This window comes from Grampus griseus (genome assembly GCF_964374135.1).
Source record: "Grampus griseus genome assembly, chromosome: 19".
In the NCBI taxonomy this organism is placed as follows: Eukaryota; Metazoa; Chordata; class Mammalia; order Artiodactyla; family Delphinidae; genus Grampus; species Grampus griseus.
Window position 1 is genome coordinate 7,775,238 of NC_139013.1, and position 68,236 is coordinate 7,843,473.

General features: G+C 54.7%; 4 protein-coding genes across 6 annotated transcripts; 1 reads left to right on the forward strand and 3 right to left on the reverse strand.

Moving 5' to 3' along the window:
* Nucleotides 1-18,687: 18,687 nt before the first annotated feature.
* On the forward strand, nt 18,688-36,500 carry LMTK3 (lemur tyrosine kinase 3; the record flags this gene model as incomplete). Its single annotated transcript, XM_082676778.1, has 15 exons — nt 18,688-18,763; nt 19,648-19,781; nt 20,044-20,194; nt 20,703-20,779; nt 21,258-21,376; nt 23,428-23,515; nt 23,864-24,012; nt 24,403-24,487; nt 24,572-24,693; nt 24,845-24,994; nt 25,516-28,037; nt 30,789-31,204; nt 32,575-32,710; nt 32,875-33,012; nt 36,307-36,500. 15 exons carry the CDS (start codon nt 18,688-18,690, stop codon nt 36,498-36,500), a joined length of 4,557 nt encoding a protein of 1,518 aa, XP_082532904.1.
* Nucleotides 36,501-38,006: 1,506 nt separating this feature from the next.
* On the reverse strand, nt 38,007-49,197 carry CYTH2 (cytohesin 2). 3 transcript variants are annotated; one of them, XM_082677738.1, is made up of 14 exons: nt 49,054-49,197; nt 48,094-48,241; nt 47,929-47,995; nt 46,776-46,894; nt 45,750-45,830; nt 45,155-45,267; nt 44,896-45,044; nt 44,243-44,355; nt 41,434-41,512; nt 41,250-41,321; nt 40,997-41,151; nt 39,226-40,907; nt 38,899-38,936; nt 38,007-38,323 (listed from the first exon to the last, which is right to left on the reverse strand). In XM_082677738.1, exons 1-12 carry the CDS (start codon nt 49,070-49,072, stop codon nt 40,820-40,822), a joined length of 1,203 nt encoding a protein of 400 aa, XP_082533864.1. In that variant the 5' UTR covers nt 49,073-49,197; the 3' UTR covers nt 38,007-38,323; nt 38,899-38,936; nt 39,226-40,819. The 3 variants fall into 3 exon arrangements, with proteins under 3 accessions (XP_082533864.1, XP_082533863.1, XP_082533865.1); XM_082677737.1 differs by having other exon boundaries at nt 38,875-38,936; XM_082677739.1 differs by having other exon boundaries at nt 38,007-38,936; nt 41,434-41,510; nt 44,244-44,355.
* Nucleotides 49,198-52,814: 3,617 nt separating this feature from the next.
* Nucleotides 52,815-55,918, reverse strand: KCNJ14 (potassium inwardly rectifying channel subfamily J member 14; the record flags this gene model as incomplete). The annotated part of the gene is made up of 2 exons (XM_082677934.1): nt 52,815-53,402; nt 55,211-55,918. The coding sequence occupies 2 exons, from the start codon at nt 55,916-55,918 to the stop codon at nt 52,815-52,817; spliced, it is 1,296 nt and encodes a 431-aa protein (XP_082534060.1).
* Nucleotides 55,919-61,730: 5,812 nt separating this feature from the next.
* Nucleotides 61,731-67,857, reverse strand: GRWD1 (glutamate rich WD repeat containing 1). Its single transcript, XM_082676610.1, has 7 exons — nt 67,662-67,857; nt 67,339-67,456; nt 67,026-67,185; nt 64,507-64,720; nt 64,234-64,376; nt 63,882-64,079; nt 61,731-62,744 (listed from the first exon to the last, which is right to left on the reverse strand). Exons 1-7 carry the CDS (start codon nt 67,846-67,848, stop codon nt 62,427-62,429), a joined length of 1,338 nt encoding a protein of 445 aa, XP_082532736.1. The 5' UTR covers nt 67,849-67,857; the 3' UTR covers nt 61,731-62,426.
* Nucleotides 67,858-68,236: the final 379 nt, after the last annotated feature.

Here is a 68,236-nt window from a genome sequence, read left to right on the forward strand (position 1 = left end):
TTTAGCTAAACCTGTTTATGTACATATAAGAAAATCAGGGACTTCCCTGGTGGTGCAGTGTTAAGACTCCACACTCCCAGTGCAGGGGGCCCAGGTTCGATCCCTGGTCAGGGAACTAGATCCCACATCCATGCCGCGACTAAGAGTTCACATGCCACAACTAAGGAGACCGCATACCGCAACTATGGAGCCCATGTGCTGCAACTAAGGAGCCCACCTGCCGCATTGAAGACCCGGCACAACCAAATAAATAAATAATTAATTAAAAAAAAAGAAAATCCGATGAGGTTTTCCTTTTGTCTCGTTCTACGTCCTGAGTACTTAGCTTTGTGACCAGTGAGAATATTCTCTCTGGTGTCCACCACCCGGAAAGTGCATGTATGGCAAGCATCTTGGTGGCTAGTCAAATATACTGGGGTTCTGAGACACAAAGTCACAAGCAGCACGCTCTTTGTTTGGTTATGCCGGCTCTTGGGGGATTTATCATAAGGGGTCCCAGTGCATAAGGGGTTTTTGTCATCTCAACCTTCATTGCTCTGTTAGTGGGGCAGAAGACTCATTGCATTACTGTCATCAACCTTCTGGTTCCAACCAGTCTGGGGTCTCAATACTTACCATCCTCTACCTGGGTGGGGACCTTACTTCCTGCAGGACCCAAAGATACGTATCAGATTGTTATGTATATCCCTTGAGGAGGAACTAGGGCTCTGTTTTATCACTGAACTATTGTTTCTTGACTGTTTTTCCTTTGTTTCTGCATTCCGTCACTTCCCTAATCAGTAACTGCTGGTCTGCTCATTGGAACAAAGGGAAGGCCTAGGAGTCTAAAGCCCGCTTTTTTTTTTTTTTTTCTTTTTACAAACAAGGACTGGGGGACACAGAGGGACTTTTGTACCCAGGAGGGCCCCTCAGAGCTCTGCTCGGTTTCATTTCTACTAATCCTCTGTCTGAATTGTCTGTCCACTCTAAAGAGACTACAAGACGCTAAACAAAAGTCTGTCAAGCTCGTTGCCTTACAGATGCTCCCGTATCTACCCTCAAAAGACGGTCCCCGTATGGGCGCCTCCCAGAGTTGATGGGACTCTGAGGTATTTTCTGGTGAACTACTCTGCTATTCCCTTAAACAGCCAAGGGGAGACTAAAATTAAAATTAATGGAAAACTGTTGCAGGAAGGGGGACCCCCTTCCAGGGCCTGAGAGTGGGCTCTTGTCTAACACTCAGAAATGAATTGTCCAAGGACACACAAAGTCTCTTTGCTGACAAAGCAAGAGACTTTATTGGAAAGGGGTGCCTGGCCAGACAGCAGCATAGTAAGGGAACCCAGGAGAACGGCTCCGCCACGTGGATCACAGTCTCAGGTTTTAAGGTTATGAAACAGGAGGGAAGGGGGCAGGGCACAACATTTGAAAGAATGACATAGCCGGAGGACATGACATAAAGTGATTAGAACCAAATGGGTCCAACCTGGCAGACAAGTCGACTTCCACTAGACCTTGAGCCTCAGTATATGCTCACTGTAACACATCAGCAAGCTAAATGACACACCTCAGGTGCCATGACAGTTCCAAGTCCAACCAGAAGGATCAAAAAGTGGACGGTAGCCCAATTACTGGATATCCCCACCCCTTCCTGAAATAGCTGGAATACTCCGCCCACTAATTAGCCTATAAAAACGGACAACCCCCGTACCCTGGTGCCTTGCTCACCTTCTGAGATGGCCCAGGCTCTGTCTGTAGAGTGTGTTTCTCTCTAAATAAATCCACTTCTTGCCTATCACTTTGTCTCTCACTGAATTCTTTCTGCGATGAGAGGTTGAGAACCTGAGCTTCGTTAAGTCCTGAAACCAGGTGTGTGATCTCAGTTGGAAGACCGTGGGTTTGGGCCAGGTCCCGGCCACGTGGGTTCGAGTCCCAATCTGAGTTTTGGCCGGGTTCGAGTCCTGGCCTTGTGGTTCTGAGTCCCAGTCAGGGTTTTGGCCGGGTTCGAGTCCCAGCCACGTGGGTTCAAGTCTCAATCTGAGGTGCACAGTTTCAGCAATGGGGTTAGTTTCCCGGTTGTCTCTGGCCAATCATTCCGACTCAGGGTCCTTCCTGGTGGCGCGTGCATTGCGCTCAGCCAAGATGGATTCCGGCGAAAAGGATTCTGGGAGGCTGGTAGGACATAGGGACGGGCGTCTCCTCTCTCGTTCTGACCTTTCCTGAATTCTTCCACTTGGTGGTAGCTTGTTAGTTCCACGTTCCTTACCAGGACCTCCTGTTTTAAGATAACCCATGCAAGTGATTATTATCATGGCTGTCCAGGGCAGGCAGTTTCTGTCAGTGGTTCTCCTAACAAAACCTTGCCAACTTCTGGTAGCTTACTGGAGCCTGCAGATGGGATTCTGGGAAAACTAGCAGAAGACAACTAAGGTTTAGAATTCTTACCATAGTTAGCTCTCCTTACTTGCTTTTTATTATTATTATTATTATTATTATTAGCTGCACCACATGGTTTGTGGGATCTTAGTTTCCCGACCAGGGATAGAAACCTGGTCCATGGCAGTGAAAGCCTGAGTCTTTAACCACTGGACCACCAGGGAATTCCCATAACCACTGGACCACCAGGGAATTCCCAGAGTTAGTTCTCCTTGAGGCAGGAGATAGATGGGCCCCCGGCTGAGCAGCTGGAGTCTGTACCCTGTGGACAGATAATCCAAGATGAAGATAATAACAGGAGAGACGAGCTGAGCCCTGCCCAGATAAGAGATAAGGAGACCACATATTTCTCATTCTCAAGGTCAAGGAGACCTTCCCAACTACACATGCATAGAAAGGCTCCTCGGAGGTCAAAAAGGGAGAGGGCACCACCCCATAGTAAGTGATGTCCACCTACCCATAGGCCTCTTTGCTAGAATCCATCTTGGCTGAGATGTACACACACACATGGGAGGACCCTGAGATACACCAAATACAGACTCAGAGCCAGACAAAGCAAGATGATTGCCCAAAGGAAACCCAGAAGAAATGCCCCATATAAATGATTCAAACTACCACGAGGGCTCGACTTTCTCTCTGAGCCCGCTGGTGTGTGCCTATTCACACATACTGTACTCTTTTTCCTCCTAATAAACACTTTACTTGTTTCACTAATTTCCATCTCTTTGTGGAAATTCGTTTCTACAAAGCTGATGGGCCAGAGCCTTGTCACTGGCTGTTGGCCCTCGTGGTCTAGTAGCTAGGATTCAGCACTCTCACTGCCAGGGCCTGACTTCAGTCTCTGGCCAGGGAACTAAACTCCTGCTTCCAACCACTGCAGGCTGAGGCCACCCAAGATCATCCTGAATCTCTACTTGTAGTGCCCAGTCAAGAGAGGAAAATAAAATTTCATATTGCCACTTTCTTTCCAAATCCGGACCCATGGGTTACTGTTCTTTTCTCTCCCAGGGATATTTACTGCCTTCTTGTTTGTCTTGTTTTGTGTCCTAGGAAATTAGCTTGGCTTTCTGCCCGCCTGGAACATACACATTGTCAGTTCTTCCTCTTGGCTATCTTTGGGATTGACTCTAGAACTTGTGACGGTATCATCTTGTACATACTCTGAGGATGCCTCTTGAGTCCATGGGTTGTTTAATACTGAAACAGGAGGGAAGGGGGCAGGGCACAACCTTTAAATGAATGACGTAGCCATAGGACATGCCGTAAACTGGTTAGAACCAACTAGGTCCAAGATGGCGGAAGATTCAACTTCCAGTAGACCTTGAGCCTCATTCTATGCTCATTGTAATACATTAGCATATGCTAAATGACACACCCACCAGCACCAAGACAGTTCAGAGGTCAATCATAAAAGGCCAAAAAATGGGTGGCGACCCACCCCTTCCCTGAAATAGCTGAAATAATCCTGCCACTCATTAGCCTGTGAAATCACCCAGCACGTAAAAACTAACCACCCCATATTCCAGGGCCTCTCGCCTTTAGAGATGGACCACATTCTGTCTATGAAATGTGTTTCTCTTTAAATAAATCCACTTCTTACCTATCACTTTGTCTCTCACTGAATTCTTTCCACAAGGAGACATCAAGAACCTGAGCTTCCTTTTAAGTCTTGAGACCAGGTGTGTGACTTCAATTAAGAAAACCATGGGTTCAAGTCCCAATCTGGGTTTTGGCTGGATTCGAGTCGCGGACCGTGGGTTCAAGTCCCACCTGAGTTGCACAGTTTCAATACTGCCACAAAGGGGCTTTCTTGGCCCCTTTGCCACAGTGGTTAAGAATCCGCCTGCCAATGCAGGGGACATGGGTTTGAGCCCCGGTCCGGAAAGATCCCACGTGCCGCGGAGCACCTAGCCCCATGCCCCACAACTCCTGAGCCTGCGCCTAGAACCCAAACTCTGCAACAAGAGAAGCCACTGCAATGAGAAGCCACTGCAATGAGAAGCCCGCGCACCGCAGCGAAGAGCAGCCCCCACTCACCGCAACTACAGAAAGCCTGCGCACAGCAACAAAGACCCAGTGCAGACAAAAATAAATAAATTAAATAAATAAATTAAAAAAAAATACTGCCACAAATATTTACTGTTTGTCCCAGATGAAACCTGACGAGGATTTCATAACTCTATGATCAGAAATTTGGCCAAATTGGAAGCTGACATTCAGAAACTGATAGAATCTTTTTGGCCATTTCCCCTAAGCTAAATGTTTCCAGAGAGAAAGAAAAACATTCCAACATAGGTGAATGGGTTTATCAGTTCTTTGATGTCATTTTGGCAGCAACAGAATTCTTCAAGGGATTTTAAAAAACTGTCCATGTTTTACAAATCTAGTCTTTACGGTATCAGAGGTGAGGCTCCAAACACAACTCAAAGAGCACTTACCCATTTTATCACTCCCCAAGTCTCCCCATTTATCTCAATAGGCTTATAAATATTGTAAAAATTCTGGCCTTAAGGGAACAAGAGCCCTTCTAGGAAGTGCTTGCATTCTTCCTCTGTGCCTTTGAGATGTAAATGTTTTACCTAGACTTCTCCAGGAATTTTTATCTAGAATTCAAAACAAAAACAAGCAAACAAAAAAACAAACTAAACCCATGCCCCATAGAGTTAAATAATCCATCCTGAACATGTGTGCTAACACAGTTAGGTGTTAGCAGACATTCCTGAGACTTTCTTACAGCTTGCTAAAAACCCTTTTGCTTGTAGCCCACCTTCACTGAGCAAGCTTGCCTTAATTATTTTGTTATAAATTACATACCCTCTAAGCTTCACATAGCTTAAACAATAAGATGTTTGTTGGAGCTGTTTTCCAGGAACTTGGAGTCAGCTGTGTCTAGTTCAACCTGGAGCCGGCTGGTTGGGACCATTGACCCTAAAACTGGGCCTATGCAGGTGTCTGATGAATGACTTTTTGACATCAGCAAGCCAAAAACTCCACCCTCACATCATGCTAAGCACTTCCATTTTTTAACATACATCCCATGAAGAAGCATGTGACTCAGATATGCCTGCACGGAACACCAGTTATCTCACTTTTCTCTATCTCCAGTAAACTTCCCCACTCCCAAGACCACCCTGCTCCTTTATTCCATAAATATCTCAAGCCCCTCACCTTTGGGGAGGTGGGTCTGAGACTTGTTCGCCTGTCTCCTCGCTTGGCTGCCTCCTGAATAAATTCTTTCTCTGAGGGAAACCTCAGCATCTCAACATTTTGTCTTGCTCTGTGTCAGGCAAACAAACCTGGTTTGGTAACAAAACCTTAAATATCTTCTCCACAAATACCCATCTCATGATTGAAAGTTTAAAATAGAAGCTATGAGGTCTCTGCATCTGTCTGCATGGTCATGTGTGTCTATATATATGTGTTGCAGAAGTGTGGTATTTTCTACCTCTAGTTGGTATTGCCTTGAGTAAGGAAGGTCACTTCCTGGCCAGGGCAGGAACCTCAAGCTATTCTGGGGACCCTGAGAAGAGAGGAATTGACCCAAATCTATAAGTTTGGCAGGCAAAGTCTGATGGTAAGTCTTTGGCTTGACTTCCTAGCCTTGAGAGGCTTTTAAAAGTCCAATATGAAGGCTTCCCTGGTGGCGCAGTGGTTGAGAGTCCGCCTGCCGATGCAGGGGACACAGGTTCGTGCCCCAGTCTGGGAAGATCCCACATGCCGCAGAGCGGCTGGGCCCGTGAGCCATGGCCGCTGAGCCTGTGCGTCCGGGCGTCCGGAGCCTGTGCTCCGCAACGGGAGAGGTCCCAACAGTGAGAGGCCCGCGTACCGCAAAAAAAAATAAATTAATTAATTAAATAAAATAATAAAATTAAAAAAGTCCAATATGAGATTCCTTATAAAAAGTTCAAGCAAAGCAGATTAAAAGATTCTATATGGTCAATCGCTGTTCTTGCTGCACTTATGTAAATAATCCAAGTTTTTTTAAACTAGACTTAATTTGTCTCACTATGGTTATCTTTTTTTGTAAATATTTATTTATTTGTTTGTTTATTTATTTATTTATTTGGCTGCACTGGGTCTTAGTTGCGGCATACGGGATCTTTAGTTGCTGCGTGAGGGATCATTTAGTTGTGGCATGCAAACTCTTAGTTGCAGCAGGTCGGATCTAATTCCCTGACCAGGGATTGAACCTGGGTCCCCTGCATTGGGAGCATGGATTCTTAGCCATTGGACCACCAGGGAAGCCCTCACTATGGTTATCTTTGATAGAAATGAGAGTGATTGTAGAGAGAAAAATTATATTTCAGTAGACACTATAATACACAAGTGTGGATATTAGATTCTAGTTCTATTAATTGTCTTTGATATTTTGTTTTCTACCTGTACACTGAACTAGAGCCTGAACTCATCTAGTTTCCTCCAATATTTGACTACTCTCCACACTAACATTTCCAATTTTCTTCCTACCCTTCTGACTTGGAATCACTGAAGACTAAAACTGTCCTTTTCCCAAAGCCATGCCAACTAAAGTTGGACAACTTAATATAAAAACCACAACAGCTCACATATGGACACTCTTCAGGCCTGTAACAATGTGGCCACACAGAAAGATCACCAGAGACATTCAAGCTACAAACCAGAAAACCTGTCAGATTGCCACGGCCTGTCCCCACTCCATCTGAAGATGCTTTGAGCCCAACAAGTAGAAATCTTCTCAATTGTCTGACTTCAGAACTCAGAAACAGGGATTATAATCTTCTCCAATCATTAACCATGGTTTTTCTTTTGTTTCCATAGAAACGCCTTATTAAATACCCAATTTCTCATGCAGTAGAGGCCTAACTTTGGGAGCCCAGCTGTACCACCACCTCCTAAAAACGAGATACAACTGTTTAACCAAACTGACCTATTTTCAAGACTAAAAGATTCATTCAATGAAATAATGGAATGTTCTACCCGTTCAGCTTTTTGTATGTGAAATTTCCAAGGAAGTTTCAGGGCAGGCTGCCCCAGAATGTGCCACTTTGGTATGTAGATTATTTTAAGCTGAAGAAAATCGAGGCCCAACAGACCCAAGAAATGCTTTTTACCTCTTCCTTAACTGTCTAAAAGAATTCAGATAGGGAGCCTGGTCCAGGAAGAAAGCTATCACCAGAGATAACTACAAAGGGTAAGAGTAAGTGTGGAAGCTGGGGGGAGCCGGCCAGGGCCTGTTTGTTCAAATTCCTTTCTGTATCCCATTGTCTTTCCAAACATGTCAACCAAACATCTCCCATCTTCCCGTGAATTACCTTCCTTCCCTTTGAAGCCTCCGGCCCCTACCCGCTTCTCCTTAGCTCAGGATGGCACATAAGCCTTAATTGCCTGACTGCCTTTGAGCCCGTCACGTCTATGTAAGGCTCCCGTACACACAGAATTAAACTGGTTTTTCTCCTGTTGATTTGTGTTCATTGACTTTAACGATTGGACCAGCCAAAAGAACCTAGGATGGAGGAAATGTTTTTCCTCCCTACTCTTATTAAGTTACATTTACATTTATCATATGACCCAGCAATTACACTCTTAGGTCTTTACCCAAGAGAAATAAAAGCACACGTCCATAGGAAGACCCAGACGTGAATGGTCGTAGCAGCTTTATTTATTACAAGCGAATACGAGAAGCTATCCACATGTTCATCAACAGGCAAATGAACGAGCAAAGCGTAGCAGAGCCAGACGGTGGAACGCTGCTCAACAATAAAAAGGAATGAACCTGTGAGGCACACAAAAGCGTGGACAGACCTCAACATAATTCTGCTGAGTGAAAAAAGACAGACAAAACATAGAACATTCTGTATGATTCCATTTATATAGAAGTCTAGAAAACGCAGACTAATTTAGAGTGACAGGAAGCGGGTCAATGGGTGCCTGGGGATGGGGGAGTTGGGTAGGAAGGAGGAATTACAAAGGGGCACAGGAAACTTTTGGGGTGATGATGTGTTCACTATCTTGCCTGTGGTGATGGCTTCGCAGGGGTACACATATGTCAAAACTTACCAAATTGTGCACTTTCAAATATGGGCAGTTTATTGTATGTTAATTATACATCAATTAAGCTGTAAGTAAATAAATGGAAACAAACTCATTCAACTGTATACTTTAAATGTTTAACCATGTAATTTAAGAGGGTGTGTTTTATTGTATGGAATTGTATGATTTTTACGTAAATTATACCTCAATAAATCTGACTTGAAACAAATGATTGCAACTAGTAGATAAATAAGTCCTGGAGCTCTAACGTAGAGCAGAGTGATTACAGACAAGATACTGGATTATCAGCTTCCAAGCTGCTAAGGGACTGGATTTTAATTGTTCCCACCACAAAAAAGAAATGATAATCAAGTGACATGATAGAGATGTTAGTTAGCGATACAGTGGTAATCATATTGCAACACAGAAGTGTATCAAATCATCATATTGTACACCTTAACTTACACAATGTTATATGTCAATTATATCTCAGTTTAAAAAGTGGATGGAGGGGGCTTCCCTGGTGGCGCAGTGGTTGGGAGTCCGCCTGCCGATGCAGGGAACGCGGGTTCGTGCCCTGGTCCGGGAGGATCCCACATGCCGCGGAGTGGCTGGGCCCGTGAGCCATGGCCGCTGAGCCTGCGCGTCCGGAGCCTGTGCTCTGCAACGGGAGAGGCCACAACAGTGAGAGGCCCGCATACCGCAAAAAAAAAAAAAGAATCCGCCTGCCAATGCAGGGGACATGGGCTCGAGCCCTGGCCTGGGAAGATCCCACATGCCACGGAGCAACTAAGCCCGTGCACCACAGCTACTGAGCCTGAGCTCTAGAGCCCGCAAGCCACAACTAGTGAGCCTGCGTGCCACAACCTGAAGCCTGCATGCCTAGAGCCCGTGTTCCGCAACAAGAGAAGCCATGACAATGAGAAGCCGGTGTACCACAACCAAGAGTAGCCCCCGCTCGCCACAACTAGAGAAAGCCCGCGCACAGCAATGAACAACCCAACACAGCCAAAAATAAATAAATAAACAAACTAATTAATTTTTTAAAAAGTGGATGGAGGGACTTTCCTGGTGGTGTAGTGGTTAAGAATCCTCCTGCCAATGCAGTCGACACAGTTTCGAGCCCTGGTCTGGGAAGGTCCCACATGCTACAGAGCAACAAAGCCCATGCTCCACAACTACTGAGCCTGAGCTCTAGAGCCCAAGAGCTACAACTCCTGAGCCCGTGAGCCACAACTACTGAAGCCCACGTGCCTAGAGCCCATGCTCCACAACAAGAGAAGCCACCACAATGAGAAGCCCATGCACTGCAGCAAAGAGTAGCCCCCGCTCTCTGCAACTAGAGAAAGCCCGCGCACAGCAACGAAGAACCCAATGCAGCCAAAAATAAATTAAAAAAAAAAAAAAGGTGGGTGGAAAGATAAGCCATAAAGCAAATGGAGTGAAAATTCTACAATGAATATAAAGGGTGGGTATGGAATGTTCAGTGTATAATCCTTTTGATTTTTCTGAGTTTGAAATATTTTATATTAATGTGAGTAAAAAAGGGGTAAAGGAAAACGTTCTCTACTCATACTTCTGAACCAAATATATATTACTACCCCCACCCCCACACCAACCAATTCTACAGACACCAACTGGGTGTTCAACAATTCAATTAAATTCTGACGCCAGCTACCCAGAGTCAGTACAGACCCCACAGGTTAAGGGCTCAGTCCCAGAAGACTGGCCTGACTTCAGACACCAGTCACAGGTCACCTGTACTTCCAACCAGCCAGCTATAAATCGGGGGTTCCCACGACCCTCTCCTCAGGTTCTGGCCTCCAGAACTCTTAAGAGAATAGATGTGTGTTGTTTTAAGTCACTTAGTGTGAGACGATTTGTTACAACAGGAATAGGAAACTAATACAGCTGGTCTTTTTCAAGATTGAGTGAGAAGCAGGGAACCAGCGATGGGTTGGGGAGACCAAGCTTAATTATGATATTCCCAGACTCTGGAATCAAGGGTCCTGCCCTCTCACCTACTGCCCCTCTGCAATGTGGTTGAGGGACTCCAGTCCTGGAACCTAAGGAGAGACACAGCCCCAGCCGCATCTCCGTTTCCTGAGACTCTGCTCTGAGCCTCTCTGTGGGTGGAGTTGGGGCAATGTGTCTGGGACCTGAATCCCCCTCCTCAGACCTGAGACAGGACCAGATCACACTCAACACACTGGGGAGTCACCAGAGGGGGATAGAGGAACTTTGTCCATCAGTCTAGGGATAGCCTCGACTTGTTCCCAGAAAATGGAGTGCAAATTGCATTCTTCCAAATCACACCTTATTTTTGTTTTCATGAAAACACAGGCTTAAAATGGAAAATCGGACAATTACAAAAAAGGAGGAAGAGGAAAGGGCAGTGTTCCTGGAGGGCCGCTGGTATGGCCCCTGAACCTTTTCATGTTTCATGCCCCTCCAACCTGCATTTTCATTTCTTGGAATCTCCCTAGAGACGTACTTGAACATTAACCCACGGCAGGATGTGCAAGTATGTTAACTGCGCTGTTGCTGGTCACAGCAAATCATTTGAAACCACCTAGGTGCTGCCAATAAGGGAATAATCAAATAAACTGATACTCGCCCTTCTATGAAATGCGATGCGGCAGGTTAAAATCGCAAGATGGTGCTGGTGATAGATTAAGTTCTCTGAGGCTTATTAAGTGATAAAAGCAAGTTGCAGGACAATTCATCCAGGACGCCATACAATGTTTAGGTGGAAAAAACCCTACAAAAATGTATATTTATGAAGATTTAAATATGTGGGAAATACCTAGGGGAAAAAAAACCGTGAGGAGACGGTTGATCCTACAGACAAGAATAAGTCCCCCTGGAGGGACTTCCCTGGTGGCGCAGGGGTTAAGAATCCGCCTGCCAATGCAGAGGACACGGGTCCAAGCCCTGGTCCGGGAAGATCCCACGTGCCGCGGAGCAACCAAGCCTGTGCGCCACAACTACTGAAGCTTGTGCGCCTAGAGCCCATGCTCCGCGACGAGAGAAGCCGCCGCAATGAGAAGCCGCCGCAACGAGAAGCCGCCGCAATGAGAAGCCGCCGCAATGAGAAGCCCGCACACCACAGTGGAGAGTAGCCCCCGCTCTCCGCAACTAGAGAAAGCCCGGGGGCAGCAACGAAGACCCAACGCAGCCAAAAATAAATAAATTTATTTTAAAAAAAAAAGAGTTGGTCCCCCAGGAAAGACGTGGAGTGGCCAAGGGACTTTCTCTATAAAGTTGAAGAGGCAAGATTAACCCCCCGGGGTCCTCCACCAAAAAATAACCAGGAGTCATTTTCTGACATATTTATTTTTAAAGCTTTTATCTTTGTAAAATTATATTGTTAACATCATGTTTTTGTCTCCTAATTTCATATATACATATGAATCTTTTATATAAATATAAAATTTATAATATAATTTTTAATATAAATCTACAAACATTTAATATAAATTTATAATATAAATTTGTATAATAATAATATAATATAAAATTATAATATAAAAATGTATATACATTTATGTTTACATTATATATATATACATTATATATATATGTTCATTCCCCTCTGTATGTGTGTATATAAAATCCCCTCTGTGCCTCTATGTTATGTATGTGTGTATGTATATAAAAAACACTATGTATGTATACGTGTGTGTGGGTATGTGTATATATATATATATATATATATACACACACACACACACATAAGTGTATATACAAACACACAGAGGGGATGATACTACATACGTCATTTTTTTCTTTTTTCTTTTTTGCACGTGTCATTTTATATCTTGCTGTTTCACACACGGTTTTCATCACAAATATTTGCCGTGCTGCTTCGGGTTCTTTATAAACATAACTTTTAATGCCTCCCTAGGTTTCTCTGGGTGGACTATGATTTACTTCCTCAATTCCCTCTAGTTGGACATTTGGTTCATTGCCAGGTTTTCTCTGGGATAATTATGTTTGTGCCCAGCGCTGTTTCTGCATTTTGGATTCCTTCCACCATCACCAGAACTGAATCCCTGACTGGTCAGAGGAAGGAAAGACTTCTCTCTGAAAATGATTTTCTTTCTTTGTGGTTACCAAAAACATCGCATCCATGTTTGTGTAGAAAATTTGGAAACTACAGATAAGCAAAAGATGGAAAAGCAAAACCACTGGTGATTCTGACCCCATTATTGGCTATGGGGACTTCCAATAATTTAAAATTGAAACGTTTTCTTCCATTTCTTGTTGAGAATACATTACACAGCACTTCCACTTTCTGCTTATTTTTACTTAATATATCGCAAAAACATGTTTCCCTTTCATTTAAAATGATTGCATAATATTCCATAACATTGCTATTCCATGATTTACAGAGCCTTTCCTCTAAAGCTTATTATTATAAATATATAAATGTATTATAAATATCTTTTGTACCTATTTTTTTTTACTGATACAAATAATGCAACAGAGAAAATCTTTGTGCACAAACTCTTGTGCAGATCTTACATTATTTCCTTCCCGCAGAGTCCCAGAAATGGAATTACTGGGTACGAGTGCCAACTCAGTTTCTAGAAAGATTGAAATAATTTCCACTTGTTTATAATAAGCACAGTAAGGCAGAGTTTGCGTCACCACATCTTCCCTATTGAATGTTATAATTTTATTAGAGCTTGACTATTGGTCAGAGAAAGTTCAGTCTTGCTTTCATTTTTATATTCATTCATTGAGTCAGTAAATATTTATTGACCACTTGCTACAAGGCTGGCACAGTTCTGGGCATTGGAGAGGCAGCAATGAACAAAACAGACTCATTCTAGTGGATGAAGGGAGGGGAGATGAATGAACAGTAAATAAGTAAATAACTAAGTGGATAGGGCATTTCAGAAAGCAATACGTACCATTAAGACAATTAATACTGAGGGTAGATGCTTTTCCACAGCCTTGTAATCCACTGTATTTCTGCCTTGTGACTTTTCCGTTCATGTCCTTTGACCATTTTTTATTGGCATAGTGGTTCTGCATTTTCCATCTCTTTACCCATTTATCACAACTATGACAAACAAAACAGTGGTATCCTGCATTCAACATCTGCTCTGTGACAGCTATTCTACTAAATGCTTTCCTCTCTTTATCTCAGGCAATTTTGCCCGAAAGGCATTACCTTCATTTTATAGATATACAAATTAAGGGTCAGAGAGGTTAAGTAACTTACCTAAAGCCACACAGCCTTGGTGGCACAGCAGGGATTCAAAAGCAGACAGCCCAGGCTCTTAACCACCAGGCCCTTCTTTTTTTAAAAAAAAAAAAATCTTTATTGGAGTATAATTGCCTCACATAACCACCAGGCACTTCTGTTTCTAAAAAACTTGAGACACTAATGAGTTATCTTATTTGATAAGTTGCTTCCCTGGCAATAAAGTTTTTTATAAAGTTTGGACTACCAAGTTCATATGTAACAGAACACATTTCAGAAGTGAACAGTTTCATGAATTAATTCTAAGTACACACACCAATTATCCAGCACCAGATTTAAACAGAACAAAACAAAACGGGGGCCCTTTTGCCCTGCAGCCCCACCCAGCAATGTAATCATGCCCCTGAATTCTCCTATCTGCTGCTAATCATGTTTTGACTGCCAGCTCTGAATTCCTGAAAGTCATACTTGACGAGGTGCCTTTGTCAAACCAATGGAGCATTGTAGGCAGGCACTCTTTTCCCTTTATACTAAAGGTACATAAAACCCACACTTTTTTTTTTTTTTTTTTTTTTGCGGTTCGCGGGCCTCTCACTGTTGTGGCCTCTTCCGTTTTGGAGCACAGGCTCCGAACGCGCAGGCTCAGCGGCCATGGCTCACGGGCCCAGCCGCTCCGCGGCATGTGGGATCTTCCCGGACCGGGGCACGAACCCGTGTCCCCTGCATCGGCAGGCGGACTCTCAACCACTGCGCCACCAGGGAAGCCCAAAACCCACAACTTTTCATTCTCTGCATTCAGAGGGTAGACTCTGCCTCATTTAAATTAATAGCAGACGTGAAAACACACAAGCTCAAAGCCAGATGACATGGGGACAGCCAGATGGATGTAGAAAGGGCATCAAGGTCACGGGAAAAGAGCAGGTCCCCCGGGGGTTGTCAGGAGTGTCACTGGCCACTGGGAACATTTCAGCCATAGGTCTGAAAGCTGAGTGTCACAGACAAACAGGGCTGGATAATTTTCAGTCATTTGCACCCCATGTGATATTGGTCCCAGATTGCAGCAGGCAGCCTCCAAGACGGCCCCCAAGAATGTTTGCTGTGTTGGGTCTTCGTTTCTGTGCGAGGGCTTTCTCTAGTTGTGGCAAGCGGGGGCCACTCTTCATCGCGGTGCGCGGGCCTCTCACTATCGCGGCCTCTCTTGTTGAGGAGCACAGGCTCCAGACACGCAGGCTCAGTAGTTGTGGCTCACGGGCCTAGTTGCTCCGCGGCATGTGGGATCTTCCCAGACCAGGGCTCGAACCCGTGTCCCCTGCATTAGCAGGCAGATTCTCAACCACTGCGCCACCAGGGAAGCCCTCTGAAGCAATTTTCAACAGCTTTATTGAGACAAAATTCACATCCCATGCAATTCACCCATTTAAATTGTATAGTTCTTGGACTTCCCTGGAACTGGAACACAGACATGCAACTTCTAACAGTGCTAAATGCAATAAGAAAGAGGATGGGAGGGATGTAATTTAGGTTGGGGGAGGAGTCAGGGGAGGCTTTCCTTGAAAGGTGACAGTAAAGCCCAGATCTGTGAGGGGAAGGAAAGAGGTAGGAGGAGAGCAAGGCAAAGAGTACTAGGGCAAAAAAAAAAAAAAAAAAAAAAAAGAGTACTAGGGCAGAGGGAATAGCACTGGGGGTGGCTCTGAGGCTGGACAGCCCTTCAGGCCTCAAGAGGTGAATAGGAGGCTGGTGTGTTTGGGTCTGCCTCCATCTTAGGAAGGGGCCGGTGAGGGCGGGTGTGCATCAGTGCCTGGCCTGCGATGAGAACAAACTAAATATTTGTGCTCATTCCTCCCCCTCCCCAATAGCCACCTCCTACCTTCCTCTTTGCACTTGCAGTTCCCTCTGCCCAAACACACTGTTCCCTCTCCTTTTCTCTGGCTCATTCCCACGGGCCTCAGTTTCATGTCACTTTCTCTCAGATGGTATTTCAGCTATTATCGTGTACTCTCTTGTTTCTTTTCCTGTGACCAATGGAGGAGCAGGGGGAGGGGGGGCAGGAGGAATATATATATATATATTTCCTCCAGATGTTCTAGATTATTCTATCTTATTTTTCAAAAAACTTTGGTCACAACCCAAAAGCTTGATGCCAGCCCTCGGTAATGGCTTACTGTTCTTAGTTTGAAAAACTCTAGAGGACTTTCCACAAGTCCCTGTGACATGCACCTACCCACACCCAAAGTCAACGCAGGGAAGGGGTTGACTTCTTCCGTGCTGCACCCCCAAATTCTGGCATAGGGTCTGGCTGAGCACAGTGGGTTTAATGAACGTCTGTTGAGTGAATAAATGAACTAACAGCAAACCAGGGACAGAGTTAGGACTTCAACCCCACCTGTGCCGTTCCCTAGGACTCAAGAGTTCTGCCCACGTCATTTCCAAAGACTCAGGCAGCTGTGACCCGCCTCCTGCTACCTTCACCTACCCGCTGCTTCCTCTGGGTGGGGCGCGGGCGGGTGAAGGTGACGATTAACCCGAGCCTCCCTTCTGGATGAACCAGAACTCCATTTCCCACAAGTCTCAGGGCTGGGACTACATTTCCCATGAGCCTCTGCTTTCTCCAGGGTCTGTGCCCTTCAGCCACCCTGGCAGATAATTGCATCTTTCCTTATCCCCCAGCCCCCACTTCCGTACTCTTTACCTGCATATGGTCAGTCCACCCTGCAGCCCTGGTCCCGGCACCCCCTCCCTACCACCCCTCCTGGTTTGATGAACCTGCCTCAGTTTCTCCAATGAGCCTCACTGAACCTCTCTCCCTCCCCCTCCCCTCGGGTCGCCTGTTCTGAGCGCGCCGGCTGCGCGTTTTGGACCCGGTGGGTCCTCGACCCCTACTGGGGGCGGAGGGCGAGGGTGGGCCTTCTGGGGATGGGGTGTCTGGGTCGCCTCCGCTGTGTGTAGTGAGACTGCGCCTGAGATGCGCAGCTCCCGCCCAGCCTCAGCCGGGAGGGACGCATCGCAGGGGCTCACTGACTACAGAGACGTCCGCGCGCAGGGTGGGCGTCCGTGCTTCCGGTGTGTCTGCAGCTCGGGGTGCTGTGCGGGGGCGGGGGTGGGGGAGGGTGACCCCGAGACGGCGGCGGCCTGGCACGTGATGTGTGCGTCCTTGTCTGTTTTGTCTGTGTCCCTGACGGACCGAGTTCCAGTCCCCAATCTGCCACTTCCCGGCTGCCTTGGGGCAGATGTCTGCTCCTCGCTGTGCCTGTTTCCTCATCTGTACGATGGGAATGATAAAAGAACCTGTCTCGGAGGCAGATGTCAGGATTTAAAAGTAATATGTGTAAAGCGCTGAGAACAATGCCTGGCGTGCAGTAAATGCTCATAAAATAAATAAATAAACTATGATCATGTATCTTTTGTATGAGGCAAGTGCCTATGTTGTGTAATGGCTATGTAACCTCATAGGAAATGTGGGTATTTGTGATGCGTGTGTCTGTGTGTATCTTTGTATGTGTTCTGTATGCCTGTGTGTATGTGATATGTGACCACGGTGGGGTACTGTGTCTTTGTAACCTTGTGTGAAATTTGTGTACATCTGTGATGTGTGTGCCCAGGTATGTTGAGGTACGCAATGTGTGTATCTGTGTGTTCAATGTGTGTGCTTCTGCGTGTTTCTTGTATGTAAAATGTGTGTCAGTGTGTATATGTGTATGTAATATGTATGTATCAGTGTAATATATTTATGTGTATTTTTGTAGGTGACTTTTGTGGCTTTGTATAGTCTTTGAATGTGCTGTGCGTCTATATCCATGTGTGAGTTGTGCTTGTACATGTGTATCTGGGTGTGTGACATGTGTCTCTGTGTATTCATGTGAGTGAAATGGGTCTGTGTGAGACGTGTGTGTCTTCGATGTATCTGTATCTATATATGTGTGTGTGTTGTGTGTGTGTAGTTGCATATGTGATGTGCGGGTCTCTCCATGTATCTGCTGTGTGTCTGTGTATATTCGTGCATGGTATACTTGTGTCTGTGTTAGTGTGTGTCACGTGTATGTCTCCGTGCAAGTGATGTCTGCGTATTTGTATGATGTGCATGTGTGTGTGTTTATCTGTGTATGTGATGCGTGTGTCTGTGGGTCTTCTTTGTTGCCCATTTGTCTGTGGAATGTCTGTGTTCGTGACTTTGTACCTTGACACGTCACCGTGGTGTCTGTGTGGATCTTTGTCTGTGGCGTGTGTGTCTGTGGATTTGGGGCTTTACTTTGTCTGTGGCATGTGTGGGTCTTTGTGATGCATTTGACGTTCCTGCGTGGCCGGGTACATCTGTGCAGGGGGCCGGCCTGCCTGTGCGTTCTTAGTGCAGCCTATCATCCCTGCGTCTTTGTGTGTGACGTGTACGTGTCCCCGTCTGCCGATAGCTGTCCACCTTTGTATGTGATGTGCTTGTCTATGAGGGTCTCTGCGACGTGTGTCAGCCGCGTGTGGGCTGTGTGTGCCTGCCTGACATCTGCATCGTGGCGCGGAGCACACGTGTCCCTGCTGGTAGCATGTCACAGCAGTGTCCAGGCCAGGCACTGTGGGCCCTGTGTCCCCCCCACACAAGGGTCTGCTGGTCCCTGTCTGTCCCTCCCCCTCCCCTCCCTCCTGGCAGCCAATGCTACTGGGGAGCCAGTTGCCATGACGACGCTCCATCCTCCCTCCATCCTCCCTCCTCCCACCCTTCCTCTGACAGGCTCTCTGCTCCCCCAATCCCGGCTGCCCTCGGGGGCGGGGCCCTCATTCTCCCCCCCATCCTACCCTCTCCCCCCCAGCAACCCCGGCTCCCCAGCTCCTCTCCTCTGTCCGCCTCTCCATCCCTTCATCTGTCTGTCCCTTCAAAGAGGGGGAGGGGGGTACCTGAGCCAGTAAGCAGCCCCTCCCTCCCCCTGTCCTGAGTCTCCTGCCCCTCTCCTGGGCTGGGGGGAGGCCAGGGTCGCGCGGGTCCCCATGGCTGGGGGCTGAGGGCCCGCCCCCCCCTCCTCCCCAGCCGCCACCACCTCCACCTCCCTTCCATCCTCGACAAGATGCCTGCCCCCGGCGCCCTCATCCTCCTCGCGGCCGTCTCCACCGCCGGCTGCCTGGCGTCCCCGGCCCACCCAGGTAAGTCTGTCCGGCCATCCGGCTGTCCAGCGGCCCCCACCCCCACCCCGGCCTGCCCTGGAGGTCCGTCTGCGGGGCTCTGGCCCCATCACCTGTGTGGCGTCTTCCCGCAGCGAGCCAGGGCCTGGGGAGCCGCGGGGACGGTGCCTGTGTTAGCAGGGCCTGTGGGAGGAAGGCTGGGGGCTGGGTGGGGAGGGGGTCCGTTCGGGCAACATGTGTGTGTGCACACGCATGTGTGCAGGTGTGTGCGGGGAGCCGGGGAAGGACAGGGCCTCTGGGAGAATTGGGGACAGAGGGGAGGAATACTGTTTCTAAGGGGGACACAGCATTGGAGGCTGTCTCTAGCTTTGGGGGAGACCCAAGGCTTGCGGAGCTGCCTTCTCAGGGGTTTGGGTTGGGAACAGAGGACATGTGTGTGCTCCAAGCGTCCCTAAAAGAAACAAGCCTCAACCCCCGTAACTAGGAGGTTCCGGCATGGGGCAAGAATCTTCTCCCAGCCTGCAGTTGGGGGCTCATCCTCTTCCCCAAACAGGGGGTAAGAAGGCTGTTGTGGGAGCGTATTTTAAATTCTGAGAGCTCCAGGCTCCACTATTACTCCTCCTTCCCTCAGTCCTCACTGAAATTCATCCAAGCCTGGGGGTGAGGTGATGGGGGGGAGTCCCAGGTTGGGGCGAGAGGAGGGACCCCACCCCCAACCCAACCACTTGAGAAGGCCCCAAACTACAACTCCCACAATGCCCTGGGCCATCCGGCTCCTCTGCCAAGGGGCCCTGGTTGCAGAGCATCATGGGAGTTGTAGTGAAGACTAGCTAGATGAGGAGGGGCACGGAATCCGGGAACCAGGGCCTTGAAGCCGGGACCCCAGCCCAGTCCTGTGCCCACAGATGGATTCGCCCTGGGCCGGGCCCCTCTGGCTCCTCCCTATGCCGTGGTCCTCATTTCCTGCTCTGGCCTGCTGGCCTTCATCTTCCTCCTCCTCACCTGTCTGTGCTGCAAACGGGGCGATGTCGGCTTCAAGGTGAGGTGCATGAGGGGATTCAAGGTCGGGAGGAAGACGCCAGCAAGTCCTTTCCCCCTCAATCCAGGTGGTAGGAGGGGGAGCGGCGTAGCGAGTCTGAGAGCCCTTCAGGCCTGAAGTTATGGCAAGGTCCAGAGCCTTGGGATGGGAATTGGACTGGGATCGGGGGACAGTTATGAGAAAGATGGGGATAGTATTGATGAGAAGGACCATGGCATGTCTCAGCCCTGTGTTCTCCCCCCCTCCCCCCTCCCGGCCCCAGGAGTTTGAGAACCCAGAAGGGGAGGATTGCTCCGGAGAGTACACTCCCCCCGCCGAAGAGACCTCCTCTTCACAGTCGCTGCCTGATGTCTACATTCTCCCTCTGGCCGAGGTCTCCCTGCCGATGCCTGCCCCGCAGCCATCACACTCAGGTACTGCCCCGCACCCTGACTAGGGCCTCATGGCCCCACGGGACAGGGTGGAAGGCCCTGAGAGTTTTCCCTCAGGGAACAGGGAGCAGAGGCCCAAGGCAGCCAAGGGGAAAGGCAGAGGTGGGAGCCCCGGAATCTTGGAAGCAGCCTGAAGGAAGTCAGAGAACATCTTGGTAGAAGCCATTGCTTCATCCACAACCAGATTTGGGGATTCTTGTGGGGCAGTCAATGGTAAGGTCAGCCTAGATCTTAATGTCAGAGGTAGCCGATGGCAGGCTGAAGTCATGTCATAGGAGCTTGGGATGCCAAAGGGAAGGACAGATTGGACGTTGGAACCTTGTGGGCAGCCAATGAGGAGGCAGAGATCCCATCGTGGAATGTTGGGGCAGCCAATGAAAACAGATTTGTTGTGTCTGCTTTGACCCCAGTCCCCACTGAATTGAGGGGTGTTGTTGGCACTTGGGAGGGGAGAGAGGCTCAGGTGCCTCTCCCTTTTGCCCCCCACCAGACATGACCACCCCCCTGGGCCTTAGCCGCCAGCACCTCAGCTACCTGCAAGAGATTGGGAGTGGCTGGTTCGGGAAGGTAATTAAGTGGGGCTGGGGGTGGGCGGCGGAGGGTGCATACGATCCAGGGCGATGCTCCTGTTCTGTGTCATCCCCCCTGCTCCCACCACTACTCATCTGCCCCCTGCCTCGTCCCCCTGCCCCCCTCAGCCCACCCATTGCCCTCCCCTCTGTTCACCTCTCACCCACTCCCGTCCACTCCATCCCCCCGCCACCTGTCGGTCAGCGCCTCCCTCCTCACTCCATTGACCACTCCGCCTCGCCATCCGGCTCTCCACGCGTCCGTCTGTCCATCCTTCCACCCGTCCCTGCGTCCATCGGACTCTGGGCCTGTGAGTCTCTAACCCCGCGTCTGGTGGGAGTACGAGGGTGGTGGGATTTGAAGGAAGAGGCTGGAAAGAGGGGGAAGATGGGAGCCATACGGTGGGGTGGAGGGTGGTCCCTGGGATGGGGCTGGGGAAACCACAGGCGCTGCCTCCTGGGTCCCCCTTGATCAGGTGATCCTGGGAGAGATTTTCTCGGACTACACCCCAGCCCAGGTGGTGGTAAAGGAGCTCCGAGCCAGCGCAGGGCCCCTGGAGCAGCGCAAGTTCATCTCAGAAGCACAGCCGTACAGGTATGGGTACTTCTCGCTGGATGTGGGGCTCGGAAGGCCCAAATATCTGAGTTTGTGCCTCAGGAAGGTAACGTTGGGAAGTGGGAGGAGTGCAGTGTGGGGTCAGATCTGGATTCGAATCGTCCATCTACCTTTTCCTGGCTGTGCCACTCAGTCCAGAGAGTTTCCCTCCCTGAGCCTCAGGTTCTTCCTTGGGACAGAGCCGGGGAAATGAAGGCAGTGTGATGAAGGCGAGGGGACAGCACAGAAGCTGAGCTGGAGACCTGCCCCTCTCCACTCTGAACCTCAGTATTTTCATCTGGAAAGTGAGTCCAGGAAGGCTGAGCAGCCTCATGTAGAGGGCAGCTGAGAGGATGCGAGATGACCCTGTGTTAGGCACTGGGTACCTCATGGTGGTTCCCTTCCTCAGGCCCCTGCTTGTGCGTGAGGAAGGACAGAATCAGAATCACAGACCAGGGTCCTCCCACCTCTGCCCCCATTTGACTGGGAGGTCTGGGAAGGCAGGACCCTGTCCCTCCCTTGCCTGGTCTCCCCTCCACTCTAAGGGCTTCTAGACAAGAATTAAATAAACATTTGTTACATGAATGCCCTGTGGGGTAGTGAGTGCCCTGTCATGGAAAGGGCGCATACACGGGGACCTCTTATCAGAAGGTTGTAAAAGTGAGCTTTGCCCAGAGATTTTCTTAGCCCCTTCCTCTGAAACCTCCCATGGTTTTCTGCGGCCTGCAGGACAAAATCCCACTGGTCCCTACAGCCCACAAGCCCTGTTCCCTTCCTGCCACCAGCCCTCTCACCCCCTGCCACGCGGTCTCCCCACTGACCCTCCCACATGTCAGCTTCTTTCCTGCCACAGGACTGCCGTCTTGCTGTTCCCTCTGTCTAGAATATCCCTCCTGCCTCACCCAGCCCCAGTTTCAGATGGTGGGAACGCTTGCCCTTCCTGGGTCTCAGAACAGAAAGGCCTTCCCTTACACATACACACTCACACACACACACACACTCCCTCTCTCCCTCCCCCACCTAAGGAGGACCCTGGAATGCTCCGTCACATCAACTTGTGTATTTTCTGCATAACACGTATCCTAGTTTGTCACTACTTCATCCTTTTACTTGCTTCCCTGCTTGTCTCTCTCTAGGCCCGTGCTGGCAGGCACTAGCCACCTATGGCTATTTAAATTCGTCTTAAGGAAAATGTAACCGAGTTCAAAATGTCTTCCCTCAGCTACCTCTGTCACATTTCGAGAGCTCAGTTGTCACATATGGCCGGTGGCTCCCGTGTTAGATCAGATCTAGAGGTGAAATGACTTCTGTGAGGTTACACACTTGGGAAAGAAGGAGACCGGATTCAGACCCCCAAGCCTGACTCTTACCCACAATGTGAGGATAAAAGAGGGGTATCCCCCAGTGTTGGAGGGGACGTGACAATTCTTGAGGAAATGATGTTGAAACTAAGGGATGAGGAGGACTTTGATGAGAGGAGAGTGTTCTCCACAGAGGGAAGCATACATGCAAAAGGCTTGGAGCCTAAGCAGGCACCTGTGCGTTTGGAGAGAGGTACACAGGCGTGAAGAATGACACTGGGGAAGGCAGAGGGGCCGGAAAGACCGAGGAGTGAGCCAGGCTCTGTCCCAGGGTACCAGGGAGCCATGGAGGGTCGTAAGCAGGTGGGCATCAGGTCAGGGACACACTGGAAGGGAGAGACTGGAGGCAGGGAGGCCGGCAGGAGGCTGAGAAGAGAGTCCAGGAGGTGAGGAGGCTTGAGCTGGGGCTGTAGGGAGGGCAGGGGAGGGGGAAGAGTCAGGGGGCAGGAAGAAAGGCTGAGGGGGTGGTGAGCCAGAAGGAGGGGCAAGGAGGTGCCTGGGGGTCTGGCTCAGGGACTGGGAGACAGTGGGGTGGTCCTGAGGTGGGGATGTGGGAAAGGAGTAAGGAAACTGAGACCAAAGAGGTTGAAGCAACAGTTTGGTTTTGCTGGGAGGCTGGGGTGGGACAGAGAGCTGGGGTGGGATGGAAGGGGCTGTTTCCTGACCCAGGCAACCCCCTTCCCCTCGCAGGAGCCTGCAGCACCCCAACGTCCTTCAGTGCCTGGGCGTCTGCGTGGAGACACTGCCCTTTCTGCTGATTATGGAGTTCTGTCAACTGGTGAGGGTCTGGGGCAGGGGAGGCAGAGCCGGGAGCTGGGCAGGGTGAGGGCTCAGGGCAGTTCCTAGGGATCTGCAGCAATGACATCATCATCATCATCATAGCCACACCTGTGACAAGCACTGCCATCTCTGTAGATGAGTACTCACTCCCCAGGTGGTGCACCCTGAACTAGCGCATGAGGTGGGTGGGTGCTGTTCCTGTGCGCTTCTAAGCAGCAGGGGAAACTGAGGCCCAGAGGGGGCTGCCCACTGAGGGCAGAGGTCATCCCATCCTCGCCTCGGATTGCCTGGTGTGGGTGCCTGGGAGGGGGCGGTGGTGCTGACCCCTCCCTGCCCTCTCTCCCAGGGGGACCTGAAGCGTTACCTCCGGGCCCAGCGGCCCCCCGAGGGCCTATCCCCTGAGCTGCCCCCTCGAGACCTGCGGACACTGCAGAGAATGGGCCTGGAGATCGCCCGCGGGCTGGCACATCTCCACTCCCACAACTATGTGCACAGGTGGCAGCCCGGGAGCCACCGGGAGGAATGGGGGGGGAGGGGACTACTTAGGGGAAAGAGGCCAGGCTACGGGGGTGGATGGTGAGGCCACAGGGGAGGGGTTTAAGGATGGAAGGAGGCCTGAGTGGGAGACACAAAAAGGGGGGAAAGCCCAGGAGGGTCAGGGGGAAGAGGCGGAGTCAGGAGAGTAGAGGAGGAGTCAGGAAGGGAGGAGGGGTCACAGAAGAGAGGGAGGAGTCAGGGGAGGGGGAGGAGTCAAGGTAGGAGAGGAGGAGGGAGGAAAAGAAGAGGGAAGGGGAGCAGTGCGGGAAAGTGGGCGGGGTCTAGGAAGGGGGGGCGGGCTTCCCCAAGCTACCCCCTTCTTACCTCGCCCCCCTCGCCCGCCCCCAGCGACCTGGCCCTGCGCAACTGCCTGCTGACCTCCGACCTCACCGTGCGCATCGGAGACTACGGGCTGGCGCACAGCAACTACAAGGTGAGGGCTGGCCTCCATCAGAGCTGGGAGGGGGCGGGGGGCGTCCCGGCCTGCTTGACCGCGCCCCGTGCCGCCCACACCCAGGAGGACTACTACTTGACCCCCGAACGCCTGTGGATCCCGCTGCGCTGGGCAGCGCCCGAGCTCCTCGGGGAGCTGCACGGGACCTTCATGGTGGTGGACCAGAGCCGCGAGAGCAACATCTGGTGAGGGGCCCGGGCCGGGGGGCGGCCGAGGAGGGCAAGGAAGGCAGAAGGGTCACAGGTTCTACGGATGGGGCAACTGAGGCCTGGAGGGGAGGCCCCCTGGCCCGTCAGGGCAGGGCTCTGACCTTCCTCTGCCCTTTGCTCCCCGCAGGTCCCTAGGGGTGACCCTATGGGAGCTGTTTGAGTTTGGGGCACAGCCCTACCGCCACCTATCAGACGAGGAGGTCCTCGCCTTCGTCGTCCGTCAGCAGCACGTCAAGCTAGCCAGGCCGAGGCTCAAGCTGCCCTACGGGGACTACTGGTGAGGGCGGGGCCTGACCCCGGACCCCTGACCTTCCACCTCCCACCCCAGGATGATCCCAGAATCCCCCGCGTCATTTCACACTCTCCCTCATCCACAATTGCACCACTTGCTGCCAGCCCTAGAATGGAGTGGGGACGTCCCCACCCCTTCCGCCAGCATCCGCTACTTGGAATGGGGAAACTGAGGCATGGAGTGACAGCTGGTGTTTGAACCTAGTTTCTCCAACCCTAGAAGACCCCTGCTGCTTGCTTGTCTCTGATTCCACAACTTGTAACCCAAACGCGAAGGCCACCTTAACCCTCATTTCTGCACATGTGCCTTGCTGTCCTCTCTTCTAGGTCTCTGTCTCCCTCTCTCTGGTTTCTGTTCCCCCCTCTCTCTGGGTCTTGGTCCTCTTCTCCCTGGGTCTCTGCCCGGTCTCTGCCCCCCACTTTCTCCTGGTCTCTGCCCACCCCCAGTGACCCCCCCACCCCCCAGGACTCTGCCCTACTCACTCTTGCCTCCTCCCCCTCCCCCAGGTACGACATCCTGCAGTCCTGCTGGCGGCCGCCTGCCCAGCGCCCCTCAGCCTCTGATCTGCAACTGCAGCTCACCTACCTGCTCTCCGAGCGGCCCCCAAGGCCCCCGCCGCCGCCGCCGCCCCCCCGAGATGGTCCCTTCCCCTGGCCCTGGCCCCCGCAGCACAGCGTGCCCCGCCCGGGGACCCTGTCCTCTCCGTTCCCCCTTCTGGATGGCTTCCCTGGGGCTGACCCGGACGACGTGCTCACGGTCACCGAGAGTAGCCGTGGCCTCAACCTTGAGTGCCTGTGGGAGAAGGCGCGGCGGGGGGCCGGTCGGGGCGGGGGGGCACCCACCTGGCAGCCGGCGTCCGCACCCCCGGCCCCCCACGCCAACCCCTCCAACCCCTTCTACGAGGCGCTGTCCACGCCCAGCGTGCTGCCGGTCATCAGCGCCCGCAGCCCCTCCGTGAGCAGCGAATACTACATCCGCCTCGAGGAGCATGGCTCCCCGCCAGAGCCCCTCTTCCCCAATGACTGGGACCCCCTGGACCCAGGAGTGCCTGCCCCCCAGGCCCCCCAGGCCCCCCCCGAGGTCCCCCAGCTGGTGTCCGAGACCTGGGCCTCCCCCCTCTTCCCGGCGGCCCGGCCCTTCCCGGCCCAGTCCTCAGCCTCCGGCAGCTTCCTCCTGAGCGGCTGGGACCCCGAGGGCCGGGGCGCCGGGGAGACCCTGGCAGGAGACCCCGCCGAGGTGCTGGGGGAGCGGGGGGCCACCCCGTGGGCCGAAGAGGAGGAGGAGGAGGAGGAAGGCAGCTCCCCGGGGGAAGACAGCAGCAGCCTTGGGGGGGGCCCCAGCCGCCGGGGCCCCCTACCCTGTCCCCTGTGCAGCCGCGAGGGGGCCTGCTCCTGCCTGCCCCTGGAGCGGGGGGACGCCGTCGCCGGCTGGGGCGGCCACCCTGCTCTTGGCTGCCCCCATCCCCCCGAGGACGACTCGTCCCTGCGGGCGGAGCGGGGCTCCCTGGCCGACCTGCCCCTGAACCCCCCCGCCTCGGCCCCCCCCGAGTTTCTGGACCCCCTCATGGGGGCGGCGGCGCCCCAGTACCCCGGGCGGGGGCCACCTCCCGCTCCCCCCCCGCCGCCGCCACCTCCTCGGGCCCCCGCGGACCCGGCCGTGTCCCCCGACCCCCCCTCGGCCGTGGCCAGTCCCGGCTCAGGCCTGTCGTCTCCGGGCCCCAAACCGGGCGACAGCGGCTACGAGACCGAGACCCCTTTTTCCCCCGAGGGAGCCTTCCCCGGTGGGGGGGCAGCAGAGGAGGAAGGGGTCCCTCGACCACGGGCTCCCCCCGAGCCCCCCGACCCGGGAGCGCCCCGGCCACCCCCAGACCCGGGTCCCCTCCCGCTCCCGGGGGCCCGGGAGAAGCCGACCTTCGTAGTTCAAGTGAGCACCGAGCAGTTGCTGATGTCCCTGCGGGAGGACGTGACAAGGAAGCTCCTGGGGGAGAAGGGGGCAGCCGCCCGCGAGACAGGGCCCAGGAGGGCGGCGAGAGGCCCCGGGAACCGAGAGAAAGCCCCGGGCCCAAGCAGGGGCCCCACAGTCCTGGACAGCGGGAAGCAAGCCCCAAGCCCGCAAGAGGGCCCGAGCCTCCCCGTGAACGGGGTGACAGTGCTGGAGAACGGGGAACAGAGAGCCCTGGGCGTCGAGGAGAAGGTGGCGGAGAATGGGAGCCCGGGGTCCCCAGAGAGAGAAGAGCAAGTGCTGGCGAATGGGGAGCTGCCACCCCCAAGGAGGGAGGAGAAAGTGCTGGAGAATGGGGGCCTGGGGTCCCCGGCGAGAGAAGAGCAAGTGCTGGTGAATGGGGGCCTGACACCCCCAAAGATCGAGGAGGTGTCAGAGAATGGGGGCCTGAGACTCCCCAGGAACCCGGAGAGGCTGCCAGAGACTGGGCCTTGGAGAGCCCCAGGGCCCTGGGAGAAGATGCCCGAGAGTGGGGCTCCAGCCCCCATGAACGGGGAGCCAGCCCCAGAGACCTCGCTGGAGAGAGCCCTGGCACCTGGCGCAGTGGTCTTGGCCCTGAACGGCGGGGAGACAGCCCCTGGCCCCACTGGCCCAGCCCTCAGGAGCGGGGTGCTGGAACCCGGGACCGAGAGGAGAGCCCCCGAGACTGGGGGGGCACCGAGAGCCCCCGGGGCTGGGAGGCTGGACCTCGGGAGTGGGGTCCGAGCCCCAGTGGGCATGGGGATGGCCCCCGGCGGCGGCCTCGGAAGCGGCGTGGACGCAAAGGCCGGATGGGTCGACAGCACGAGGCCACAGCCGCCTCCACCGCCACTGGAAGCACAGCCGACGAGGCCGGAGCCAGCGCCCCAGAGAGCCAGGCCGGAGGCAGCCTCCGAGGGAGAGCCCGGGGTCCCAGACAGCAGAGCCGGCGGAGACACAGCACCCAACGAAGACGGGGACCCCCCCAAGCCCGAGAGGAAGGGCCCCGAGATGCCACGACTGTTCTTGGACTTGGGACCCCCTCAGGGGAACAGCGAGCAGATCAAAGGTGAGCAGGCTGCTGGGAGCACGGGAGCGCGGTTGGGGGCCGAGGCCCAGCTCCTTCCAAGATGTAGGGTGCAGTTGAGAAGCTCAGGCTCCCAGGTACCAGACAGGTCAGCCTGATGGTGACAAGTGCAGACCCTAGAGCCACACTCCCTGGGCTCAAATCCTGGCTTTGCCCCTTCCTAGCTGTGATCTTGGACAGATGACCTTCTCTGTGCCTCAGTTTCCCCATCTGCCAAAAACGGATGACAAGGATAGCGCCTACCTAATAGGACTGTGAGGGTTAAATGAGTTAGGACTTCCAAAGCCTTTGGCCCAACGCCTGGCACTTCTAAGCACCTGCTGTTACATCACAATTCACGTCAACTAGGGGATGCAAACTCAGATGCCCACAGGGGTCAGACAGTATAAGGGAATGAATGACGGGTGGGAATGAATGAATGAATGAGAGCTGGGAGACGTGGGGTAGGAGTTGGGGAGGAAATGCAGCTACTTCTCAGCTCCATTCAGGAATGCCCACCTGGTGTTGCCAAATCTGCTGCTTTCCCCCTTTAAGCCAGAGTTCTGGGTGTATTAATGGTTGAAACCACTCAAAAGAAGCCTTTCTGTGGGCTGGGCTGCCAGTGCGTGATCTCTGGTTTAAACTTTCCAACAAGCTGAGGCATCTATTTATTGTGCCAGGCCTCCTGTGCACCAGGCCCTGAGCTGTCCAGGGCTGAGACCCAGGGAGCCTCAGACCCTGCCCTGCCCACCCCAGTACTGGTGGCTTGAAAGCCTAGTAGAAAGGCCTTTTCTGGAAACTGAGTTTTGATAGGAACACAGGAAATAGTTTGTCATAGAGAGGGAACAATTTAAGAGAAGATAAATGGAGAGTAAAATACACAGCCCCTGCTTAGATGTGGACATAGGGACTGTGGTTCCACTGGAATCATCCAGAGGCCTGATTTCCTTAAATACTGGTATGAAAGTTATAAATGACTGGGCCTGTTTTATATTGGCAACCTCACAGCCACACTTGAGGGAAGGGTTATTATCTCTGTTTGCCAGAGGAGCCTGACGCTCTAGAGGGAAAGGTCAGGAAGGGGACTGAGCACAGAACCTTCCTTCCTCAAACCCATGGCATTAGAACACTACCACTTCCTCAAGGTTGTTGTGGGGAGTTTGCAACCAGCTGTGTCAGGAAAGACCCTGGGCAGCATGAAAATGACAGGGGATGAGCAACTAAGATGCCTCAGAGGATCTGAAGCGGGGGTGGGGTGGGTCGGTGTTGTTGGGTGCGAAGAGACTGGGAATAGCATGCTTTTCTTTTTTTTTTTTTTTAAATCCAGTGAACTCCTACTCATCCTTCATGACCCCACTCAAATTCCCCCTTCCCTGGGAAGCCTTCCTGATTTCGAAAGACTGTCACCCTGTCCTTCCTCTGGGTATCCACAGCCCTTGATAGCTTCCTCTATAAAGCCCCACTCCACCCCATCACCTTGAGATGGGTGGTCAGGGAAGGCCTCAATGAGGAGGTGACTTCTGAGCAGACATGAAGGAAGTGAGCCAGGTTGACATCTGGGAGAAGGATGTTTCAGGTAGAGGACACTGAGATGGGCATTAACTTGGCATGTTCATGGAATAGCAAAAGGCTGGTGAAGCTGGAGTTGAGTGAATGAGGGGTGGAGAGTGACTCGGTCCACATACATCTTTCTCCTTGCCCTGCCCTGACCCTCTTCTCATCCCCACCATCGCCCCCCACAGGGCCTGGCACACAGCTCACTTTTGCAGTAATGGAGGAATGAGTGGCCCCTCCATTTACCAGTGAGGAAACAGAGGCTCAGAGAGGTGGATCTGCTTGCCCAGGGACACACAGCAAGAGAGCAGGGTAGGCTTGGGATTTGAAGTGAGGTTTCCTCCTCCAGGGACCTGAAGTCCTTCCCCCCCAGCAGGCTGAGATCAAGGAGTCTTAGGGCAGGGAAAGGACCTGGAGATGGCTAGACACCCCAATTTTCTGGCGATTGAGTGCCAAAAAGGGAAAGAAAGTACCTTGGTCAACACTGTGTAGCAGGGAACATTTATTCACAAATATTGACTGAGTACTTCTATGTGCTTGGGGTTTGGGGACACAGCCAGAATGAGCCCAACTCAGTCTCTGTTCTGTGGCAAGGCAAACATTAATCACACTGCCACAGAATTACAGTTCTATACTGAGATCAACCGCTAGGAAGGCGAGGTGCTTGGTACTATGGGGTGCAGAGCGGGTTGCCTGGCCTGACCTCTTGGTAGATCTCCAAAGGCTTTGAAAGTCCAGACAGAGCTGGACGATGAATAGGACTTGAGTTAGATAAGGAAGTTCCAGGCAGAGGGAACAGCCTATGCAAAGGCTCAGAGGTGGGAGGAATGGGGATGTGGCCCATATGGTTGGATGGAGGTCAAGCCAGAATGAGGTGGGGACAGAACCAGGAGAGGTCAGCACAGCCAGGGCACTCGGGCCTGGTGGCCCCGGGAGAAACTGGGGCTTTGTGCTGTGGGAACTGGGGAGCCACGGGGAGGGTTAAGCACTGGAGTAGGGGGAAGACCGCTACCCTTCTGCTTGGAGACCCCCAGTGCAGCCTTTTGGTTCACAAGGGTGGAAACAGTGCAGCCTTTTGGTTCACAAGGGTGGAAACAGGCCCAGACTGTGGCTGAGATTACCTAAGGACACAGAGTTAGGCGGGAGGGCATGCCTCAGTTTCCCCAGGAACAGGAGCTCACCGGGTGTCTCCCCTCGCAGCCAAGCTCTCGCGGCTCTCGCTGGCGCTGCCGCCGCTCACGCTCACGCCGTTCCCGGGGCCGGGCCCGCGGCGACCCCCGTGGGAGGGCGTGGACGCCGGGGCAGCTGGCGGGGAGGCCGGCGGGGCGGGGGCGTCGGGGCCGTCGGAGGAGGACGGGGAGGACGAGGACGAGGACGAGGAGGAGGACGAGGAGGCAGCAGCGGCGGGCGCGCTGGCGGGGCCGCGGGGCCCCGGGAGAGCGCGGGCAGCCCCGGTGCCCGTCGTGGTGAGCAGCGCCGACACGGACGCGGCCCGCCCGTTGCGGGGGCTGCTCAAGTCTCCACGCGGGGCCGACGAACCCGAGGACAGCGAGCTGGAGAGGAAGCGCAAGATGGTCTCCTTCCACGGGGACGTGACCGTCTACCTCTTCGACCAGGTGGGCTGCCCCCGCGCAGGACCCCGGGGCTGGGTCTAGGGAGGGGCGGGGCCTGGATGAAGACCACGCCCAGATTGGGGGCGGGGTGTGCAGGGTGAGGGCGGGCCAGGGAATGGGGCGGGACTTGAAGGACCACATGAGGCCTTGAGTGTAAGGGCGGGGCCAGGGAATGGGGCTGGGCCTGGAGGAAGGCCGCGCCTCAAGTAGGGGCGGGGCCTGCAGGGTGAGGGCGGAGCCTGGGGAGAGACTGGCTAGGGAAATAGGGCAGGATGAGTCCTTGAGTGTGAGGGCGGGGCCTGGGGATGGGGCGGGGCCAGGGGAAGGGCCGAATCCAGAGCAGAGGTGGGGCCTGGGGTGGGGGAAGGTGCTGGAGGGCTAGGGAGAGGCCTGGAGATGAGAACGGATCCGGAAGGAAAGCGCGGTACCTGGTGGTCAGAGGCTAAGGAGAAAGTGAGAGGATTAGGGCGTGGTCTGTATGGTGGGGGCGGAGCCTAGTGAAGTTCGGGATGGGGTTTCTGCACCAGCGCTCTAATGTTGTGGAGGCCGAGGGGCCGGCTCAGGATGGAAGGGATCTTATCCACTAGGGGTGGGCCATGGAGAAGCTGCAGGTAGGGCTTAAAGAGATGCTGCTTGTAGTGTTAAGATACTAAGTGCAGTAGTGGGTTCAGGGATAGGACACAGCTAATAAACTGGGGCGGGGCTAAGAGAGATGGGTTGGGGATTGTGTTAAAAGTAACTAGCCTGAGAGGTTAGTGTTGAAGAGAAAAACAGGGCGGTGTAGTGCTTGTGGACTGGGGCCGTGTCTAGATGAACCTGGGGCGGGGCATACTAAGGTTCTGAGATGAGTGAGAACAGGGTCAAGAGCTGAGGCCTAGGGCACTGAAACAAACTGGAGCGGGGCCTCTTCAGAGGGCGGGGCTTAGGGGCTCGCGGGAGGGTCCGGAGATGCTCAAAATGGGTTAAGGGTTTGGAGGACCATAGGAGCAGGTAGTTGTGGGGCCCGCACTTGGACGCCTGTGGCCGAGATCTAGGACGTGAGTAAGGGTCATGGAGACGGGACGGGACTTACGGAGACAGTCCTGGGTTAGGGGCTTCCGTGGAGGCAGCGCGTTAAGGAGCCGGGAGAGAATTCCTGCAGTGGACTGCTTAGCTGTGGGCGGGACTCCGTGGTCGGGGGAGGAACTTCAAGCCGGGGGAGTTTAAAGCTGGCCTGAGGCTTCGAAGGCAGATTAGGGGATCTTCAGAGAGAGCGATTGTAAATTGGGATGCCTGAAGCCCAGAAATGTTAGCGGGGTTTGTTGCTTGTTGGGATGTAGTGAGTGCGATGTGACGGTTCGCCCCCTCTTGCCTCCCCTAATATGCCTTCATAGGAGACGCCAACCAACGAGCTGAGTGTCCAGGGCCCCCCCGAGGGGGACACGGACCCGTCAACGCCCCCAGCGCCCCCGACGCTTCCCCACTCCGCCACCCCCGGAGATGGGTTTCCCAGCAACGACAGCGGCTTTGGTGAGGGCCGGGGCGGGGCAGAGTTGGGGGCGGGGTCTATGGGAAGGGCAGCGTCGGGCGGGGCCTGCTGAGGGGCGGGGTCGGAGGGCTGAAGAAGTGATTGAGGGTCTGACCGCGTCCTCTCCTCTCCTCTCCCTCCTCACCCCCCCCGCCCCCAATGCTAGGAGGCAGTTTCGAGTGGGCGGAGGATTTCCCCCTCCTCCCCCCTCCAGGCCCCCCCCTGTGCTTCTCCCGCTTCTCCGTCTCGCCTGCGCTGGAGACCCCGGGGCCCCCCGCCCGGGCCCCCGACGCCCGGCCCGCAGGTATCGTGCTTCAGACCCTTGGTCCTGCCCCACGTCTGCCAATCTCTCCCCATCTGTCTCTCCCACTTTCTTGTCCCCATCTCTCTGAATTTCTTTGCCTCTCTCCCAGTTTCTTCCTTCCCCTCTCTCAGTCTGGCTGCTCACCAGTGAAACCCCACCCACCTCTGGAACCCCCTCAGACCAAGAGGTGTCCATCAGATGGGCTTGGGCAATCACGCCCTTCCCTGAGCCTCAGTTTCCCTTCTGTAAGGATCCCCTCTGAGTCTTGCCCATCTTTTTTTTTTTTTTTTTTTGGCCACATCCCTTGGCATGTGGGATCTTAGTTCACCGACCAGGGATGGAACCCGCGCCCCTTTAACCACTGGACCGCCAGGGAAGCCCCAAATCATTTCTTTCTTTCTTTTCTTTTCTTTCTTTCTTTCTTTTCTTTTCTTTTCTTTTCTGTCTTTCTTTCTCCCTCTCTCTCTCCCTGCCTCCCTCCCTGCCTCCCTCCCTCCCTCCCCCTCTTACTTTCTTTTTCTTTCCGATCTTTGCCCCATCTTTGTGCTAAGATTCCTGTCTGGTACCTGGTGGATCTTGAGCCCATCTCCTTTGGGGGGCATAGGTTGATCAGAGGCAGACAAGAAGCCAGAGGAAACCAGGGGGCTCAAAGCTGGTTAGCATGAACCAGAGCAGAGAGGACATGGCCAGGGAGCACCATAGCAATAACAGCAAGCACTCTCACAGACCCTAGAATGTGCTTGCAACATCTTACCCCATTTAATCCTCCCTATGATTCCATGGGGTGTATTCTAGTCTCATCTCCATTTTACAGAAGAGAAAACTGAGGCACAGAGAGGCATGAGGAGCCGGGGCACAAACCCTGGCTGCCTGGCCTCTGAGTCTGTGTCCACTCCAGTAGTCAGCATTTGTCAGGTACCCTTCTTGCGTTTCACTTACGCCATAATGCTAATCCTCACCACCACCTTAGGAGAACATCCCTGCATACAGGGCTTGCACTGGGCCAGGCGGGTGGAGGTGTTCCCAGAGGACAGAACTAAGTAGAGGGAAGGTGCAACTGGCTCTTTTCAGGGGGGACTCCATACCTGCTCCCCTACACTGTGCCCGAGTTCAGGTGTTGGCCCTGCCACTTCTTGGCTGGGTGACCTAGGGCAAGTCGCTTTCCCTCTCTGTAGTACCTCAGTTTCTGTAGAACGAGGAGGATAACAGGATCTAACTCCTAAGTTTGTTAAGGGGATTGAATGGCTTAATCGTCCCCTTGCAAGCTGCAGTGGTCTTTAACTGGTAGCTGTTACTGCGTTTAATGAAGTAGATGCTTGCATCGGCTGTACTGGGCTCATGGGATTCCATGCTGGGCAAGATCAATGAGCCCCCCCTCCGCCCTACCCACAGCACTGCCCCACAGTCCCACAGTAAGTGAATAAGTGCCAACTCAGGGTTGCTGAGAAAGCAGATGACAAGAGGAAAGGGCTTTGTGTCCTCGGTGATGGAAGGGTCCTTTAACCGGGGACTTGAAGGGTTGGTTGTCGTTAACTAGGTGAAGGGGAAGGGGACAGCGTGCTAGCAGACAGGACAGCTTGCAGAGGGCCTGAGGCAGGAGAGAGCTTGGCTGATTCATGGAACAGAAGGGAAGCGGGTGTGTCTGGAGGTTACTTGCAGAGTTGGGTGGAGGGGGGTGGGTGTGGGAAGTGAGAGAGAGCAGGGCAGACCCCACAGGGCTTGAGGGTAAGCTGAGGGGTGGGGACTTTGTCCTGGGGGCACTAGGGAGCCACGGGAGGAGTGTGAGCTGGGGAGGGGCAGCATCAGCCCCGGGTGTAGGAAGACTTCTCCTGGGCCTTGTGGGGGCCAGTGGAGGCAGGGAGGCTGCGGAGGAGGCCAGGCAAGGCTCCAGGGGGGAGAGGAGAGGACATACAGAGTCAAGGGCAGGAGGGATGGGCTGAGGGTTGACCCTTCACTTGGCAACATCCTCAGATTTCACCCCCAAATGTCACTTCCTCCCAGAGGTCTTCTCAGAGGCCCCCCAGAGGACAGGGTGAGGTGGGTTCCAGGGCGTGGGGACACCAGCCAAGTGTTGAGTCAGGGCTGAGGCCCATAGGGCCAGCAATCCAGGATGACTTTACCTTTGTTCACCTGGAGAGGAGAGGGAGGGCCCGATCACACAAAATCGCAAATCCCTTTACTCAGTCCTTAGCTATTCCGCAGCTGGGCTGGGAAGCTGCTGAGCTGGTTTCAAGGCCACGGCTGGGGGGTGGCTCTGCCCACTTCACACACGTTCCCTGGGTGCTGAGTGATGCCAGGAATCTCAGAGTTTCCCTACTCCTTTGAAAAGGACACGAGGGTCATGCTCCCCATTTAAAGGGAGGGAAACTGAGGCTCAGGGACTGGAAGTGAGGGCAATGACTTGACCCAGGCCACTCAGGTGAGAAGTGGGAGGTGGAGTGGGAGGGTGCCCGATGGGTAGCCCTGGTTGAGAGTCTCCACCCCACAGACCTTGGTTTTCTGGATGTGTTGTATGGGTGGGAGGCTCTCCTTCTGCCGGGAGAGAAGGGATCATGGTGGGAAAGTCTGGAGGGACGGCACTTTCTGCAGGGCCTCTACTGGGTGCTGGGGATGCAGCAGTGACCAAATGCAGTCCCATCCTCTCTGATCTTCCAGTCTAGAGGGGCAAGCAGACAATGACTGAGATTATCCCAGAGGAGAAATGTGAAAGAAAATAACTATAGTGGAAGGGAATTCCCTGGCAGTCCAGTGGTTAGGACTCAGTGTTTTCACGGCCGAGGTGAAATCCCTGGTCGGGGAACTAAGATCCCACAAGCCATGCGGCGCCACCAAAAAAAACAAACAACCCCTCCCCCCACTATAGTGCAGTGAGATAGAATGACCTTGGGGGGTGAGGGGGACGACTGCTTGACTGAGAATGGCCCGGAGAAGACCCCTGAAGAGGGGGCATGGCGACGGAGGCCTGAGTTCTATGGGAAGGGCTAAAGGCATGCTAGGCAGTTGGAACAGCCAGTGCAAAGGCCCTGGGGTAGGACTGTGCTTGGAGGAACAGCAAGGAAGCAGAGCACGGTGGCTGGAGCAGAGTGAGTCGGGGGCGGGAGTAAATGACAGAAAAAGGACAGAGCAGATCAGGTGGGGCGCTCCCCATGGTGAGGGCTTGGTTTTCACTCCGATCGGCAAGCCAGAAGCCATGAGCCTTTCTGCCCAGTAATTCCATTTCTCTCTCCTCTCCCTCCATCCTCAGGCCCCGTGGAGAACTGACTCCCCGAAGACTTGACCCCCCTGCACCCCCAGAAGAGGGGTTGAGAGTAGAATCCTCTGTGGACGATGGAGCCACTGCCACCACCACAGACGCCGCCTCCGGGGAGGCCCCCGAGACCGGGCCCTCCCCCTCCCCCACCATGTGCCAAACAGGAGGCCCTGGCCCTCCGCCCCCCAGCCCCCCGGACGGCTCCCCTGAGCCCCTTGACCCCCTCGGTGCCAAATGAGGCAGGAAGCCCCTCACCCCTCCCTGGAGAGCCGCCTTTCTCGGAACTGAACTGAACTCTTTAGGGCCTGGAGCCCCTCTGCACAGTGGAGGCCCCTCCTCACCCACTCCCAGCCCCAGACAGGGGCCGAAGGCTTCAGGGACCTGGACCCCCCCATCTCGCGTCTCCCCTTTCCCACCCCAGCCTGGCCCCTGGAGGGGCCTCTGGTTCAAACCTTCGCGTGGCATTTTCACATTATTTAAAAAAGACAAAAAACAACTTTTTGGAGGAACGTGGGGCATGTGTGTGTTTCGGGAGATGAAGAGGGGAGGCTGCAGGGACCGGGTGCTGTCCAGGAGATATGGCCATCCTCACAGCCCCATCTGACAGGAACACCGAGGCTCAGAAAGGCAGAAATGCCTGTGTGGCAGCGAGACCCCCGGCTTCTCCGCTTCTCTGGATCTCAGTCTGGTGTCGGCATCACCAACTTCTGCTGCAGCCTCAACTTACAGTTCAGGAGGTGACGAGGAGCCGGCGAGGGTTCGGGAAGGTGGCAGGTTATGGTCAGAGCTGGGTTTCTGCAAGGTGGCCAGAAGCTGTCCCAGGGCCGGTGCTGGTGAGGAAAATGCTCAGAAATGACCTGCCAGCACCCACACTGGATCATGGCCACATCCCACACACCTCAGAACGGCACTGCCTGTGCCTCGAGGCACAGACCCTCTGCCTCGAGGGTCAGAATCTATCTCCCTGCCCATGGTAACTGTGCCTCAGTTTACCTGTTTCTTCATGTGACCACCCACCTGTCTGACATTCTCTTGCCTTCCCCCTAATTGAACCTCTCCATTCAAATTTCTGTTTTTTGTCCCTTTATCGCCCTATTTCACCCGGTCCCAGTTCTGTCTTTGTTTTCCCATCCCACGTCTTCAGCCTCTTTCTTCTCATCTATTTCTTCGTCTGAGTATCACCCCATCTCTACTTCTTTCTCCTTGTCTGCGTGTCCCCGTCACCTTCCTGTCTCTATTATGTCTTTCTGCCACGGGTTTTTGTCTCGATTTCTTTTTTCTCAATTTGTCCTGGTCTCTTGACTGATTCTGTCTCCATCTTTGTCTTTTTTTCTTCTGACTGGGTCTGTCATTGCATCTTTGATCTCCTGGCTTCAACCTGTCTTCCTCCCACCCCCACCCGCCGTCACCTTGGTACCAGATTCATTTGTGTATATGAAGGAAGCAGTTTGGATGAGGGATGAGGGAGGGGTCAGGAGTGGGGACCCAGCTGGGATGCTGTGTGGACTCCTGGCTTAGGAATTAAGATGATGAGAGCATTAGGGTCACATGTAAGTTGTGGGCGATGGAGAAAGAGCGAATGAGAGGATTAGGTTTTGCCTCTGTCCCCTACTGCCACTTCTGATAGATCTGGTGGTTCTTGAACTGATGTTGTAACATGTCTGCCCAGGGTGGGTGCTGCATGGAACCCAGCCAGGTTAGGCAGCGAGAGCCTAGGCTCCTGGGTCTGAGGGAGGAGGGGGCTGGGGGCCTGGACTTCCTGGGTCTGAGGGTGAAGGGGTGTATTAGCTCACGAGGGCTGCTGTAACAAAGTTCCACAAATTGAGTGGCTTAAACCAGACTTTATTGTGTCAGTTCTGGAGGCTAGATGTCCAAGATCAAGGTGTCGGCAGAGTTGGTTCCTTCTAAGGGAGAATCTGTTCCAGGCCTGTCTCCTAGCTTCCAGTGGCTGTCTGGCAATCTTTGGTGTTCCTTGGCTTGCAGAAGCATCACCCCGATCTCTGCCTTCGTCATCACATGGCCTTCTCTCCTTGCATGTGTGTCTCTGTGTCCAAAATGTCCCTTTGTATAAGGACACCAGTCAAGTTGGATTAGGGCCCACACTAATGACCTCATCTTAACTAATTGTATCTGCAATGCTTCTATTTTGGAATAAGATCACATTTTGAGGTTTTGGGAGTTAGGACTTCAATATATGGATTTGTGGGGGACACGGTTCAACCCGTAACAAGGGGGTTGGGAGTATGAAGTCCTGGGAGAGGAGGGAGCTGAAAGCCAGAATTCTCCATCCTTGGGGAGAAGACGGATTGGGGGCAAAACTGAAGGACAATTCTGAGGAGACTGGAGTCTGATTTTAATGTTCCACAGGCATCTCCAGCTTAATTTGGCTAAAACAGAACCACTGATTTCTCCCCCCATAAATCCCCTCTTTAGCCATCTCAGTAAATGACATTGTCATTCACCAGCTGCTCAAGCTAGAATCCCAGAGTTGACCCAGCCCTCAGCAAGTCTTGCTGGCTCCTCTTCCAAGAGGACTCTTGCGGGTCCGGGTCTCTCCAAGTCTATGGCCACACCCTCTTACACCAGAATGACAGCACAGCCTCCTAACTTACCTCCCTGCTACTGCCCCTGCTCACCTCCAAGTTACTCTCCTGCAACAGCCAAAGGCCCCCTCCTGCAACATCAACCCAAATACATCACTCTCCTGTGTCATGACCTTGGATGGCTTCCCATCAGCTAAGAGGACATTCAAAGTCCTAACATGGCTGTCCAGGCCCCAAATGATTGGGCCCAGGCATTTCCTCCATTTCCCATCACCCCAGCCCCACTCCACCAGCACCGTACAGGCACACCAACATGCTGTCAGCTACTCCGACACAATGTGCCTTTCCCTGCCCTGGCACATGCTGTTGCCTTTGCCTGGAACGCTCTTCTGGGGCATCTCCACTGAGCCAGCTACTTACCCACAAAAGGCACTCGGTACCTATGGGTTCATTCCATGGAGCAGAGCAACACAGGGGGAGACAGTGGTGGGACCCTCCATCGACCCAGGACCTCATTTCCCATGACTTTCTTGGGTCAATGACTCCATTTCTGTGGAATTTTTGAGGAGTTGGGAATTCCATTTCCTCATTTGGGAACTTCATTCCCCATCAGCCCCTGGGGTGGAAGCGGTCAGGCAGGGCCTTGTTTCCCAACCTGAGGAAGTGGGGGGCAGGGGATCAGCCGAAGGGAAACCCAACATGGGAGTCTTAAGAAACTACATTTCCCAGGAGACCTCCAGAATGGCTCTCCCGACAGTGGGGCGGCCAGCGCCGCATAGCTTGCTGGGAATTGTAGTCTGGCAGTCTCCCGGGAGGGCTGGGTGCACCACCTTGGAGTTGTTACAGCGATTAGGAGCTTTCACACCCGCTGATGTCTGTGGCCAAGGGCGGGGCCGGGTCAACGCCCGAGACCCGGGATCTTCCACACCCCACTGGCAGCACTCAACAATTAGGAGTTAGATCCCTTGGGGACACGGAGGATAACTGCAGTTCAGGCACGCCCTGGGACGACAGGCTTCCCTTGCAGCAGGGGCTTGGTCCTGGGCCTGTCTGGAGTTGTGGTTTCTCGTACTAAATCCTCCTCAGCTGCAGATCTGGACGTAGGAGAGAGACGGGGTCTCCCGACACCCTTCTCGGGATCCACGTGCTTTTGTTCCTTGGGGACACCACGCACACCCCAAGCTGGAAGGCAAAGGGGGACAAGCCTGGACCTGGGGCTCAAGGGTACCCCCCCCCCAAGGTTTCACCCTCAAAGAATGCGGTCCTTACACTTCTGTAAGCGGTCAGATTCCCGGGAAAGGAGATGTTATAAAAATGCCGGTTCTCAGCACTACCCCTGCGTGGTGTAAAATGTCTTCCAAAGGATGATCCTCTAGTGGCTGAGAAACCCGGTTCCATTGGCCCAGAGTCCCACCCTCTTGGCCCCAAAGCCCCGCCCCACCTACACTGGTCCCAACCTATTCCCGACACCACTGACCTCTAGCCCAGCCGATCAGATATTATCTGTTGCCCCTCAAAGACCACAAGCCCATGAGAGCAAAGGTGGGATGAGTGTCTGCCCGGCGCCTGGCGGTCAAGTAATGTCTAGAATGAATGGCAGACCTCGTCCCGGAAGCTCTGCATACCTGCATTCTCAGCACCCTTCAGTTCTAATGCAACGCTCACGCCAACCCAGTTAAACTTCTTCCTTTACTCCACCCCCGCGGGCTATGGGTGAAACCAGAACTGAGCCATCCAGGAGACGCCCGGCTCGTTCGGCTGCACGGACAGCACCCTTTCTTCACGCGTTACCAGGCCAGCTCCACCAACCCCAAGAGATGAGGGGTCCGCAGGCCGCGAATGGTTAAATAATTCATAAGATTACCAACAGCGTATTAATTACAAATAATGAAAGAGGAGCTAGAGGAGACGACTTTTCCAAACGGGGAACCGGGATCCGCAGCCCCAGGGCCCGGGGGTCCGGCCACCCGGGCAGGGCAGCTCCGTAATAAATAATAGAGTTGGGGGCAGGGGGTCAGGGCTGCTCCTGCTTCTTCTTGACGGAAATCCGCTTCTTCCTCGCAGCCAACATCTCATAGAACGGGTCCACGCTCACGGCAGCCCTGCAGAAGGGGCGGGATCCCAGGGTGAGGGCCGAGGGGCCTGGGCCCCCAGCCACCCCCTCCCCAAGGACTCCGGGGCGCAGGCTCACTGGATGGACTTGATCCACTCGTCCTTCTCCTCCTGCGTGGGGGCCGAGATCCGGTACACCATGTGGTTCCCCTCAACCACCCGGCCATCTGCCTCTGTCTTGCAGGCTTTGATGAGCTGCCCCTTGTTGTTGCGGATGTAGAGCTCGAAGCAGTTCTGGGTAGACACGAGACGATGGGCAGCTGGGAAGAGCCAGCCCTGGGAACAGGGGAGACCCCCCGACACGGCAGGACGGGGTACAGGGAGGGTCTTACTGGTTTCCGGGGGTCGTCCACCTCGCGGATGCTCAGATTCTCCAAGGGGATGATTCCTCGGGGCTCCTTGTCCTGAGACAACGAGTTTGACCGGATTCAGACTTCCAGTCTCCCCCCAACCCCCCAGCCCCTGCCTCCCGCAGACTCAGGAGTCCGGCCCCCTGCCCCTTGGCCCCGCCCTCACCGTCGTGTACTCAAAATAGTAGAGGCAGTTGTCCGTGAGGATAAACCAGCGCCGCTTCCACGTCTTCACCCGGCCCCCTGGAAGGGAAGGGGGGTAGGGGGCCTGGGCTCAACAGGGGGATGGGACCTCTGGGAGGGTGGGTCGGGGGTGAGAGACAGAGCGAGCACAGGGAAGGTGGGGCTGTCAGGGCCTCGGACAGAGCGATGCGTGGGAAGACGAGCAGGACAAGGCGTGATGTCGGGGCCCCGGGAACCGGTCCACCCCCAGCCTGCGGCTCTACACTCTCTAAGCCTGTCTGTCGACTCGGGTCAGGGCCCTCAGCCCCCCAGCTATAGGCCCGAGGCCAGGGCAGCCCCCTCCCCTTGTGTCATGTCGGGGAGCAAGGACGGGCCGGCCTTGTACCTACCTCCTGGGGCAGACAGCGAGAAAGCAGGCAGGACCAGGCGAGAAGGGAAGGCGGAAGAATGGGGTGCCCCCGAGAGCCGCAGGGTTGGGGAGGGAAGGGATGCGCAGGGGGTGGCACAGAGATTGACAGAAACAGCAGAGAGAAACACGCAGAGAAGGAGGGAGGGAGGGAGAGAGAGGGAAGAAAACCAGTTACATCCACATGAGGGAGGAATGGCCTGACCCTCTCCCACCCCGGAAGGCTGAGGATGCTGAACCGCACTGAGGCGGCCAAGAGCACCTCCTGCGCCAGTGCCCAGCTCCGGCCCACCCCCTAGCGTGTATCCCAGGCCAGGAGGGCCTTCCACTGCCACGGTGAAGATGTCTCTGTAGGGAAGTCATCCCCACGAGGCAGAAGACAAAACCCCCAGTCGGTGGGCCAAGGTGGGCTTGGGGACTCATGTCAGCACCAGTACAAACTGGCCGTGTGACCTTAGGACAACCACTTGCCCTCTGTGGACTCCAGTCTAGAGACCCACTCCAGCCCACACCTTCCTGCTTCCAAGTGACCCGCTTCTGGGCTCCCTATGATCCCGCAAGGATTAAACTGCAGTAATAATGACTTCTATTAACCACCTTTGTGAATATAACCACCACAGATTCCCTTTCCTGTATTTCAGTGTTTAAGAGGTGCCTTCTTCTAATGACCTTGTGACGTGCTCTGGTCAGAGATCTGGGTCCAAGGCCACCTCTGCCCAGTGGCTGCTGGACAGTGACCGAGCCTCAATCTCCTCATCCAAGAAATGGGCAGGATTCCTACTGCTGGGCGCGGTTTGGAAGAGAACCAGTTCCTCAGCAAGCTGCCCCTCCTGCTTTTCCTTCCCACCCACTCACTGCCAGGGGCACCATTTGGCCTTCCTTGAAGAATCTAAATTCCTCCCAGACTCCGCAGACCTCCTTCGGAGCTGATTCAGGAATCCTTCCCCCCCAGCAAGTTGTCTGGAAGGAGTGGTTCGCATTTTTTATGCACCAGGGACCTGCTACTGTGGCTGGAGAAGCGATTCCTCCATTTAGGAGCAGAATTCCATGCGGCGGGGGAGGCAGTGTGGATGATGAGATGTGAACGGAGCAAAGTCCTGCCCTGACCCTGTGCCAGGCTGGAAGCTTCCTCTGGGCCCTCCCACTGTCTGGGCTGCCTTCAGTCGACGCCATAATTCCTCACCAGATTCTCTGTCTCCCTGGGGCAGTCACTCACTGCTCCTCCATTAAAAAGCCACCGCTGGGACTTCCCTGGTGGTGCAGTGGATAAGACTCCGCGCTCCCAATGCAAGGGGCCCGGGTTCCATCCCTGGTCAGGGAACTAGATCCCACATGCATGTCGCAACTAAGGAGCTCGCCTGGCGCAGCCAAATTAAAAAAAAAAAAAGCCACCGCTGACCCTCCCAGGGCACCTACTACAACCAGGCCCAGCTCAGAGCCAATGGCTCTCAACCTGGGCCATGCACTGGAACCACCTGGAGAGCTTTCAACATGACTGATGGCCTATCCTGCCCCCAGCAGTCACAAGTCTGTGGACTGGCCATTGCGGTTTTCGGGTGAATCTCTGGGCAGCCAGGGTTGAGAACCACTCCAGTCCTCAGCCAGCTGTACCTGTCAGACCTCCGCTAACTAACCCTGAATTTGCCGGTGCCACGTGTTCCAAGGGTCGCTGGCCCCTGCCCCATCCACCCCATCGGGGCCAGGGGCTCCCGATTCACCTAAGCCAGCTTGGGTGCGGCCCCGCCCCCCACCAGGAACCAATCCAACCAGCTGAGAAGTCCACCGGGGTACTCTGAGACCCTTTTCCTCATTTCTGCAGGCTCTTTTCTGACTAAGGGAGATGTTCTGGGGAGGTACGACGCCCCTAGAACAGCCACTACGCTACTGGGCTGATAAGGAGGTAACATACCATGGGGATAAATGCAAGAGTGTCATAGTCGGTCTGCCTCGGACCCCCAGGAGTTCCCTCCAAGTGAGGTAACAGGCTCCCAGGCATCCCAACCCCTTGGGCTATTTTCTGTTCACTACAGCTGAGAGCATCCCGAGTGAACACTCTCCCCCCAGATGGGGACTGGGCGATCTGGTTCTCGGCTGTGTCCTCAGTGCCTAAACCAGGGCCTGGCACAAAGAAGGGGTTCCGTAAACATGCATGGGTGAACACAAGGGGTTAGGGAGCGCTGAATACAAGCCCGGCCCTGGGCTTGGGCCCGGCACACAGGGCTGAACTCATTTTCGGCCCATTTTTCAGATGTGGAAACTGAGGTTCAGAGAGGTAGAATCGCTGGCCTAAGGTCACATAGCGGGTATGTGAGAAGCTGAGTCCACAGCCTGGGACCCACTAACCTCCCCCCTGCAGAGGCAGCCAGCAGAGTCAGCAAGGGACGTACCCAGCTTAAGGAGCCAGCCCTCCCGGTCCGGGTTGAAGAAGGTGTGGGTCAGATCATTCCCATCATCCTCAGGAATCTTGAAGGGCTCATTTCGGATGCTGTCGTAGAGGTTCTGAGGGGCGAAGGCATGGTCAGCAATCCCAGGCTCCTGGGACCCTCCCAGGGCTACCTGGCAGTGGGGAGGGGGCTCCAGCAACCAGGGAGCCAATGAGACCATGGGTGGGACGGCAGATGGGATGGTGCAGGGAGGGAGGAGGCCGGGAGAAAAGGGAAGCAGAAGGCAGAAGAGTGGAGGGAGCCCCAGGGAGGAGAAAGAGGAGGGAAGATTAAAAAAATATGTGGAAACACAGACATAGGAAGAGCTGCTAGGTTCTGAGAGAGACCGACAGGCAGGTGGAGAATGGGACACACCAAAACCCTGAAAGAGTCACAGAGCCAGAGAGAGACAGAAAAGAGAAAGAGAGAGACAAGACAGCCAGCCAGAGAGAGAAAGAGGAAAGAAATGGACATGCTGGCATGACCACGCTGTCCACGGGCGAGACGATGATCCCGGGTGGGGAGCTCAGGCACTAGGAGACCCGCAGGGAGGAGGGTCTGCGGCAGGAAGAGGGACAGGGCTGAGGGCGCTGGGGGAGGGGGAGGGGGGCCTGACCCTGAGCAGCTCCTCAGGCAGGTCCCCGCCCTCATTGATGCCCCGGTTCATGGCCACAAAGCGCTCCAGGCCCGGCTTGTCCCGGACGTTGGGGTTGTGAAGACTGGTGTTCAGCATGATCACGGCGAAGGACAGCACGTAGCACGTGTCTGCGTTGGACAGTCAGGGGGTGATGACTGGGGCATATGGGCCCCCAGGACCCGAGAGGTCAAGCCCCCAGCTCCCTCCTTCCCCAGGACCCAGCAGCCTGCGCCCCCACCTGTGGACTGGAAAACCCCCGGGTTGCACAGGCAGTAGCGCTGGGCAAAGGCTTCCATCATCCGATCAATCTTCTGGGCTTCTCCAGGGAGGCGGAAGCTCCAGAGGAACTGCCTGCGTCAGAGAGGGGCCGGGTGTCGATGCCAGGACTGGCAGGACCCGCTCCCCACTCTCAGTCCCCGTGATAGGAACTGGCCAATGAGAGCTCCACGCTTGTGGCCAATCTGACCACTGAGCATCGGCCATGAGACTTTTGGTGGATTTATATGGAAACACCCTCCTTCTTTCTACTAAGGTTGCTGAACGGGTCTGATGGTTGCTAGGGCCTTCTGCTATCATGTGGGAGGAGGGTCTGTGGCGAGCAATGCCCACACCATGGGGAGCACAATCAAGAGAAAGAGAAAGTTGTCCTTCTGACAGCATTTGAGCACCTGGATACAGGTATGCCGGGAGAAAGCCCCACCGTGGACTTTGGTGTCATGTAAAGGCAATCCATTCCCTAATTTTTGTTGCTGTTTTGTTTTGAGTAGGGATCATCACTTGGAAAGAAAGCCCTGACAGGTACCTTCCTGCCCTCCCAGCCTCGTCCCTCTCACCTGAGGGCCTGCACCAGATTGAGGTCGGTGAACTCATGCAGATCCACGAAGGCGTGCAGCACTGCCAGGTTCAGCTCTTCCCTGGGAGGACAGGGACAAAGTCACGTGCAGGAAGGGGCGTGGGGAGGTGGGCGTGGACAGGAGGCGAAGGAGTGGGGAGGCTGCGCCCCCTCTTCTGCACAGAGGCTACCCCTGTAGCCGGTGAAAGTTTTGGCCAAGCCCCCATCACAGGCCTGGCACCAGGGCAGGGATACTCAGAAGGCTCTTGGGAGGACTGTCTGCCTCGAGAACCCTGGTGTGGCTGGACCTCTATTCAGTGGGGAGAAATGCAGCAAACACGTGCTCTGCTGGCCATCACCTCTCTCCGATGAGCCCCAGGTTCCACAGATGCCCTGTGGAGATGGTCCCCCATCCCCCATAGGTCCATGGACAATCCCAGTGCACTACAGATGTCCACAAAACGATCCCCACAATGCCAGATACCCGGACCATCTCCATGCAGTCCAGATGTCCACAGACAATCCCCAGAAATCTAGAGGTGACCCCCAGACTCCCCAAACAGTCCCTATGCACCCCAGATGTCCACAGACGGTCTCTGTACTGCAGATATCCAGAAAGTTCCACACACTCTAGATGTCCACACAATCCCTAAGCATCCCAGCCCGTCCCGTGCCCCACTTCCTAGCGGTCCACATCATTCCCATGCACACCAGTTGTCTACACACCATTCTCACGCTCCCACGCCACCCACAGATGTTCTCCACTGTCCCCAGACCTAAATGGAAGGTCTCCACATTGCCCAGATGTCCACAAAGGTCCCACACCCCCCAGACGCTCACAGATGGTCCCCAGGTTCCCCAGAAGGTCCCAGGCTCCCCCAGACTCCTGTCAGCCCATTTTGTCAAAATCCAGTCATAAGGCTGATCTATCAGGGCCTCTTCTCGGGAGGAGCTGGGTGCATGGGGCCGAGGTGAGAAGCCAAGCAGGAGGTGGGGGGGGGCGGGGAGGGAAGGGGGCAGGTCTCACCTCTCCCCCAGGTAGTCCCCGATGGCCGTCTTGTTCAGGCCTTCGCCCTTGTACAGGAAGCGGGCGATCTCCTCGGGTGTGTTCTGCAGAAGTTCATTCTCCACCAGGAACTGGATCCCCTGGGGGGTGGGAGCTGGGTCTCAGGGCTGGGTACTCAGAAAGCCACGCCCCTCCCCCCACATCCTCAGAAACCAGAGCCTCCAAAGCCACCCCCACCCTCAACGGAGTGGGGCCGAGTTTTACTTTCAGGCTTTTCCCAGGTCCTTAAATACCATCCGTCCCACGTCTTAGCCTTTGCATCTACTGTTCCCTCTGCCTTTGCCTGGTTAATTCCAGGCCCCCCCCGGAAGCAGGGTCTGGCAAGGAACAGCAGCTCCATGAATGTTTGCTGAATGACTGAACAAACTACCATTGCTTTGGACAAGAAGAATAAAGTTGGAAACTGTTAGTAGACAGCAGTCCACCAAGGGCTGTGAGGGCCAAGCCTCAGGCTGGACTAAGGCTTTCTCAGGCTCTCCTGATGCCACGAGGACCACCACTGTGGCTATCTCACTCTGGATCATGGTATCCATGTCTAGGGGCTCCCTGAGGGCAAGGCAGGGTCAAACTCTTCTCTGGGTCCTCAGCACTGCCTAGCAGAGGGGCAGGCCCGAGGGAGGCCTCAGGAAATGGGTGTAAAATGAATGACTGAATGAACGAACAAACATCTTTCCTCCACCTGGTGAATACTAACTCATCCTTCAAACTTGACCCGAATATACCCTCCTCAGGGAAGCCCTCCTTGATGCCACCAGGCTTGCTGCCCTGAGTGTCCACAGTCCTGGTACCTCTCTCTCTCTCTGTCATGGCACTCGTCAACACTCTTCTGTACACATCTCTGTCCATATTCCCTACCAGACTCAATCGAGCTCCCCCTGGGGACTCCAGGTGACAACAAAAGTGGGCCCTAGAATATGAGCAAAAAGGGGAAGAAGACCCCCCCGGGTGGAAGTTCCAGCCCAGGAACAAATGCAGCCAATATCTGAATCCAGGGATCAGGACCACGTCCGTGCACCTAAGGTAGACCTTTAACCACCATACTTCTGAACAGAGATGCCAGAATCCCCCGTCTGGATGTCTGCCTGGCTGATCCCAGCCCTGTGGCCCCAAGCACCTTTTTGGGGTCCATATTGAACTTCTTCCTGCCCATTGCCATCTTCCGGTTCCGTTGCAAGGTCTTGCTGCAGGGACAGAGAACGGAGGGTGGAGGATCAATGCCTGGGCATCCTTGGCCCTGGCCTGGCCTCGTGACCCCCAGGTTCCCTGCCCCAGCCCTCACCTGCCCTCATTGGCCTCCAGACCCTCCACCTCGCTCATGGCTTCGCTGAGCTCCTCGCGCAGGCGCTGGATCTCCACCAGCAGCTCCTGCTTCCGCCGCCGGATGTTCTCCAGCTCCATCCGCTCCTCCGGAGTCAGGTCCGGGGGTTCTGGAGGAGGGGATCAGGGGTAGGAGGTCAGTTCTGGGGACTGGGAGCGTGGACTTCTGAAATCTGGGGGAGGACAGGGCTCCTAGGTTCGGGGGCAGGAGGAGAATGAGAGTCCAGCCTCCTGTCTACTGGAAGACGGGGTACAGCCTGGACTCCTCAGTCCAGGGGACGAAGGGCTAGGAACCTAGACTCTTTAGTCCTAGGGGAGAAGGGGACTGGGAGCCTGAACTCTTAGGTCTGTGGGGAAAAAAGGGCTGGAAGCTTGAACTTCGGTCCATTACTTGAAAGGAGGCTGAGGCCTTGGTTTTCTGCCTCCATTCTTGGCGAGGTAGCTGTGGATCTGGGTGTCCGGACTCCTGGGTCCATGGAAAGTAACTATGGCAGGCGAAGCTGATGACAGCTTGCAAGAGTTGAGGAAGGGGGCGGGGCATCGAAGGCCCCCGTCCCCGCCTTAGCGGAATCTGTAGCCCCCAAGATCTCTCCTCACCCCAGCGTCCCCAAAAGCCCCCTCCCCTCTCCCAGCAGGCACTGGGCTCGCCCGGCCCCTCCAGAGGGAATGGTTCCTCCCCGGCCTCGCCTCCGCCGCTCCCACCCCCTCCCGCTGCCACCGGAAACAGGCTCGGCCCAAACAATGGCCTGGAACGCCCCACTCTCCTGCCCCGCCGGAAGCCCGTCCCGTGCCCCACAAAAGCGAAGTGACGACGGAGCCGAACAGCTTCGCAGGGCGCGCGCCGGGAAGAACGCTCGCGGCAGAAGGCTGGGGCCGAAACGCTCCATCCGCTCCCAGACGGCCCCGCCCCTCCCCGACTTACCATAGACACCGTCCTCCATGGCGGCTAGGAAGGCCCGCGGGGAGTCCGGGGCGGTCCCGCCGGTCGGGCCTGGATCCGCGTTGGCCCGCGGGCTCGGGTGAGCCCGCTCAAACGCCCCGGGAGCCACCGCCGCCTCCTCAGCGCCAGTCCTCAGCGCTGAAAAGACTCTCCCTTCGCCTCCCAACCGCCCCGCCAGTAGGGACCGCCCCTCGTTTTGACACCGCCAAATCCACGGCGGGCCCTCTCGTCTGCTCCGCCTCCGATACCGAAGAATCGTCCTCCAGGGCCAATAGACGCGCAAGGAGTAGACGTAGCAATGTCCGGCTGGAGGTAGACGGTCTGTGGAGCCAATCGAAGTGCGAGCAGGGGCCGGGCCCCGCCTCCGAAACTAAAGAAGGCTCTTGGCTGGCTTGCTCACCAATGAGAAGCCTCGGAAAGGAGTTGCGCGGAGGTGGGACTAAGCAGAAGCAGAGAGAACTACGCCTGCGCAAGGGCTCTGGGCCCTAGGATACCAGGTCAACCGAGCCCCGCCTCTAGCAATACGTTGCTAGGGGGCGGTCCTTTGTTGGGCTTGTTGCCAGGGGCGGGGCCACGACCCTCGGTTATTTCCGTGAGCCACACCTCCTAGCCGGCCCAGCTGGCTTTTGACTGCAGCGGTTGCCACGCAACCGGGAGTAGCTTTGGCTCAGCTTTCTTTTGGCTTCCTTCCTCCGGGTACTGGCTCCTCCGATCTCCAGACCCATTTCTTACCCTCTCCCTTGACCTCCCTATCCACCTCAGCCTCTTCAGAGTCAAGGAGTGGTGAAACAAAAGACTTATTTTTTTCTTCCAAATGCTGCGCTTTTTAGTCTCAGTCGTGGAGAACGGGACAACAGAGGAAGGCCAAATACAGTGAAAGCACAGGCTCCGCCTTCCTGCCTCAGGCTGCCTCTCAGTCTCCTCTCTCTCTCCCCAAAAGTCCTCCCCTTATTTTAGCATCCTTCTCCGCTACAATTCCCCTTTCCTCAGCATCCTCCCACCTCTGATTCCATCCCTCTTCTCAGAGTCCTTTCTGTCTTCTGTGACTCGCTTCCCCCTCTTCTCATACTCTTGCTCTTCTTAAAATCCTCCCTCCTCTCCAAGTTCTCTCGCATCTGAGGACATTTCCCCTCCCCCACCTTTCATTCCCATTCCTTGCAGGCAAAGCGCGTGCAGGGGTCTGGCTCGGAAGGAGATATTGGGCACCCCCGAAACGGGCAGGTCCCTTATCAGGTCTGAGGTGGTGTCTGGGCCTGGTCCTCACTCGCCTTCCCTGAGCTAGGCAGGTGGGGACACATTCCGGGCCAGGACCTGGTTAAGCTGACAGATTAGCCACGGAGCCTCCTAATCCCCTCAGTGACCTTTATGAGTGGCTCAAGCTCTGCCCTCCCTAGCAGGAACCCAGGTTGCACCAGCCCTGACCCCACTCTGTCTCCTTCCAAACAGAACCCTTTTCCTGTCCCTTCACCCCCAACTTAACACCCTTCTTCATGCCTGGGTTTCCTTTGCCCCCGATACCTACCCCAGCCACCCTGAGCTGGGGTAGCAGCCAGCTAATTAATCCCATCCGGTTATTATGTGGGGATTCTTCAGGATAAAGGGAGGTGGGGAAACCAGAAGGGGGACCTGGGTTGATGCAGCACTGGGGCAGGCTGATGGGTAATGACAGTGCCTGCCCTCAATCCTGGGACACAGGGGTGGGAACGTGTCCTCCCTGGCACTGGCTCCTTCTGCGGCTGGCTTCTAGCCTGCTGGGCACTTAGGTAGATAGCAGCATGGGCAGGGGCCAGATCCAAGGACCTGTATGTACCCCAGAAGCACACTCCCAGACACACCATTCCATCACAGGGCTCCCAATGATCTAATCTGGGGGACAAGTCTCCCCCTAAACACATACATTCCCCTGACATTCAGAGGTACCTCCTCCTTCCCCTGCCCCCAAGCTGGACCAGAGAGGAGGTGATTCTGGCCCTGAGCCACAACCCTCCCTCCCCCTTGCCTGCCCTGTCATTCAGACATCCAGGTTCAGACCTGGCCTCTGAGAGCATCTCCCATCCCTGTTGCCCCCAGAAGACCAGGCATTCCAGCACCAGGGAGAGCTAGGGTATCTCTAGGACCCTCGCCCCCATCCAACGCTCAGTGAAGTGAGGAATCATCCTCGGGGAAAGGGCCTTGGAGAACTTCAAGTTCCAATACCTCGTTTTTACAGTTGGGGAAACTGAGATGAGGAGAAGGGCGTGATTTGCTCAAAGTCACACAGTTAGTTGAGGCAGAGCTGGGGTCTAGAGCAAAGCTTCCTGGATCTTTGTAAAGCGCTCCATTCCACTAACTCAAGCTCAATTTCTAACCCTACTGTAGGAACACAGGAAAAAATAGATAGATATCTTTATTTATATTATATATATATAATACACATATGTATAACATCTTTAAGAAATAGACACACATCACTAGGTGGAAGATTCCAGAGCACTGCAGACTCACCAGCCTTGGGCCTCTCCCTTCCCTTGCCCAATAACTAGCCCTGTCACCCACAGGGTCTCACCCGAGCCCTCACCTTCTAGGTCAGCCCAGCAATGCTGCCCGTCAAGTCCCGAGTCCACCTCCTCAAACTGCCAAGTTCTAGGAGCTGATTAGAACTTCCGGGTTTTGATAACGGACAACTCTGGATCCCTGGAGCCTTGATTCCTTTTGGCATTACAGAACCACAAAGCAGTCATCTATCCTCATTGAGAGTTTCCACTCCACTGGGCAAACTGCAACCAGCACACCTCAGACATCAGAATTGCCAATCCTTCCCTGACTCTGTGATCAATCTAGAGCCACAGAATCTTGATTCCTCTGGACATTCTAGAATGGCACTTAAAAAAGACACAAAGCCTGTGGATCATGTAGAGCGTTGATTCTCCCCCTCGGTTCGATGTTCTAGAGCCAGTGGTCTGGAGTTATCGCCTATCAAGAACTCCCAATCTGTCACTTCAGTCCTTCTAGACCCACAGACTCTCCAACTGTTTTGTGCATTCTAGAAACATAACTCTTTAGTTTCTGGAGTAGTCCAATCTCTGGTCACAGCTGTTCTAGAATCCCCAGTGCTTGCCTCTGTGGTCAATCTGTATTCACAGAATCTCAACACTGGGGTTTTCTGCAACCGCAAAGTCTTTTCCTGACTTGCAGTCAACATTCCTTGTCATTGGTCAATCAATATAGTCTTGAATTCTTGGGGCATTCCATAACTTTCCCTCCTTAGGTCGTCTAGAAAAAATGACTTGCTATGTGGTTGGCTGAGTCGAGAAGAAACAGTCCCTTGAATCTTAGGTCAATTCAGACCAACAAATTCTTCATCTCTGCTGCTGCTTGAGAACAGATGACTTCTTCCCCTGGAGGTGGGCTGTACGATCATTTCATGATCCTGCTTGACAAACCAAACCAGCCACCTAGAGGAATCTAGAAATACCAGTCCTTCCCTCTTCGGTGGTCTAGAATTCTGGATCCCTTATCTCTGGGGAGACTCAGGAATTGGGCTGACAAAGGGGTCTCAGGAGGGAGCACAGAATTCAGAGGAATTAAGGTCCAGTATGTTCATTGGTAGGTCCACTAGATGTGGCAGAATATCACCAGCTAATAATTTACCCAGCAGGCCTGTTGGTCTTAGGAAACACCTGCCCTCATCCCAGGAGAGGGCCCAATCTCTCCATCTTGCTACCTCTGGGAAAGGGGTACGAATAGGGGGGTACCAGCTTGTATCATGGGGGCAAGGTCAGCGCCAGGGTTGGTGTGAGTACTCGGGGGCTGGCAGCCCTGTCTTCTGCCTCTGCCGCATCCCCCTCCTCTTCCTCCTCTTCCTCGTGGCAGCAACTCAGAGCAAGTTCATTCTCATAGCAAAATGCTGCCAGAGAGCCGGGGAAGCCAGACTTGGGGCTGTGGGAAGCACGCTCTGCCCGTTCGTCCAGCTCCTTGGCGCTGCAGATGGGTGTCCCTGGGACCTCGTAAGTGCGATGGAAGTGGCGATAGTCAACCTCGTACTGGGAGCCACGCTGGAAGAGGACCGGCTCAAAACGATGTCCCCAGAGCAGCTCACCAGGGAGGTAGGAAGAGCGACACTGTGTGGTCATAGCTGTGGCCTCGACCATGCCCTCGAGAATGACCACCAGCTCAAAGTCAGCCCGGGCCAGCTCGGCGCGCCCTAGTTCATACAGAGGACTGGCGGAGTCGATCTCATGCACGATGGTGATGGGAGACACAAGGAAGATGCGATCGGTACCACCATCAAAGCCCACGTCCACATCCTGGTGGTCCAGCGGTATGTACTCACCCTCCGGGGTCACGCGAGGCTGTAGCAAAAGGCGAGTGGCCAAAGACAGACATTAGGGAGCAGAGAGATAAATGGAGACAGAGACAGCGAGAGGAGGGGAGAGAGATGCAGAGAAAGAGGAGGGCAGAGACCAGTAGGTGTTGGGGTGTGGGGAGAACATGAACCCAGAGAGAGGGGGATGGTAAGCCAGAAAGAGAGAAGGACAGAGACCCAGAGAGAGGGAGATGGAGGTCCAGGGAGGAGAGGACGGAGGCCCAGAGACTCAGACAGGGATTGAGGAAAGAAATCCGAGAAAGACAGGGGAGAGAAAAAGAGAGGGACAGAATGACATTCACACAGACCCACAGAAATCAGCAAGACAGAAACGGAGTTAAAGAGACAACAGAAGATAAAATGACATCCAACCAATGACATCCAGCAATTGGAGAAGGAGAGGGATAGAGAAATGGCTTTCAATATATGGCCAGAGAAAGATAAACCAGGATGGCAATCTAGGTCCAACAGCCTATGTTTCACCACTGCCTCAGGCTGGGCTCTGGGCTATCTACCCACACCCCCAAACCAACTGCCTCCATCCCCTTGTGTGTCTGTGTATTTGTGTGGGGTGGGGGCCTAAGCCCAGGCCAGGTGTTGGCAGTTTCACCCCATCTACCCACTGGTTCCATACCCACTTCCCAGGCCATGTCAGCACCCCAAAGACTTCTGGGAGAGACAGTGTCCCTCCTGGTCGTGAATCCTGGTGTTTCAGTCAAGCAGGAGACAGAGGTGGGGGGGCTGGGAACTCATTCTCTTGCCACTGTCTCCGAGAGCCCCCAGAGGCTGCTGGGAGTTGTAGTTCCCACCACAACCCCGTCCTCCCTCTCACCCCAGTCCAGCCCCAGACCAGAGTTCTTAAGTGTCTTTACTTGCAAGGCAAGGGCAGCTGCTGCCCCAGAATTTGCTTAGGCAGTTTGACCACAATTCTAGAAACACAATTCTAAGGCACCTTCATCAGGGCGCTGGAAGGAGTCGCTGCCCCAGGGACCAATGGGAATTGTAGTTTTTTGTTGGTTTTGGGTTTGTTTTTGTTTGTTTGGTGAGACGCTAAAATTCAAGAGTTTCCCAAACACTGCCCTGTACTTCTCTGAGCAGGAGGCTGGTGGGAGAGTCTGGGCCCCTGAGGTGGGGAATGAAGTCTCTCACAAATGATGCCCAGAGGCCATGGAGAATTGTGTTCCCTGACTCTGCAGGTGTGAGTTGAGTTGCACCCCGTCCTCGGGCCTACATCTCCCACAAGCCCAGAGGGGTCTGGCCTCAGTCACAGGTCTCTCTCTGTACCACAATATCTGCTGAGAATCGTAAACCTGAGCCGTGGTTTACACCACCCACAAAACTACAACGCCTCCTCAGACCACCCCAGGTGGGCAATTTCCCTGCCCCCAGAAGCTTCTGGGAATTGTAGTTCAGAGCCTTTACCGTCCAGGCGTGGACCTCGCAGGTCTGGATTTCCCACAATTCGATAGAGGGCCCATCCTCAATCCACAGGGAGCTCCATAAGTCTCAAAATCTGTCTGAAGTCTAGGCCTCCAGGAAGAAATGATCAGAGATCTTTCCCTTGGGTTTACATCTACAACATCTCGGGGAGCCATCCTCAGCCCACAAGGTGGGGCGGAAGGGGCCCTGCCCCCAGGAGGCTGCTGGGAATTGTAGTCCAGATCCCCTCTAGGCTCCACGCAACCTGTCCCTTAGACCTACAACTCCCACCATCCCCCAGGACACCTGCCCCCCGAACTCGTGAAAGGGCCCGCCCACCAGGGGGCGTGGTCTCCCGCCGGGACTGTCTCGCACCTGCAGCAGCTGGGCCCGCACGTGGGCCTCGACGAGGTGGCTGCGGCGCAGGTTGCCGACGCGCCACATGAGGCAGAGGCGGCGGTCGCGCAGCGCCACGACGGCGTTCTCGCTGAAGATCAGCGTCTCGTTGCGCTTCTTGGGCTTGGCCATCTTGGCCATGACGGCGCCCACGACAAAGGCGTCCAGCACGCAACCGGCGATGCACTGCAGCACCACAGCGGCCACGGCGGCCGGACACTCCTCGGTGACGCTGCGCACGCCGTAGCCAATGGACGTCTGCGTCTCCAGCGCGAAGAGGAAGGCGGCCAAGAAGCTAGCCACCTGCGAGAAGCAGGGGGCGGTTGGCGGTGGGGCAGCCAGGTCGCCGTGCAGGGAGGCGATGAGCCAGAAGGCCAGGCCGAAGAGCAGCCAGGAGGCGAGGAAGGAGCAGGAGAAGAGCAGGCACATCCAGCGCCAGCGCACGTCCACGCACGTGGTGAACAGGTCGCTCAGGTAGCGCGCGCCCTGGCCGCCCAGGTTCACGAAGCGCACGTTGCAGTGCCCGTCCTTCTTGACGAAGCGCCCGCGGCGCCGCCCCACTTGCGACTGCGCTGGCGCCCACCCGTTGCGGCACAAGTCGGGCCCGGCCTGCTCCTCATCTCCCGCCCGATTGTTCGCCGACTCCAGGGCGCCGCTCAGGCGGCGCAGGGCCCTGGCCAGGCCCATTGGGCGGGGACACCCCCTCCACTTGGCCTAGCGGGGGGCGGGCGCCCCGAACCTGCGGGGACAAGAAACGGGCAGCCACGTCAGGGCTGCCGGAAATGGGGGAGCTCATTGGCCATCATGCTCCCTGGGCCTTAGTGGCCTCATCTGGCAAATGGGTGGAAAATCAGAACAGTACAGCATCAACACTGGTGGGGGAATTCCCTGGCAGTCCAGTGGTTAGGACCGTGCGCCTTCACTGCCAAGGGCGCAGGTTCCATCCCTGGTCGAGGAACTAAGATCCCGCAGGCCGCACAGCGCGGCCAAAGCAAACAAACAAAAACACTGATGGTAATACTATAGGAGATGGTTGTGTAGCAACAACAGGAACACAACTATAGCCATAGCAGTACTGTGTTACAGCAAGCACTACAGTAACTAGAGCGGACATTTATACAGCACCAGACACTGTTGTGAGCACTTTACATAAATTTAGATATTTGAACCTCAACAACGTAGACGTTATCACCCCCATTTTACAGATGAGGAAACAGAGGTACAGAAATAAGCTGGGATTTCAGTGCTAGCAGTCCAGCTCTGGAGTCCATGCTCATAAAATAAAGACTAAGCGGTCACAAAGAAAACAAACTTACGGTTACCAAAGGGGAAAGGGGCGGGTGGGGGTGGTGGATAAAACAGGAGTTTGGGATTAACAGATACACACTACTATATATAAAAGAGATAAACAACAAGGACCTACTATATAGCACAGGGAACTATATTCAATATCTTATAATAACCTATAATGGAAAAGAATCTGAAAAACTATACATATATAACTGAATCACGGCTGTACATCTGAAACTAATACAATATTGTAAATCAACTATACTGCAATAAAAATTTTAAAAATTAAAAAAAAAAGGGCTTCCCTGGTGGCGCAGTGGTTGGGAGTCCGATGGCCGATGCAGGGGACGTGGGTTTGTGCCCCGGTCCGGGAGGATACCACATGCCGTGGAGCGGCTGGGCCCGTGGGCCATGGCCGCTGAGCCTGTGCGTCCGGGGCCTGTGCTCCACAATGGGAGAGGCCACAGCAGTGAGAGGCCCGCGTACCGCAAAAAAAATAAAATAAAATAAAAAAAGACTAAGTGGTAACTGCTGCTGTGACTCCAGCTTGGAGAGATGAGACCGGGCTCTGAGGTCACCTATAGCTCAAAAGCTCAGAAGGCACAAGCAACAGAAGGGAAAAAAAAAGATAACTTGAACTTCATCAAAATTAAAAACTCTTGTGCTTCCAAGGACACTAAGATGAAAGTGAAAAGACAACCCACTAATGGGAAAAAATAGTTGCAAATCATATCTAAGAAATTTGTATCTAAAACATATAAAGAGCCCTTATAACTCAATAAGAAAAAGCCCAATTTTAAAATGGGCAAAGGATCTGAATAGGCATTTTTCCAAAAAGATATACAGTTGACCCTTGAACAACATGGGTTTGAACTGCAAGGGTCCACTTATACACAGATTTTTTTCAATAAATACTACAATAGTACTACATGGTCTGCAGTTTGTTGAATCCTTGGATTCAGAACCATGGATACAGAGGACCAACTCTAAAGTTATACTCATATTTTCTACTGTGCAGAGGGTCAGCACCCCTAACCTCCATGTTTTTCAAGGGTCAACTGTACAAATAGTCAATAAGTATAGAAAAAGATAATTGACAACATTATGCCATCAGGGAAATGCAAATCAAAACCACAGTGAGATACCACTTCATACCCACTTAGGATGGCTATAAAAATTAGAAAAAACAAAACCAGAAAAGCATTAACAAAGATGTGGAGAAATGGGCACCTTCCTATGCTACTGGTGGAATGTAAAATTACACAGCTGGTGTGGAAAATAGTCTGGCAGTTCCTTAAATGGTTAAACATAGAGTTACCAATTCCACGCCTAAGTATCTACCCAAGAGAATTAAAAATAAGTGTCCAGGGGACTTCCCTGGCGGTCCAGTGGTTGGGACTGTGCTTCCACTGCAGGGGGCTCAAGTTCGATCCCTGGTCAGGGAACTAGAATCCCGCATGCTGTGCAGTGCAGCCAAAAATTAAGAATAAAAATCAAAACACAACAAAGTATCCACACAAACACTGTTCACAGATATTCATAGCAGTATTATTCACAATAGCCAAAATATGGTAACACCCAAACATCCATCAGTTGATGAATGAATGAATAAAATGTGGTCTGTCCACACAGTGGAATACTACCCAGTAATTTTTTAAAAAATGGCATGATAGATGCTACAACATGGATGAACCTTGAAAACACCATGCGAAGTGAAAGAAGCCAATCACTAAAGACCATATATTGTGTAATACCATTTATATGAAATATCCAAAATGGGCAAATCTGTGAACTGAGAAATAAGCCTAGTGGTGCCCAGGACTGGGGAGATGGGGGGATGGGGAGCGATAGCCAGAGAAATGGGGTTTCTTAGTGGGGTGATGAAAATGTTCTAAAATTGATTGTGGCGATGGTTGCACAACTCTGAATATACCAAAAAAACACTGAATTGTACACTTTAATGTGTGAATTGTATGGTATGTGGGTTATATTTCAATGAAGCTGTTACAAAAAAACAAAAACATACAGTAAAACCCAGGCTTGGCCCTGGCTCTCAAATCGTGGGGAAACCTTTCTAAACCTGTTTCCTCAGCTGTAAAACGGGGAAATTGGATTTCATCAAGGTCAGGAACGGTCTTTCAGTCATATAGACCCAGGGCTCAACCTTGACTCAGTTGCTGACCCACTGTGTGCCTTGGGACCACTGGCTTCATTTTCTGGAGCCTCAGTTTGCTCATCTGTGGAATGGGGATTTAAAAAACAAAAAACAAAAAAAAAACCTTGAAAGGAAGAGGAATCCAGAAGAAAGAACTTGGGCTTTTGAATCAGGCAGTTGTAGGTTGAATCCCAGCTCGGGCACTTACTAGCTATATGACTGGTGGCAAGTCACATCCCTTTCTGAGCCTCAGTCGCCTCATCTGAGAAATGGAGGGAATCTTAGCAGCTGAACTAGGAGAAGGGAGAGGAAGAGGGGAGGGGCCAGGCATGGACCTGCAGACCTCACTGCCCTCCAGCAGCTGCAGGGTTAACATCTGGCCCTGTGGTGGAGGGACTTCCGGGACCTGTCTGGGCTAGGGGTTAAATGTTTTGCACATCAGTTCCATCAATACCTACCAAGCACCTAGGTGCTATAAGCCCCCTGTGCCAGGCTCTGGGGATCCTCATGGGCTTCTTAGCAGGGCTGGGGGCACTCACTCCAAGGAAAGCGAGTTGTTAGTTGATGTCAAGTTCAACATCGACAGGTACCCACTCCCCTGCCCAGAGCTCTGCACTTGCTGTCCTTGACCACCCAGACAGCTCCACCACGTGGGATTTTCTTAGGCCCATACTGCAGAGGCAAAGCTGAGGCTCACGTCAGAGTGGACCGCACCTGGCTGTGTTCAGCGCCCATGATGTGCCCCAACTCTCTTTTTTTCAGCCTCAACTATTCTGGGCATTAGAGATCGTTCTTCCAGAAATGGGAAACTGAGGCTCGTCGCTGAAGGGGGCAGGTCTGAGGTCAGAATCCAGGCTCTGACCTCGACATTTGCAGCCCTCTCCTGCCTGGAAGTCCCCACTATGCACTAGTCTCCTCTCAGGGGCCACCTGATGACATGATGGGGGAGGGGCCGCGGGGGACCGGAGGGGCCTCCTCACACGCAGTCACCCATCTCTGATGCAGGGACCCTTGGATGCAGGGGCTTTGCTTCTCACAGTAAAGCAAACTGAGGCGCTGAGGTCCATCCCTTGTGCCAGGTCCCTCAGCCAAGGAACAGCAAACCCTGAACTCCCATCCAGCCTTCTCGGTGCCAAAGCCTGAGTGACAGACCGGACCGCAGACTACCCGATCGCACACTCCTATTTCCTGAGCACCGATGTCCCAGGCCTTGCCAAGCTCACCAGGTATCTGCAGCCCGCCCGCTGCACTCCACCAGACCCCGCCGCTCACCTTGGCTGCTCAGGATTCTGGGAGGTCAGGATCATCACTCCGGTTCACAGGCTGGGGAGTGGGCTCAGAGACCTGGCCAGACCCACAAAGTGCCAGGGGTGGGCTGCTGCTTTGGTCCTGAGCCTTTCCAACCCAGGACTCTGCTTTCCTAAATCCTCCTGTGCCACCCTCAGCCCCGTGAGGCAGATGTGATCTCGTCCATTTCATAAAGCAGACAGGAGGGGCCTTCACCTCTGGAGGGGTCCTGTCTGCATCCAACGCGGCCCAGTTCACAGGCAGCACATGGGACTCGGCCTCAGGGCACACACACCTCCCACCAGCAACGGCAGGACCCCAGAGAAGAGGACCCAGAGCCTGAAGTCCTCCCCCCCACCTCCCCCTGACCTGGGAGAGCAGCTTAATGTTTCCATATAAAGGCGACACGGGGCTTAAGATGCATCAACTTCACGTCAAAGTCACTGTCTAATCTGGGGCTGAGAAGCCCCGCCCCAGGTGCCACCCCCCCTCCGCCCAGAAGCACTTTCACACGCTCCCTGAGACCCTGGCTGTCCCCCCACAAGCCCCCCACCCCCCGCTCACTAGTGGGGTCTGGGCAGCAGGTTGGAGGGCAGAGATGGACAGGAGGGGATGTGGTGTGGAGACTGAAGACAGACGAGGGTACAGAGGCTCAGAGATGGGCAGGGAGGGCGAGTGTGGAGGGGCAGCCCTGAGATGGAGGGAAGGACGGAGACTCCCCCCAGGGGGTCACAGGAACCCAGAGGGGACAGAGGCCCGGAGAGAGAGGGGGACAGAAAAGAGGCAGGCAGCCTAGGAGCAACCGAGCAAAGAGAAGTGGAGACACAGGAGCTGTGGTGACAGAGCCAGATGGGGGAGAGATGGGACGAGACGAGACGCAGGATGGGGGGGACGGGGGAGACAGTGAAAACAGGCAGAAAACGGAGGTGGGCTCAGAGCTGGGGGGAGTGAAGCTGGGCGGGGGAGATCGCTCTGGGGCTGGAACGTGTCACTGAGTGGGGAACGGTGAGGACGGGCTGCAGGTGCCGGGGCAGACCCCCGAGCAAGGAAGCTGGGGGCGGGGACGGCTCTCCGAGCCAGGACCCCGGCCCTGGGGCTCTGTGCAGAGACACGTACCTGATGGGGCAGCCCACCCCCATGCCCTCTGCCGGGGGCTCTTCTGTTCGGGCCGACGCGAGCCTTTGTGGGTGCTGAGGTGCTGCGGCCCGTCCTCGGCCCCAGGGGCCTTGTGCCGGGTGCCGACCTCCGTGTCCACAGGAGGATCAGAGGCCTGGCCCGAGGGGGGGCAGGGGGTGGGGCCAGCTCCGAGCTGCAGAGGGGGAGCCAGGGAGGACGGCCAGGCAGGGCGGCTGGGCCTCGGCCCAAGCAGGCTGGAGAGGAGGCGGTGGCAGAGGAAAGACACAGCGGGAGGGGGCATGGAGACAGAGCTTGGGGGCCAGGAGATGCGGGAAGATGGGGACACAGATGAGGGAACAAAGAGATGGTGAGAAAGCGATCATGAGGGCAGTGGTGGAAAGACAAGAGACACGGGGGGCGTTCCGCCTGAGGTGAAGCCTTAAAAAGTTGGGAGGCACACCTGAGATCCCCCCCCCCAGAGACCTAGAGTGAGTTCCAGACGGAATAAGACATCGGGAAGGCAGGACCTTATAGCACCCAATGGGCTGGGGGTCGGACCCAGTGGCCTAGGGACAGCCGGGGGCCAGGTCCTCCCTCCTCCTCATGAGGCAGCGGGCAGAAGGACGAGTCTCACACACTCCAGGCCTCATTCTGGTCCTTTATTGCCCCTCAGGAGCCCCCATCTCTTCCCCGCTGCACGGTGCCTGCCTTTGGGAGGAGGGGAGAAGGCCCCACGCGGCCTCTCCCTGGGAAGTCGTGGCCAAACCCAGTTGGCAGGAAGCCAAGGGCCAACTTCTGCTGGAGGAACCCACTCCTTGAATTCGGTCCAGCCACTGTAAAGCAGCTGAGTTCCCTGGGGGAGGCCAGTGGCAGAGGGGTCAAAGGGTCACGCCAAGTGCTGCAGCTGACTAAGTGTCCACAGCAGCACAGGCCACGCCAGGCCCGTCAGGGAAAAAGCCAACGGATTCTTCTGACAGGTCGGGGGGGAGGGGGTCACTGGGCTAAACCAAGGTTTGGGGCAAGAGGGGTCACCAGAGTCAAGCCCACTGGTCTTATAGGGCCATGGGTCAAACCCAGTCCTTTGGTTGGAGGAATCGTGGGAGCAAACCAAGCCCTAGTTTTAGAGCCACGGATCAAACCATATCCTTCGGCAAGGGGGGCACCGGACCAAACCGAGTCCTTTCAAAGGACAGTAAGTCAGACAGAATCCATCACGGCAGCCGATGGGCCAAACTAAGTCCTGCTGGAGAAGCGCTGGCCAATGGATCTGAGCGAGTCCCTTCCAGGGGAATGAACTTCAACTTCAGTCCCCAAGTGGAGGGCCAGACAGATGCGGCCTGGCCGGCCTCAGACGCTGATGGTGCGGAAGGCGGTGAAGCCTGACAGGGCGGTGCTGACCAGGAGCCCAGGGCACTGCGGGTGCCAGTGCAGCTCCTTCAGAGCCGTCTCGCCCTGGTGCACGAACAACAGCTGCTGGGGAAGGTCTGCCAGCGCAGGGTCAGCGTCCGTGTCGCCGGCCTCGGGGTCCCGCTCCACCGCCAGGTCCCACTGTGTGATCTGGTCGTCTGCACCCGAGGCCGCGAAGACCCCACTGTCCTGGGGGTGCCACTCGACTGAGGTCACGGGGGCCACATGCTGCTTGAAGGTGGCCACCGGGGAGCCAGACTACGGGAAGATGGGAGTCAGGGCCTCTGAGCCCCTCAGCCTGATGCCTGGGGTGACCCAGGCAGAGACTCCCACCCCTCTCCAGCCTTAGGGTTCAACCAGGGCTCCACCCCTTGTGCCCCCCACAAACCCAGGTCCTCTGAAAGGGACAGAGCGCAAAGTACAGCTGGTAATAAAGCTGTGATGTCCCAGGGGCTGCTGGGAGTTTGGTTTCACCTGCAAAGAAGCCCCTCCCAGCTCCAGGCCACAAAACCCCAACCCTTGCTCCTCCCTGGGCCTGCCTCAGTTTCCTTCCCTATAAAAGGCAGGCGTGGTTCTGCAAGTGCTCTCTGCCCGCTGGTTCTAGAAGGCCTTAAAGGGGGCAGCGGCATGACTCCCAGGCTCCAGAGAGAGCCGAGGCAAAGAACGACACTTTTACTAAAGAGAAGGTGCTGGTGGGGATTGGTGTCTCTCTCATTTGGAGAAATGGTTCCAATGTTCCAGTGGCCAATCCACTTTGGCCCTGTGCCCTGGCCATGCACCTGCCTGGGGGCCTGGAATCCATTTCTAGAAACTTCCCCAGGGCTGATTCTGTAGAACTCATTACACTGGGGGGAGTTAAAAGACAATCCCGGGAAGGCCCAGAGGTGTATGAAGTCACAGCTTTGTCCGGAGGGAGGCCAGGAGCTGCAACTTCTCCTGCCTGGAGACCCTCTCAGCTCTGCAGACTCAAAGCTTAGCTGGGTGGTCACATCCTACCTGCTCCTGTCCTTTCTGGACCTCAGTTCCCCCTCCCAAAATGAGTGAGCTGGGCTCTGCTCTCAGCTATAAAATCACGGAAAGAAAAATGACCGTCTTCTGAAGCCCTTGAGTCCCTGGGCAGCACGGCCGGCGCATGGCTCCCTGCGGGCAGATGAGAACCGTAGTCTCCGCCACCCAGCCCCTTCCCTCGTGTCAGATCTCCAGATGGTAGAGGGAGCGACTCCACAGCAGCCCCAAGCCTTCCTCTCGCTGAGCCTGTTTCCTCATCTGGACCCCAATTCAGAGAGCCTTCCCAGCTCTCGTGTATAAACCATCTCAGGAGGGAAAACCCACAAATCCTAGTGGCCTCCGGTAGCAGGGGCTTCTCCCGCCCCAGGTGTCCAGCTGGGACAGTACCTTGAACTGCCGCAGGTCCCAGACCTTGAGGGCTCCGTCATCCCCGCCGCTGAGCAGGAAGGGCTCCCGGCGGCTCCAGCTGATGACGTTGACATCCCCATCGTGGGCGGTGTCGGTGGTGAGCATGCAGGCCTTGCTGGGGGCTGCCCGGATGTCCCAGATGCGGACGGAGGCATCGGCTGAGCAAGAGGCAAATACCTGGACCAGGCAGAGTCGGAGGCAAGCTGGTGCACCCCCGCCCCACTCTGGAGACCGGGGTCCAGTGGTGGGCTACCCTCTCTTTTAGTGACCCCCTCATTAGGACCTGCCCCCCTCCCCACGACAGGAGTCCAGACCCCCGGCCCTCCCTCACCGTGTCCTCGGTTGGAGACCACTGCAGGTCCTCCACGGAGCGTGTGTGGCCCACGAATGGCCGCTGGTCCACATGCCAAGAACCGCCGTCCGTAGGCGTCCAGAGGTGGATGTTCTTCTGACAGTCACCGGTCAGCAGGCGCCCTGCGAAGGGGAGTCAGGACACGACCCTGTCCCGCCTGGCCACAGCTCACTCCCACCTTAGCACCCACCCCTGCTGTAGACTCTGCTCCTACCCAGCCCTCAGGGCTAACTGCACACCCCAGGGACTCACCAGGCACACGAGGGGACCAGTCGAGTGCAAAGCCCTCACCCATGTGGCCAGAGAAGGCGAAGATGGGCTTCACGCGGGCCTGCTCGTCCCGGAGGAAGGTCGCTAGGGCCTGGTGGTCATCCACCACCTGCAGAAGCCGCCGCAGTGCAAACACCTCCACCTGGCCCTTCTCTGACCACACCCCAGCCACTGGCTCCTCACCCAGCCACGACACCTGGAGGGGAGGGAGAAGGGGAGCGGAGGTGAGAGGGACAGGAGGCTCCAGGTGGCAAGCACAGCCCCTAACATCCCCCAGAACCAGAACTGCAGCTCCTCAGACCCGCCCCCCACCCAGGGCTGGGACTACAACTCCCAGAAACCTCTGCGGGAATGGAATCAGGGCCTGCAAGAGCAGTTTGGTACCCCGGACAACTCCCCACCCTGCGGTAGAGATGATGGTGCGGGGAGGACAAAACTCCTTCTGGACTCCCAGGAATCGAGGCTGTTATTCCACTAGCCCCCAGAAGTGTGTTCAGGCTCCTGGTCTCTGTAACTGTCTAAACGTAGGCTGCTCACAGGCCTGTCTCCGGATCTCTCTGCCTGTTTACCTTTGCTCACTAGGAGATCCTGTTCAGCCTCAAGGCTTCCAGTAGCCCCTAGCCCTGACCTCTCTCCTCAACTCCAGGCTCGCATCGAACTGACTGTTTAGACATCACAAGGCCAAAGCCAAGTTCCTAAACGCCCACTGCCACCTACTCCTCCCTGGAGGTCCCACCTTGGGCCCCAAACGGCAGGACTCATTCCCCACTTGTCTCTCCTTCCTCACACCCACCACCTATGCTGGCTCCACCCAAAATGCCACACTTCCAATCCTTTCTCAGTACCTCTGCTGCTGTCACTCGTGTTACTACCAAAGTCACCCTTCCCTGCATTCCTGTACTGGCCTCCTCACAGGACTGTCCTTCTGCCCTTGCCTCCCTGCAGTCTATTCTCAATACAGCAGTAAGAGGGATCCCTTTAAAACACAAGTCAGATCCCTGCCATCCTTCACTCTAAACCCTCCAACGGTTCCCAATTTCTCCCCAAGTAAAAGCCAAGTCCTTACACTGGCCTACAAGGCCCTAAACAATGTCTCCTCTGTGCCCACCTGCCAAACCCTGTCACTCTCCCCCTCATCCATTCAGCACTGTTCTCCCCAGCTTCCCTCAAAACTCCTCAGTACGCCCCAGGGCCTTTGCACTTATTTCCTTGCCCGCAAACCTCTTCCCACTGATATCCTTGCCTCACTCCCTCATTTCCTGCGGGTCTCTGTTCAAATGGCACCTTATCAGTGAATGCTTCCTTGACCACACTATTTAAAGAGGCAACCCCACTCCAGAAGACCCTAACTCCCTTACATTGTTTCATTTTTTCCACAACACTTAGCATCTTTGGACATACACACATATGCTTAGTTTCTTCTTGTTCCCTTTCCCACTGGTATGTAAGTTTCAAGGAGCCAGAGACCTTTTGCACCCCGTTAACTCCCCACGGTCTAAAACAGTACCCGAGACACGGTAATACTTTAATGGAAATACTTCTCAAGAACTATGAGCCCAGCACTGCTCCAAGTACTGTACACACAGCATCTCATTTAATTCTCACATCAACCTGATTAGAAGGGGTTGTAACTCAGAAGCACAAAAGTAACCCCCAAGCCCACAAGAGTCCCTGAGCAATAACAGAAAACATATATCTCAAGTTATAGCCAAGTGCTGTTTCTAGACACCTGAATAACTTTCAGTTATTGAAATGACGCTTTATGTCATTTCAGTTTATCCTCACACCGGCCCCATCACGTAAGCTTTGTGACTCTCACCATTTTACAGAAGAGAAAAGAACATTAAAAAATACCCCTCTATTAAGAATCCGCCTTCCAATGCAGGGGACACAGGTTCGATCCCTGGTCGGGGAACTAAGGTCCCCGTGCCACGGGGCAACTAAGCCCCCACGCTTGCTCTACAGAGCCCACGCGCCTCAACTGGAGAGCCTGCCTGCTGCAACTACTGAGCCCGCGTGCTCTACAGCCCGCGCCACAATGAAGGATCCCGTGTGCCGCAACTAAGACCCAACACAGCCAAATAAATAAGTAAATAAATAATAAATTCAGTACAAATGATGTTTGCTGAAAAAAAACATCTTATAGCATCTAGCACATAATGACAATTACTATAATATATAAAACTATGTGCCAGGGCTTCCCTGGTGGTGCAGTGGTCGAGAGTCTGCCTGCCGATGCAGGGGACACGTGTTCGTGCCCCGTTCCGGGTGGATCCCACATGCCGTGGAGTGGCTGGGCCCGTGAGCCATGGCCACTGAGCCTGTGCATCCGGAGCCTGTGCTCCGCAACGGGAGAGGCCACAACAGTGAGAGGCCCGCGTACCGCAAAAAAACAAAAACAAAAAAACTATGTGCCAGGTGCTTTTCTAAGGGCTGAAGGGCGTGGGTACGCGGGGGTGTGCTCCAGAGAACGCAGGGCAGGCTGCTGGTGCTGTATTTACCCGAACTCTGTTGATGCCGCCATAATGGGGCACCATCGCCAGCTCCAACTGAGGCTTCCGCTCTTCTTCATCCTCTTCATCGTCCTCCTCCTCGTCGTCACTGCTCTCAGATGGCGGGGGCTTTGTCCCATGCAGATTGTGCATCCGAAGCATCATCAATCTGGGGGAGGTGTGGCATGAATGCGGCACCGGGTGCCAGGATCCTTAGTAAGGAGGGTGGGAGGAGGCTGGAAACCCCGATTTCTAGGTCCTGAGGAAGAGGGAGCTGGAGGCTCAGGTCCCTGGTCCTGGGAAAGCGTCAGTTCTTACTCACCTGTTGCTTTGGGCGCTCTCGGCCTGGGTCCCAGCACACAGATAAAGTGTAAGAGGAAGCTCGGTCCGGTTGTCTCCCAGCTGATCCCGGACTATGTCGAAGCTGAGACAGGGGGCGCCTGGGGATGGAAGGAGAAGTTGGAAAATTAGGATGGGACAGAGGGATCTCAGTCCTCTTGAGTGTGATGTCAACCCTCTTACACCCCAATCTTCTCTTTCAGAGTGCCTCTTAAGTTAAAGGCTCAGGACCAACTGCCCCCTCAGGACCCAGGATTCCAGTCCCCTCCTTCCTCAGGACCCAGGATTGCAGGTGCCCAGGCCTACCAGTCTGTGCTCGGTGGTACAGCACGTAGGCCTCCTCGTCCATGACCAGCTCCTCTCCTTCGCGCAGCGGGGGTCCCCGGCCGGGTAGGTAGACCTGGGCCGGGCCCTTGGACCCTGCGTCGTGGGACTCGGCGTCCATAGGCTCCCCGGTTTCACACGTGCGCCGCCGACCCTTGCGCGCAGCCATCTTTGGAACCTCCCGCCGCCGGCGCGAGGTAAGAGCGTCACTTCCGGGTCTCTCTTGCCTTCTTGTGAGGATCCTCCCTACTGCGCGGTTACCTTGGAAACCTCCTCGTTCACCAATTAGAGAGGGCAATGGGGAGAGGGGTGAAGGAGAGCTAAGGTAACTGCGTCCTGGCCTGGATAGCGAGGCCTGCAGATCCGGGGAAACTATACCCTCCCCATGACTTTGGGGCGCTCTGCCGCAGAGCAGCGGCAAGGCCTCCTGGGAGTTGTAGTTCTGCAGGAGGCCTGTTTTCCTCATCAACTAGAGGAGCTCCAAGCCCCGACTCTCTCCTCCACCTTTGACTCCCAGCCCCTTCTTTCCACTTAATTAATTATTCGTGTATGCAAAT

What these genes read in the sequence shown, in the direction of transcription:
- CYTH2 (XM_082677738.1), bottom strand. An exon ending in ACTATTTTGAGTACACGACG is followed by an intron (nt 41,322 to 41,433) that starts GTGAGGGCGGGG and finishes TCGTTGTCTCAG; the next exon opens with GACAAGGAGCCCCGAGGAAT. An exon ending in TGGACGACCCCCGGAAACCA is followed by an intron (nt 41,152 to 41,249) that starts GTAAGACCCTCC and finishes GTGTCTACCCAG; the next exon opens with AACTGCTTCGAGCTCTACAT.
- GRWD1 (XM_082676610.1), bottom strand. Translation starts at nt 67,848, where the DNA reads ATGGCTGCGCGCAAGGGTCGGCGGCGCACGTGTGAAACCGGGGAGCCT. An exon ending in GAGAGCGCCCAAAGCAACAG is followed by an intron (nt 67,186 to 67,338) that starts GTGAGTAAGAAC and finishes CACCTCCCCCAG; the next exon opens with ATTGATGATGCTTCGGATGC. An exon ending in CTGGTCCCCTCGTGTGCCTG is followed by an intron (nt 64,377 to 64,506) that starts GTGAGTCCCTGG and finishes TCCCCTTCGCAG; the next exon opens with GGCGCCTGCTGACCGGTGAC.